Consider the following 61,183-nt stretch of genomic DNA (forward strand, 5'->3'; position numbering starts at 1 on the left):
AGACAGGACCAGAGTGGTACAAGTTCATTTAATGTGCGACAAATGGTGTCGTCTGGAAAAAATGAGTCACAAAGACGTGTCCCCAAGTGCTCCGTGACATGGCTTGAACTCGTGTTGATTTTTTTTTCCAAGCATCAAGCAAGCGTTGAATAAGCCGCAACAGGTCTTCGCATTTGAATTAGCGAAGTGGGTTGTAGCAAAGTCTCTTGAACCGGTGTCTTTGGAGTATAAACCTTGCAAATAGACTGCAAGGCCAAAGATCAGGCTTATTAACATGGCAGCCACAATGTGCCCGTTGAGACAGCACTCCATCACAACTTCCACACTTCACACACACACACACACGGATTACTCATCCTGCTTGAGCTCTCCTCATTCCCCACACTAGGATGCTTCACCCATCTCATGTGGCCCTTAAACTTATCCCAGAATTTTTCTCACAGACCACGTAGGCCCTTGTGTCACATGTTGACAACAATATTTCTGGGATAAGAGACATACATCACACTGCTCTTATATATGCGTGTTTGTAGTTCTGCACCAGCCTTTCACAACAATGCGATAGTGTGAATAGTCCTTTAAAAACTGCATACAAAACTTCCAAAATTCTCTGGCGATTGTATTGATTGATTGATATGAAAATATTCAGAAATGTTGGCATTGCTTTGTGTAGTGATATTGTCTGTACGTTGATTTATTGTTTAGGTGGTGTGTGTTTGTATAGGTATGGTGTGTGCATGTTTCAGTGTTGGTGTTTGTGCTTCTGTTGGTGTGGTGTGTGTATAAAGATGTGTTGGTGTGGTCAAACAAATAATATTGAAAAGTAAACAAAAGTGGTTTTCAAGTTTTTATGTAAGAAGGACAGAATAGAAATGGTGAGTTAGTAATTTCTCAAATGTAATTATTTCTTTATAAAATGCTTAAAGCTTTTGATTAAACATTACTTTATGTAAAATAAATGTATTATTTAATGTAAAATCTTAAGATAAGGAAGGGTAAGATGTACGAGACAATCTGCTGGAAGACTGTTGTATCAAGTGTTAAAGTTAGTTGTACTTTATTGGTATGTTATCAGACAGTTTTGTTGTCATAAATCAATATAGGATGTCATAATCTTCTGTTCAGTAAAGTGCAAGGACAGCCATTAATAATGAACTCAGCTCTGTCTTCCTCAATCCACCTGCTGCTGGTGTATTTACTCAATAGTGTAGCTAATGTTTAATTTGTTTTTACATAAATCCAATTACAATCTTCCTTAAAATAAAGAATCAGGGATGAATAAACAGGCGTTTCCATGAGGTCACTTACCAAAGTTAAACGTTGACTTTAGTAAAACACCTTCAGCCAAAGACAACAAATCTCAGACGGAGAGGTAATAAATGAGCATGTTTCAAAAGGACTCACAAAGTCACCTTCAGGGACGTGCTTGATGTTATTCTCGTTAATTTGTCTCGCTACCAGGAGCACTTGTGAGGGCTTACATTTAAAGGACACAACCAACTTTATTGTCAATTATGGATCAAGTCTTGTGTATAATAAACCATTGATGGTCGTCCATGGACTAGTCAGCTCCTCTTTATTCTCTTCTATTTACAGTTTTTTCTTGTGATCTTCATATTGTGACAATACATCTTAAAATATCGATTTCAACTTACTCACATCAGTTTTAAGTCCGTATGGAGAAAAGAAGTTACTTAATGCATAAATAAAAGTTTAAAATGTGTATAAAATGCTGGGTGCCAACATCATACTAAGAGTTATCTTATTCATAATATTTTTTAAAAGGATCTTTACCTTAAACCAGTACAATAAAATAAATAAATAATTGAGAACCACAACTTCATTGAACGATTAGTTCATATTTTGGACAAACGTGAACTAAACGTTCTGTATCTTGCCTGATAAACGCTTCCGTGAACGTCACACTCTATCCATTCATCTTCGTCCAGTAAAGATAATTAGTTGCAGGAACCTACTAAACACACTATATACTGCACAGTTCTTAATGTATTGTGGGAACAAACCCTATGTTGCACCAGCCACTAGTTACACACAAATCCTGACGTTTGAGTCAGTACTTGGGCGACTAAGGCGAGTCTGTCAAACTGAGCCATAAAAACCTGGGTGTCAAATACATGTCTCTAGTACAACATTCCCAAAACTGACTAAAAACTGTTTCTTTCAACTGAGAAAAATAAAAAGGGAAAAATGGTGTAACAACACAATTTGGAGTTTATATTCCATGCGTTATGTCTTCTTGTTTAGACTATTGTAACAGTTTATTTTCTTGCCTAAACATAAAGGAGCTGTCTCGCATGCATTTAATACGAAACTGCAGCGGAAATTTTGACCTCCTCTAGTAGAAGAACTCACATTTTCCTGATCTTTAAAACTTTGGCTGCCAGTTTCTTTCAGGATCAATTTTTTAAAATATTGTACTTACTCTCAGATACATTCATGGGCAGGCTTCAACTTACATCAGTGATATGATCCAGCCTTACCCCCCAGTCAGTCTACTGACTCCTCCAAGAAGCATCTTAAGACCAATTTATTGTGCAGACTTTTTCTTTATTTTCTTATGGCTACAATGTTTGTCACTGTGTTGTCTTGGCCTATTAAAGTTTTTAAATTTGTATTCATTTTTAGCTTTTTATTGTTTTTTTGTTAAAGCACTTTGTGACCTTGGTCTGTAAAATGTATATTTTTTGCAGGCTTGCCCGTCCAATTTAAAAAATAAAATCTGTAAGTCAGGACCGCCAACTCATTGCTGCTACCATGGACTGAATGAACAGAAATGCTGCCCCAACATAAACCTGCACTTTAGGGTTCAAAATTAGATGTCCAGACTACTTTATGTAAGCGTAATTTATTTTATTTCTTTGTATTAATCTTTTTATTAATTTTATTTACATTAATTTCATTTATCTTATTCTTTACTGTATTGTACAACAACACATCCGATGAAATCTGGTGCATATTTGTTAAATAATGTTAAAGCAGATATAATAATTGCTAACTTTGGCTATATATATATGTATATGATTTTAACAAAGAAGAGTTTGTGGTAACGTATATATAAAAAAAGAACTGTGCACTAGTTAATTTTTGGAGCTATGAACTTTTGAAAATGTTAAATTATGAATGATGAACTGAACTAGTTAATTTCAAAATTGGTAAACTGAACTTGGAAAGTGAACTTTCCCAACACTCGTCTGTTGTTGCAAAACTTTATTTTAGTTGAAATATTTACATTAGAGAATGTGCTAAAGACCCGCCCCACTGACTGCGTTTTGTGATTCTGGAGAGGAAATCTTGTTAACCATAACCACACCCATTCTGCTGTGATTGGTCAAACATCAAGTTTTGTCACTGCACGTCATCAATCCTGGAAGTCTTCACCTCCAAGGGAGTTGTTGTATAAATAAAGATGGCATGATTACAGCTGGCTGTAGGAGGAGTGAAGCCATTATTACATCATTATGGACTCCGCTCTCGTAACCTCTCGTTCGCAGAGTATTCAGACTGGGGTTGAAATAAAAAAAAGGAAATGTCAGTATTACATTACATTCTCCATTCTCCATCACATGATTTCAGATGGAAACTAACCTGTAGCATAACACTATCATTTCACAATAAAATGTAAAAATAAACTATATTATATTGGAACATTTTAGAAAAACAATGTGTTTTCAGTGAGTGAGACTTAAGCTCATTTTCTATTGTAAATATTTCAATGTTTTGTACAAACAGACACACACTGATGAGTACAGTAGAGGTCCAAAATCTATTTAAGAGACACTTAAATCAAGATAATAGTTGAACCTTAAGGTACATACTGTACTTTTTAAGTAGTGTCTGAGTTAATAACTTGGCTTTGAAGTCTGCTCTTACTACTGGGTCAACGTAGAGCCTTCCATTGGTAAGTGCCTCTTGCTCTGAGGAATGTCAGGGAGGAATCACATTTGGTACCAAACTTTGTAGATGACTAACAAATTTAAGTGCGTCTTTGGCAGCTTATTGCCAATATATCAGAGCCCGTTCACAGCTCAATACCATAAATACACTGCAGTGAACTCAACAGATGATTGAGCAGCATAAAAAGGCGTGAGTCGGTTTACACTCACTCAACGTCTGAAATCCAGGGTTTTTAAAAGTATGACAGACTAATTGGCCAACAAATGGCTGACCCAGGGTCAGATTGAGGAAAGGGGTTGACACTGACATGTTTAGAAACAACACATGATCTTTCTACATTGACCTCAAGTCCACAAAATAAAAAATAAACCATAAATCATGTTTGCTAAAAGGAAAAGTCAAAGCTTCTGTGCTCAAACTCTTCAGTAGCTTTGGATAGATTTGACTTCAAAGCAGCAGGACTTGTTTATAAATAATGAAACAGAATAGATGATCCCAACGGAACCAACATTCAGCCCACATCAAAGGTGCACGAACAATGACTGGAGCTAATGACGTACGTTTTGACTCTCTTTTAAAGAATCACTTCCATGTTTTTATGAACAAGTATGGCTGGAATTATTCCTATTGATCAACCCACCAGTAAAATCCACACTTCAAACATGTGTTCGTTATTTTTATCAGTCACTGAACATGGTATAATTAAGTATAGTATGGTATAGTTAAATTTGTTTTTGTCTTTATTCTTCTTTTTTTGTAACAATGGTTCCTGCTTCTCTGGTCAATTTTAATGTTCTCGTCGGAGCATTACTTCAGGATTGAGTCATTTTACTTGAGGCAAGGACTTGTTCCTTTCTTTCGTTTGTCGTCAATTATTTTCTTCAACCTCACAATTCTTTTTTAGCCTACAAAAGCTAAAATGAACGTTCTGTCTAACTAACATTTTGTGACTTTTGTGATGTGACTGTATTCATTTTGCCCCTGTGACATCAAATTTGGAGAAATATTTTTGACTTAACTTAAAAGTAAGTAAGTAAGTAATATTTATTTATATAGCGCTTTTCGAGACCAGGGTCACAAAGCACTTAGACAATCAAAACAATACTCAAAAAAAGTACATACTTTAAAGATCAAGATAATACTGAGAACAACACAGGAGTTCGAGAAATTCAAGGAAAAGCCTGAACAAATAGAAACGTCTTAAGATGTTTCTTAAAGGAGTCAGTAGACTTACTTACTTACTTACTTAACTTAAAAAGAACTAATGTGAAATTCCAGCTCTCCTGTCTCACTCACATGTTTCAAGTGTTGAAGTCTTCCTCTCCAAGATGCAGCAAGTCTCTCATTGAGATGATGTTTTCAAATTATTACTTTATAAAGTTCCCCCCTGTCGGAAATCTTGGCAAATAAGAGGTTACGAGAGCGAAGTCCATTATGACGTAATAATGGCTTCACTCCAGCCAGCTGTAATCACGCCCCGCTTTGTTTATACAACGAAACCCTTGGAGGTAGAGAATTCCGAGATTGATGATGCAGCGTAACAAACCTCAATGCTTGACCGATGACAGTAGAGTGAGTCTGGTTATGGTAAACAAGAACTAAGCTTGAGAAAAGTTTTTGTTGGGGGCGGGTTAGGAGCTTGTAGATTATTCACACACACACGTATTGATGAAAAGATATAGGTCCAAGATCTATTTAAGACACCCTTAAATTAACACATTAGTTGATCTTTAACTTATTTGTTTTATCTATAACTAGCACAGCTCAAAATGTACCTTTCCAAGAATTTAGAATGTAAAAGCTAAACAAATGATATCGTCAACCATCAGTTTCATCCACAGTTCTTTAATCATATACTTGATATATATGTTACTTCAATGGACTCCTCTCTCGTAACCTCATTTTCGCCGAGATTTCAGATGGGGGAGAACTTTATAAAGTAATAACTTCGAAACATTGTAATTATGAGGGACTTACTACATCAATAGTGTCATATCAGTGTTGTGCTTTGACTTTTTTTCTGCGGCCCTGTGAGTCAGTCCCGTATTAACCCCCATTTTGGATAAAAGAACAAAAAACTTACGTCTTACCTTTTTTAAATTCATTCATAATTCAATTCTTAATATAACTTTTTGAATTTAAGTTTATCTTGTATGAAATTTTTATATATTTTTATAAATATACACAGAGATTAGATTTAGATTCTACAGAATCGTAACATGTTGATATTTTACTGTTTTTTCTCCCAGGGTCAGGCGACCCGGTAGTCTGAAAAAAGGGTGTGTGTGGTATCCCTTGTGTTGTCTCTGGGTCAAGATGAGCTATCTCCCTGGCTTCCATTAATACATATGCAGTGGTGGAAGTCTTTCACCTTGACCCAGAGACAACACAAGGGATACCTCAAAGACATTTGTTTTTCAGGTCTTCGGGTCACCTTGACCCTTAGATAACACAGGGGTTAAGGATACTCTAATATAAAGCCGAATTGTATGATCTAAAAGACCATGTAGATCTGCTCCCATCCGCTGCTGATTTCAATAGCAGTGTGTTTATAGGAACTCACTGACTCGGCCTGACATAGATAGATCATCTTCTGGGCATCTCCAGAGTAATAATCTGTGACGCATATTTCTGACACTCTGGAATGATCTGGCCCGCTGACCCTCTTTCTTTCCAAACAACCTAATTTCTTTCTGTCCCTCTGAATTACAGATAAAACCTCTTGAACAGCCCACCATGTTTGGCAGAGGTTTAATCGGGGCTGCCTCTGCATCTGTTAAAGAAGAAAAAAACAAGGCTTTGATTTTTAATTTCAAGGTTATTATGCTACATGGCACGCATCTATGTGTCTCACCGCCCCCTCCTGTTCAACTGTGACAGCTTAGTGCCGTCAGGACAGCAGCTAAAACTAAAGACTTCCAGAAGAGTGCAGTAAATCACCAGCGTGAACTAGGTTGTGCTTTAGCTAGCTGGCTTTGGACATTTGATGCAATAACTTTGGAATTGTAAAAGCTGAAAGAAGGGCCGGCTCAGAGGAGAACTCATAAATCACTGTTACGCCCGTGCACCCAGACGCGTAAACACAATCACACTCCCGGTTTTCAAGAGGCAGAGCGGGTTATCTCTGTGAAAGGGTTCCTTCCCTTGGCATCCACTCCACTTGCCTCTCTCGCCAGATAAACATGTTGTTCCGAACACTGGTTCAACAGGCGGCGACGGTGGAAGATTAAGGCGGACTTAAGTTTATCATAAATGAAGTGCAAAGTCGACAGTTGTGTGGCCCACTGCCTCAAAATGCCAGAACCTCCAGCAGGGGTATTTAGGAGGCGATGCAAGCACGAGGATGCCGCGAGGCATTCCAGTGCTGAGGTAGGCTGTAATCCTCTTCGCCTGGCTCGCTCCTGACACGCTGGGAAACAATTGAAACAGCAGGGAGTTGTGTTCCCACGTCTGAATTTGTGGAGCAGTCTTTCACAGGGTTCCTGATGCCCCCGGTTCGTCTGTTCCTACATTTGTTTATAAGAAACAATTTCAGATTTATTGTTGTTGTGAATGTATTCTTTTATTTTCTAGGGATTATGATCAGAGGGGGGTTTGTTTGCGGACGTGTTTAATCTTCATAAATGGTGCCGCAATAAAACCAAAAGTTTACTTAACTTCTTCACATGGCATTGTTGTATTTTATTTCAATCGATCTCTAAAGAATTCCCGTTCACTTCACTTCACAGTCACTAAAAGAAACTCTAAAAATTGTTGGACTCAAATATATTGATTCTATTTACATATTTCCAATATTTTCCATACACTTCAGTTGCTTCAATGATTGTGTGTCGTTCGTCAAAACCAAAGCAACATAACATAATATAATAAATACAATCTTTATTTGTTTAAAGGGAAAACAGCTTCAAAAGAAACTCAATCTTCACTCTTACCAAAAAGCTTTGTTCTTGTGATCGCAGGCTTGAGATCAACTCTTTAGATCACTTTGATGTTACAAAAAATGTTTCCTAATGCTTAATGTTTATTACTATATATTGTATATAATGTAACTGTATATTAAGTTTTTGAAGAAAAAAAAATCAGAGTAACACAATTGGTCGAAGTTTTCCCTAAATTATATTGTATTCAGGCATTAATATGTATAATTTTGACATAATCCTCTTAATTTTAAACCCCTCTCTGGATGTTTTTTCTACTACATTATTTGGTCTGGACCCGCCCAGAGAGTGTCATGTGACCAGCACACTGCTTTACAACAGTGGGTCAAAGATAGTGTTTTCATATGAAGTACTGATGTACTTTTTCAACTTAACAGAAGATAGAACCAGAAACTGTTACGAGAGCCCTGTGGGAACTAAAAAGCGTTACAACATTGCATTTACACTTCGATAGCATGAGTGGGATCCAAAAACAATATTTTCAAACAGATATACGTTTGTTTTTTTTAACAGTGCTTGTAACGTGATAAAAAACAGCCTAGTAGAACATTCACTGTCATGTTCTGGCCATCCATCTGTATTACCTCCGAAAGTCTTTTTACATTTGCAAAATGTACGCTGCCGTCTCCAACATCTCACCTTCTATTCATTGATGCCGAGTTTATGTACAGCATCTCTATTTCCTTCAGCAACAGTCGGATTAATCACCTTTTACCTAAAAGCTGCCTCATATGCATTTGTCTGTGTGTTTTGCATCCTAAGGAATGGAAATAAATTCCACAAAAAAACATGTTATTGTTGCATTATCTCTTCTTTTGTATCCTGCTAGAGAGCACTGTGGAGGCTGTTAACCTACACAAATATATTGATTGAAATCATACTTGTATATTACATTATAACATATAATAAAATACAGTCATGTTATTTTATGTGTTTGAAAAACTGTGAATACATTGTTTTCTGATTGTCATTCTAATAAGCATCGGGTTCAAAGTACCAACTTATCATTCTGAAACGATGGTATTTGTGTTTCCACTTTTGGGATTTCAGGTAGAAAATTATACTAAGGGTTAAAGTCACCTTTTAAAACCGGAAGTGGGATAAAACCGACCCCACTGACTCCAACATTATGCGGAAAACACTGCTACATGAGTTAAAATATGCATTACTATTACATTACATCATCCATATATGTATGTTTTTTATACATTACATGGTAACAAGTCGTTGAACCAATCCCAGCTTCTTTGGGATTAGCCCTGTACAACTTAAGTGACTTGTAGCGTGTCCTTGAGGTTTAGTTTCCACCCTAAAAATGTCAATTGGGTTAAGGTAAGCCTGGTAAAATGTAATGAAATTCGTAAAACAGGCAATTTAATCCCATTAATTCTGGTCTACCATCTGAAATCCACAGTGGACCAACTAACAACAAGTAGATCTTACTCCTTATCAGGTTCCTATCACTGAAGTAACAAAAGCCACAACAAAAATTAAACTTGCTCTAATGGTAACCCCTAACCTTTGGAAATAGCGAGTTTTATGAAGTAAAACAGATGGTCCTTGTAAGGAGCTTTTTTATCTTTGAATGAACTTGAAGGAGGGAGAAGATGAGGATTAGTCCAACATTTCATATCGTAGACATAAAAAAGCTACATTTTTGATTATCATGGATGAGGAAGAGTTCTGAAATACAAAAAAAAGAAGCTAGAAATTACAGGAAAGAACCTGTCCATGTCTGAATCACTCCTGTCAACCATCTACAGCAAGGGTCGAAAATTCAATCAGACAAGGGGCCAACCGTTTTAGGCGCGGGGCACAAAAATGTATATATTTACCTCAATGATTGTGTGAGTTGGAATTCAATGTTGACCTTGGAGACCTTAATTATCTGTGAGTTATTTTCCTTCAACATCAGTTTTACACATATCGGAATTCTATGTATAATTTTTGTCATCTGTAATATCTGTTCCTGATTTTATATTAAACACTGGTATTTTTAAATTGTCAAAATAACATTGATCTAATTTGATTTGAGTGAACAAATAAAGACTATAAAGTATAGATTCCAATTCCAGATAAAAAGAATAAAAGAAAACAAAACAAAAAACACTTGTTATTTACAGTATGTGATTATCAGTCTTTATATTTTTTTTCTTTCTTACTGTCTCTCTGTTTGCATGATTACTCAAAAAAAAAATTAGAAAATTGACATTGACACAATGAAACCCTAAGGAATATGTTGACAATGGGAACATAATTTGGACGATTACAGATTGATGCTTGGATTTCTTATTCGCCATATTAAACTTCATTAGGAAAAATCTTTAAACATCAGGTATGCCACTGACTTAACACAATACTTCAATCAGAGAAGTTATTTTGGTGATGAGGTTGTTTGCTGTGATTTGGAAAGTCATATGAATATAAACGTGACTTACTATGTTACTTTATAATCATATAAGAATTCAACCACAAATGCAGGACCAATTTATGACAGTTTTTTGACTGTTGTTGTCTTGTAATGGAGAACAAAAGAAACATTTGAATGCCAAAAAAATATCTTCAAAATGAAGAAATATGGTTGAATTAATTGTTAGTTGCATCCCTTTTAAATCATGACAGCACTGTCCTGCAACATACTTCCAGTCAATAAACTCCACGTTTCCTCGCAGCAGCATCGAGATGTTCAACCTTTGACCGCGGAAGTTTTGGCACGCTCTCGTCGGAGCTCCGAGTCTAAGCAGAGATCATGTGGGTGGTTGCGAGTGCCTGTGTGCAGACACAAAGGCAGGGAAAAGCACAAAAGGCAAATACACTATCAGTCCCTTGCTCTCATCTACTGTACGGCGAGTACCTCTCCATCTCTGTATCTGCAGCGCTTCACTCAGTGCACACAAATTAACAAGTCCTCCAGCAGCCTTAAGCCTGGAATCACCCGCTTCGTGATCTTTCTCCTTTCTTTTCATCTCCACCGCCTTTCTCAAATCTCTGCCTGTCCTCTCCAGTATCCCCCCCTTCTTCCACCCTTCGTTCTTATCATCCTCCCAGAATTCTCTCGCCTCAAACACACTCTCTAAGTCAATGTGTCTTGTAGGTATTCCCTTGCTGATGGCATCCATTGAGAGCCAGCGATTGTCTGCGGGTGAGGGTGGAACACAAGAGCAGATTACTGCAATGCAGAGCGACCCAACAACACCGCAGCGGCAGGAGCGTGTTTGTATGTACAGTTTGTACACACACGGATACATTTTGGTGACAGTGTGCTGGTTGAGCCGATATCTATTAAGGTAAATGTTTGTGAGCGATGGGCAGCTCCCGCCACAGCCGTTTGTCATAGCCAAACACCAAAGCTGCTGCTGCTGCTGCAGCTATGCACCACGACTTTTAAACAGATCTCTCTTCGCTAACATCAAACCGTGCATTTTTAATATGCCGCGTGTTTATGCAGAGAAGAATGTGGTTTCATGCCTCCCCGCGCAGAAGCAGCCGGAGCTGCTGTGCACACTGATGCTGCTTCATTCGGGCTAATTGTCCAGCATCTCGTCCGCTTTCCCCCCGCCATCCCCGTGCCACAACCACAGTGTTTTTTTTTAAAGGGAATAAATGACACAGCGGTGGAGGAAGAGCGCAAGGCAATCTAAGCCACAGAGGCCCACGGGCGTTTGAAGTCTAAAGACTCTTTCATCCTCGACTCTGGGAAATGAATGATTTTTTTTTTTTCCACAGAGTGACAGGACAGCTCTGACAGGACCCAAACACATGAACCATAGCAAAGCTGTCAGATAGTCAAACACACATGCGGCATGAGAGACAGCACACACACACACACACACACACACACACGCAGCTGGATCGTGTCCAGGGTGTTGCAAGAATCGCGCTTCCCACATTTGGGCGGCAGAGAAAGCGAGAAGGGAGCTGGGAGGAAAGAATAGAAGAGGAGCGAATGATGCTATAATTAGTCATTTGTTTGCTTTAAATGGCATTTAGCTTTAACCAGGCGTCTTTGTCTGGAGACACAATGCGGCTGATGTGGCATGAGTGAACTACACAGCTTAGTGGATTAAAGCTGGACTCGGGCCGGGGCAACACACTTCACTTTGTCAGTCACACACAGATGCACACTCGCCGAGTGCCAAAAGCACAGACAGGGACTTTGATTTTCGGTGAATGTTGCTAGATTAGGACAGCAATCCTCGGACCTCATAATCAACCTCACTTATTAAAGCTTTTGTTCCCAAGTTGACGACGAGGGCGTGGCAGAACAGCCGAAAAATCAACCCTAAAATGTCTCAAAAGTACCTTACCTCCGTGATTTACCTCTTATAATCAGTTGTTGTGTTCATTTTGTTGGCGTCACCGATTGCATTAATTCTGCTTTTGTTGTTATCAGTGTTATATTTAATAAAGGGTTAAGTGATCATATATACACGTAGAAAGGTGGTTTTCAATTATTAGTATAATATTGTGATTGTTTGCTTGTCTTCAGTATCATTGTGATGTTTTTGTGCCACTAGCTTTATTTTGTTCTTAGTGGTTGTGTTCAGTTATTACCTCTAACTAGTGATGGTCTGATGAAGCTTCATGAAGCAGTGTCGTGTTGTTTAGAGGTCAGTAGGTGGCCAAAAATGATGTGATGTTTCATTAGAACAGCTGTTGAAAAAAAAAGGAAAATAATGCTGACACCGCCATCTAGTGGACTCTGAAAATAATGACACTGCTTCATGAACCATCACTACCTCTAACAAGTTTGTCTGCATTTATCCGTCCATCTGTCAGCAAAATGATGTCAAAAGTAATGAACGCATTCACAAGACACTTCCAGAAAAACTAAGAACAGATGCTTTTGAATAAAATGAATGAATTAAATTACTAGAAAAACATATAAAAAGCTTTTATAAACCTGTTCTGTTCCGAAAATGACATTGTTTTAGTGTTGCTTTATGAGATTAAATTTTTAACCTAGGAAATCCATTTTTTTTCCAAGAGGAGCAACATTTTAAAACAAAAAAAAAACATTAAGGGCAACAAATAAATAATTACATTATTTCAAAAGCTCTGTGTAAGAAGATCAACCATCAAATTCTGAAGAAAAGTGTTTGTGGAGTTTCGTGACTAAAATTTTTTTAATGTAAAATTTTCCAGTTGATTAATAAAGTTCCGCCAGCCTTTCTGTAATGTCTGTTTTAAGCCGACTTCCCAGTGTTAATTTGTTGTCATGTATATATCTGGATGAGTCATCATCTTGCAGCAGGAAGCTCCTGTCATTTATATTTTCATTTCAAACATGTGGTAACTACCTAAATGTGTTATGACATGAAAACCGACCACGGCATCGAAGACAGGGAACATTGACTTGTCTTCTCTGATCTTTATAATCCGAAGTAGACTTATTTTCTGTTCTTCTTATGGTTACAATTGAAAAAGATTTACAAAGATATATTTATTCGGGCTGGAAAAAAAAATGGAAAACGTAATCATCAGCTCCAACTTTCCCGCTTCAATCTAGGATTATTGGACAGCTGGAAGATTGAACTCAATAGTATTCAGTCAGTTATTCCATTCTTTGAATAAACATTAAGTGTCCACTTTAGGGGTTAGGTTTTAAGATAGTAGAAAGACATTATATGAGCTGAAAGGCATTTGCTTTTGTTCCACTGGTCTTCCTCCAACAACACGCCCTTGTAGCACCCATGGCACCTGTAGCTGCTGAACGTTACCACCAGATTCAGCAAGTCATTGACGGGGATAATGTGACGAACAAAATGGTATGTCTACCTATCGCAAAGTGAAAGGGTTTTTTTGATACAGTATTTTCAAGGTTTTAGAACCAATTCATCTTAATTTTGTTTGTGCTTGTTATCCTTCTCCAATCAAATGTTTTGCCTTTAACATTAGTTTTACTGACATCTTCATAGGTCATCTTTAAGACAACCATCTTGGCAGGCAGGATTTGGCCCCTGGGCTATGAGTTTGACATACTTGATTAAGTGATGAAGCTTCATGAAACAGTGGAGGTTTGTTGTTTGGAGGTCAGTAGGTGGCGCCATCAGTTTAAAAATGTGATGTTTCATTAGAACATTTACATTACAAAGTAAAATAGTGCAGAGACCGCCATCTAGTGGACTCTGAAAATAATGAAACTGCTTCATGAAGCTTCATCAAACCATCATTAGTTGAAGGTAGTTCGGATGTATAACGTTTTTATGATAATGTTTTAATAATTGTAATATTTAAAACAATGTTTTTTGTCACAATTTAGTATATACATTAGCTTTGGAAATAGGATACTCAGATTAAACCAAGAAAATGTTGAGTTAGTCTTTTAAATGCTTGTTAAATCACTGTATATTGTCTGTTGGTTTATGATCACAATCTTATGTCCAGAATATGCTGTTGTATAATCCAATTTTACAGTTTTAATGACTTAGAATAAAGACCGGCTTATGACCAAATTTGACTTATAAGGTGAACCTTGTCCTAACTGGAAGTTTAAATGTAAAACATGGGGAGAACCATTGTTGACTATTTTACTTAACTCATGTACAGACACTTTATTCACACTCATTTAAGCTTAATAACATGAATTATTGTTCCTTATTTGTATCCTTACAAATGGTACGGTGGGACGGATCAGTTTTTTAATGGACACACCTCGGTAAAGGGCACCACACACTGTGTATCTGTCCTTCCTCCTCTGAAGACACAGGGGATTATCAAAGTTGTGGATGTTGAAAGTAAGAAAGCGTCTGAAGAAGTGCACTCATCACCGTCGGATGGAAGAAGCAGAGCCGAGCCTATAGACATGCACGCACGCACGCACGCACGCACGCAGGCACGCACGCACACACACACACACACACACTCACACGCAGACACTTGAGTGCTAGCTACCTGTGTGTTGAGTAGCATATAGAGCAGCATCTCGGCGTGTCAGTCCTGCGAGGCTGACAGCTGGAGCGATGAGAGTGAAATAGGAAGGAGAGGTAGAGGAGAGGTGAAGAACAAAAGATGAAAGAAGATAAGAGAAGTGAAATGGTTTCAAAGAGACGGAGTGAGAACTTCTCGTTGTGGCCCCAGGGCTGCCCGCCCTTGCATGTCATCATCCTGCAAAACCAATCAAAACGTGTTTAATTAAGTAAATTTTACCAGATTAACTCTAACCTCCATCCTTCTTTTTTTTTTTTTTTTATCCGTGTGAGAAATGCTGGCATCGTTCCGCAGCATCACTGCGGCGACAGACACCTCCAGCTCTTTTTTTTCATGGAGCATTATGGCAATAAAGACGGCGTGAGTGAGTGTGTGTGCAGCTGTGTCAGACCGTGTGTCGGTATCAATCAGCAGCTGCCACTGAAAGGATTATTTATGTAGCACCCTTTATTGTAATTGTTGGGTCGGCGGTAAGAAGGCTGAACCAGATGCAGAATCATCCTATACATGAATATAACATGATCCCTTACAGGAGACCCTTCAACACGCAAAACTAAGAATAAATATATTCACAACTGTCTCTACTATTGATTGAAGATGAAAGCATAAAAAGTACTTCCAATGAAAGAATCATCTTCTCTGTTTTGACAAAAAAAAAGTCTGTATGTCCTTTTTTTTAAGGTTTTTTTTTTTTTGTCCTTTTTTCACCATTTATTTAACTGAGATATGGTTTGAAAATCAAAGCAAACATTTGTCCAATCAAAGAAAAGACGTGGAGGTCCTGGTGGCCTCAGTAAGTCTCTGAGTTCTATAGATCCAAAATGTATCCAAGGTCCTTCTCGGCATCATCAGTCCTTCCATTGTTTTGTCTTTTCCCATTTTCTATAAATATATGTATATGGATAAATATATACACATATTTATTAAAAAGAATGGCATCTATATTTCACACAGCAGTCACCTCTCCCAGGAGGACATGTCCTTCACCTGCAGGACTTTGTAGGTAAAACAAAGCAAACCGGATTAGAGCGAAACAAACTGAAGTGCATACAAACAAGTCCATTAAAGACTGGGACGTTTATTATTTTTTGGCTCATCCTGGGAATGCAAATATTTTTGCGGCATTGATTGGTCGTCCATCAGCGTCCAGTCCACCAGTCGTCGTACCCCATTGTTTAGATAAATAGATCTGTATTCATAGAAAAATAAGCATCGAGCACACTGCTGGCTGTTCACTGCTAAGGCACTTATTTCTCTCCGCTTGTCGCTCCACCATCATCTGTGTCCTCACCAGAGCTCTTACTCGGGGTTTGATGTTCGCAGGAAGCTGGTTTGGTTCACCTCCGCGCAGGTTCCTCTCAGTGTGATATGATGAACGTTAAAACACCCACCATCATCCCTACACAGACTGATTGTGGCGGTGAGTGGGGGGGAAAAAAACAACACCCCAGAGCTTCAGTGCTTTACGATCGTGAGGCGTAATGAAGGGATAAAAAATAAAACGACAGCTGAAGTTGTTCCTTCAGGCGGAGATGTAGGACCAGCTAATCCTTGCCAAAATGCAACCTAGTAGTGGGGAAAACCGAAAAAAACTGACCTCAACTCGTTATCCAGGAATAAACACGGTGTATAGTGATGTCTCGCTCCCCCACAGGCTCCTCTCGAAGCCTCTGAACAGAAGCCATTGTAACAAGATGATTCATCACCACAGATGACGAGGAGAGCAGGAGGAGGGAGTCGCAGTTTCAGAACTGGTATGAACGATCCAGCACTTCCATGTAGTCCGGTGTGGTCCTCAGTCTGGCTCTCTGCTCTGCTACTGCCTGCTCACCCTGGCTGCTGTTACTACTCCCCGCCGCGGAGCTGGCAGTGGTGACCACCAGCGTTTGTTCAGGCCTGGCCTCCTGTTTGGAATCCTGCGGATGGGGGTAGCGAGGGGGAGGCCTCGCGTACCGATCTGTCATGTCTCTGAACTCCGGGGTCGGGAGCCTGAAAAGGCAGTCCATCAGTTCCACTTTAGGGGTCGGGCCCTGGCTGTCGATGACAGTAGGACAGAGGATGCCGTTTCCATGCAGACCAGCAAGTTGTCCCATCGCGCCGGTGATCGTGCTTATGGGCGAGGACTTCACCTCCAGAGTCCATTCTCTCTCCTTCTCCGTGGCAGGGCGGTACCCAGCCTCGCTCTCATTGGGGGGTCTCTGCCGTATTGCGTCCTGTTCATCCTTGTAGATGGCATTGCCACAGACACGAGATCCCCCGGAAGGTTCCCCGCCTTTAGATCCAGCGTCCGGCGGCAGGATGGTGTCGTAGACGTGGTTCTGCTCGGGCGGCAGCGGGGACGGCGTCTCGCTGTGCCCGTGGTGGTGGTGGTGGTGATGGTGCTGGTGTGTCTGTTCAGTGAAGATTCCACATTCCATCTGGATCCCGGCCAAGTCTACTTCTCCCTGGCGGCGGAACGGCAGCTTGTCCCGCCTCCTCAGGGTGTAGGCGATTAGTGCCGCTGCTGCAAAGAATGCGGAGACGAACAACACCAGCAAACTCAGCACCAACACCGATAGCGGGATAGAATCCTTCCCCGAAGGGCTCAGTGGGCCCGGTCCCGAGCCGGGGAAGACCACAGGTACTTCTTTGTCTGGTACCGTGGCAGTCACCGTCTGCTGTTCCTGCTCCTCCTGATGCTCCAGCTCCGGGCAGAGGAGCTCCATGGACAGGGATCGGAGGTCCACCCCTTTGGTCTTCTCCGAGGAGTGACACACCACCTCGCCCACCACCACCACTGCACTGAGCCCCTCCAGCCAACGCTTCAGCGGCGCCGCCACGCAGTTGCACTCCCACGGGTTCTGCTGCAGGTCCACCTGGAGAAACACACAACGCTGTCATAATCACACCCTAATTACTGGTGTGCCGTGCAATAATATTATATTATTAATGAGAACCCATGAATCACTGTGTAAACACAAACTAGATCATTTTGCTGACACCCTAGTGATGCATATTAGTAAATTGGAAAATGTCTCTCGTTGAAGAATAAGCCAGCAGCCAGCACTAATAAGATGACAACAAGAAAAATGATGTTTTCTCAGCTTCCATAGCTTTTTCGTCAGCAGGACTACACTCAAAAAAGAGCATTAACATAATAGATTGCGGCTCCTATCAGTGCCCGGTGGCCTCACAAAGTAATTTTCAGAGATACGTCACAGATGAACACACTAATACAAGCAAATGATTGCATTATCAGGTCCTCGAATTGGAAATTGCTGGAAGAGAAACATGAGCAGGAGACCGTCCTTCAAGTGCTTCCAATTAATCCAGAGTACTTCATGTCGCCACAGATACTGTCTTTGTCCATTCGACGTTTGCATAAGTTATTCGTCAGAAAACTCAAGTGGCAGGATTCTGACATCCAGCAGCACTTTCTGACAATGGACAGGAATGAATATCTCGCGTCTGTGATCCGATAGGTATGTGCTTACATCCAATTAGACAAATATTGCTTGTGCGCTGAAACCGGCTCTCGAATGTAGCTCGCCACAGACCAAAGCTGATTATGCACAAAAGGAATCACTTACGTCACAAGGTTTTGTCTTCAGAACTGATTTTTTTTTCCTTTAGCACATTTCACCGGCAACAAAAGCCGATCTTGCTTGCTTGCTGCTATAGATGGATGTTGTGTGTTTTCTTTTAAGATGATTCAGCGCTGCTGCCGTGGGAGCTCCGGAGCTGCAACCTGACTCTGGAGCACGCTGAACAACACGGATGCGACCTGGTTTCTGGGAAGTGATGTCTTAATGTTGCTGTGTTCAGTGATTCTTGGGTTTCACTGTCACACGTCTGGTTAAGTCATGTGCACAAACTTTCTGTGTAGAGTTCAGCTGCTCCAGCTACTCTAGTTTCCTCCCACAGCCCGGAAACAAAGAAAAGATATTTATGTTTTTTTTCTGTTTAATCATTAAAAAAGAAGAAGAAATTATCGTATCAACTAATATGACTAATAGAATCTAGCAGTTTGTTAAAATAAAACAAATATGTTCAACAATGAACCAGGTAATGCAGATTGTCGATCACAGAACTAAAATAATTGAAAATATTAGTTAAAGGTTCGAATGCTATTTTTCTGCTGCCCAGTATTCAGAGATATGATGAGTCATTTGACAGATGCTTCTTCAACCACTTTTTTTTTTTTTAAGGTTTTAAACTCAGACATTTCTTAAGCTGAACAGTTAATGGAATTCAGAGTTGAAACATGGGAAGAATTTCAGGTGCAAAACCGTTCTTTCTAATCTCAGAGTTGTGTTCTAAATAGGATTTACCTCTTAATTGTGTATCCTAAAAATCAGCTTCCTTAGCCTTCATACTCGAGATTGCACATTTGACTGTGATGGACAAATTCTACATTGAAAATGATTTAGATTTCTTCATTCTGGGACAAACTATGAATCCCAAATACTTTTTTGTATTGATTAATGTCAATGTTGGGGGTGAAGTTGTCCTGTAGTTTTAGAGCTTTTGATTCCAGCTTAGAAAACTGGATAACGATTTAACTGTACAGATAGAAGTTATTTCAAATGTTCTCTTAAACAATAAATATGACTAACTAATGTCTTGATTTAAGTGTCTGATAAATAGATCTTGGACATCTACTCTACTCATCACTATGTGTCTGTTTGTACAAAAATATATTTTAAATGAAATATTTACATTAGAAAAAGCATAGCCCACTGAAAACAATTTGTTTTTCTGGACATAGAATTGTGTTTATCATAACCACACCCACTATGCTACGATTGGTCAAACATCAAGGGTTTGTCATCAATCCCAGAAGTCTCCACCTCCAAGGGACTCATAGTATAAACAAAGTGGGAGTAATTACAGCTAGCTGGAGGAGCAGCGAAGCCATTAATATATAATAATGGACTCTGCTTCTCATTCCCCGAGATTTCAGACAGTGGCAAACTAGTAATTACATCGTCATGATGAGAGACTTACTGAATCTTGGAGAGGAAGACTTTTGAAAAATGTGAGTGAGTCAGAATGGTTGAAAAACGTTACCCTAAGTCCTTATCTTAACCCAGTTTCTATAGTGTTTCTGGTTGGAGAAATAAATATTTTCTTGACCACAGAGATATATAAAAATATATAAAAGAAAGCTATATTTCCTTAAATTAAAATGAATATGTCATTTATTTTTTTTATTTTTTTTTTATTATGATACTGTTATCTTAAGAATTTTTCTTTATTAGGGTCAATCACAAGGATTCTTTTTCAGGTAAGATGATCGGCAGAAGATTTTCCCAGTAAGAACAGAACTAAAATTTAAATGAAAGCATACAAAGAAACATACAATCTCTGTTTTCAGTAAGAATGTCAACAATTATCCCCTTGTTTTGTTGTTTACATTCTAAACTACACGTACTGTTCAGCCCATGCCAACAGCCTTGACTCAGAGGGTTAACTGTGGTTCTCACATTGTCTGCTTCACAAAAACATTCCAGGATGCCACTGGGACTCAACAGGCGCACAAATCCTCCATCGTTTGAGGAGCTCAATCCATCACCGGTACTGCTGGCTTATACCTCCTTCCCCAAAGAACCAGACAAAAGTGCAGAGATATCTAGAAAGTGTGGGACTCCATTAAAAATGTAGTTGCTGAAAAGCGACCCAGAATAACTGGAAAATGCCACAAACGTAACGGACACATTCTGTCTCTGTTGACATTTGATTGACAGAGAATACAAGCATCAATTTGAGTCAGATCAGAACAGAAACTGAAATATAGTATTTCCTGAACTGTGCATTACGAAATTCATACACGGTGATATTATGCTGCTAGATTTATTTTAGAGAGCAGCTTTCGTGTCCTCATCACTGCCTCTGAAGTGTGGACACGACTCAGGAGGGCACGTCTTCTGAAGATTGTTGAATTTGTGCGGGCCACAGGTCTAATATCGTGTAAAACCAGGGTTATGTCATGTCATCCCAAGGCAGCACCTGAGATGCTCCTGGTCCTGTTGAGGCTGCCTCGAATTAGATTTCACCAATCGTGATTTGATCCAGATCTTTTTCTTTCCTCTAATATTGTGCTGCTGTCGAGCCGTGAGGCTGCATGTTTATGAACAGAACTGCGGCAATCATTGGAAGAAACAGATTTAAAACAGGGATGAAATAAAGATTATTACTTATAATTCTTGCAACAATTACACCTGTATTTCAAAGAATTAACCGTAATTACAGTATTATAGCTTAAAGTAATATTAAGACTCGAAGAACTGGTTAGAATACACTGTTTGTATATCATTAACAATCAGGATAAACTCTTGTTATCTGTAAAAACACTTCTGTTTACACTTAAATATCTTAAAGTCCTCTACTTTATATTTAACTAAGCATGTAATAAGTTACCACATAGCAATATAAACAGTCATTATTTCTTATATAAAGCCTTAGAAATGCAGAATCATGTCTAATGAATAAGCCCTTAATAGAAAGTGTTACCCAAAAAAAACATTCCAACAAATTTAGAATTTCAATTTAGCCGTTAACAGTGTTTAAATTAAATGCATACTGGTTACTACAATAACATATATTAAGTGATATACCTAATTTTATAATATTTTGTTGCTTGCATTTACTTACTTACTTGCATTTTGTTAATTAGATCATTTTTTTGTATCTCTCTCTGATCCACTTTAATTTTAAACTAAGGACAATTATACACTTGAAGCGATAGTTCACCCAAAATTCCTTCTTCATTTCCTACTCACCTTCATGTCGATTAAGGGTTGGGATTATTTTCAGAGTTATAGACAAAAATGTATGTTCATTTTAATGTAGCGACTGATGCTCAGTTGTCTCCGTCTTCATCTTTGTCCAAAAAGACACAGTAAACAACATGAGGAATTGTTCCTGAATAATTTAAATATTTTTTATATTTTAAGTCTGTTTTTCATAGAAGCTTCAGCTCCAGCTCCAGTTTTATCCTCATTCCAACCCATTATCAGTGTGCATGCGTGATGATGGCTCAATAGCTTCCGCTAAAAAGAAGATTAAAATATTGATTTGTTGGATGTTTTTCAGAACAATTCCTCATGTTGAGGCTTCAATACAAGAGGGACATTACAGACAAGCACCATGGAGGTATTTGAATATTGTTAGGAGGAAGATGAAGACAACCGAGCATCAGACGCTACATTAAAATAAAGATACATTTTTGTCTATAACTCTAAATAAGAACTGATTATTCTGAAAAAATTCCCAACCCTTAGTCGACATGAGGGTGAGTAGAAAATTAGTGAAGTTTGAATCTTGAGTGAACTATCCCTTTAAGCTCCACTAGTCACTGGCCGTGCTGAGTGATATCTTGAATAATGTGATTTCCATGACAGGCACATTACGCTTTTAAATAAATAATGACTTTGATGGAAAAATGCAATTAAGTCTTCAGCATGAACATATGAGACTTCGCGGGGCTTTAACTAGTTAAATTATTAATAATGGCACAGTTTGGTATTGACAGTGCGCAGATGTATCCATCAAACGTGGGAGAAAAGGTCGCGTCTCAGGTGTTATTAAATGCTGTGATAGCTACTGGCACGAAGCAGAACCGAGTGATTCAGGATCACTCGGTTCTGCTCTCAGGAATGATAAGTCTGGGGCTCTGATGCCTGCAGAATACAAAGTATGGAAAGTTTGAACAGCGTGCCCGATTGTGTTGATCATCACTTTTTTTTCTTCATGAGATATCAAAGCTCAGCTTTGGTCTTTCATGTCAGAGAGGAGCGTGGACGTCCGGAGTAAATTCCCCTCAGTTTAAGCTGCTGTTCGCATCTTGTTCAGCTCCACATTGTTGATTTCAACGAGGAGCAAACAATCTCCTGTTTGTTTCACATCGTTTATGGCGCCTTCCTTACATCTGCCGGGAGTTCCTCAAGCATTTTATTCCCAGGTATTGTTTACTTTCACACAGCTCCCCAGGGATCCCCGCAGTCCTCTTTTGGCAAAGCATCTGTTCGAACACGATTCATAAATTCTCTGCCTCGTCACCTAGAGCGAGATCCGCTGTCAACTTGTCAATCATGGATCAGTGTGTCGGGGAAATTACAGACCTTCACTTAGCCCGACGGATGTGAGTCACAGGGCATCCACCCTTTTTTCTGATAGCCTTTGCTTTCTCCGCAGTTAATGATGAGGAAAGACCGACAAAAGTGGCCACTGGGATGTTGCCTGAATGTTAGGCTAATGGGGGTTCGGGGACTTTTTTATAGGAGATTGTTAATGTGACGGGAAAAGGGATCTTTCGGCAGAAAATATATTTAGACTGACTTGAGTGATGGGATCAAATGTCAGCTGTCAGAAGAACGGCGCATTTGCATTTATTTATTTCAATATTATCCAGAAATTCATGATGTTCCCATTGAGCTTCGTGTCACTTCTGCCTAAAACAGCAAATATCCTGTCAGTCATCAGGCGAGCTTTAGTTAGCTCACAGAAATAGAGTCAATAGGATCTGCTTGTTTTCGGGGGGGAGGGAGGAAAAAAAGTTGCTGAGATTTTTGCAGTATTCTCTGATGAAGCCACGCAGCTGAGCTCAATCCTGCCAAGCTTTGCCCATACTGATGAATGTGCCTCATTGTCTTCTGAATAATACACAGAGACAGAATGAAAAGAGACCATTGGTCGACTGAGCTGCCGCTTGTGCAAAATCTATTCATTTTCTCCAATTTTTGACGCAAAAAAAAAAGGTATATAGAATGCAGATGAAATGTGTGAAACATCAACATTAAAAGATATTATTACACTCTCTGATTTTCTTCCAGGAATTGTTTTCGGCGTATTTCAATTGACTTGTTCACTTCTACCTCTGTTGGTGATTTCCTACATCTCCTCAAGCAACGTCAACAGGCCCTTGAAGAAGGGCCATGAACTCTTCCGCGCTCGCAGTTTGTGTTTCATGTAGGTGGAAAGCGAGCGATAGTAATAGAACGGAGCAAAGAGTGAGAGTTTCAGGTCTGTCGAGGCTCCTGTCAGTGGAGGAATTGGCATCGCTGCCTGTGTGTTTGGAAGATATGAGTGCAACATAGTCTGAAACTAAACCTTTTGATCTTTTATTCCAAAGAAAACACAAACACAGATTCTTAATGCCGCTGTGCTGGATCGCAACGCTTTCTTTGCTCAAGTGCAGAAGGAAGTATGTCGCCATGACATGATGTTTGACTCCAAGCTAAATAAAATATAAACTCAGGAATCTGTTTGTTCCAGCAGATAATATGAAGAGACTTGATGAGCTGCTGAGTCTGACTTAAAGTTTATTGTAACAACGCAGAAGATTACAACTAGGCTGTTACTCACTATTGTTTTCATCATCAAATAATGACCACGTTTAATTTCCCTTTATCTAAATCAATGTTTTAAGTAGCAGGCTAAGGGAAATGGGGCACAAGGGAGGCAGAAGAGCCCATTTAAAATAGATTTTAAATAAGTAACGCCATATTTAATATATATTACAGAATGATTTCCATGAATTTGACTCCTTTCAACAATTGTAAGACCAATAATCAACCTGCCGTATGAGTTATCCTCCCTTTTTACAAGAACCTGAGACAGTAAGAATAACTAAATATATAGTTATAGTTATAACCTGCCAAACTAAACCCCCTAAAAACATTGAACAAACTTTAATTAAAGCAGCTGAAGTGCACGATTTCATTCCAAAAAACTGAATAACCAATTGCGTGTGCCAAGTTAAACCAGCGTTAAAAACAAGGCCGTTGGCAGCTCAGCTCAGAATCCAACAATGAGGGCCGACATCTGAGCTGTGAGACAAACAACAACAAGTACAGCTGCACTCGATTCACCTGATCAACCAAAGGTTCGCTTGTGATACACTGGAACCCGACACTGGCTCACACCGGATCGACTAACAATGTCCCCAGAGGAGAAGCACATACTCTAGCATGTCTCTCGTTGCTATCATCTGCAGTTTTTAAACTTAACACTGCACAAACTGCAGGAAGTAGATAATGCTATAGTTGCATTAAGTGCTTACTTCATGAATGGATAAACCTGGAGGTAAAGTGGTTGTTGTGTCGTAATTTAAAATGAATTAATACAGGCTTATCACATATCTTGATCATTTACTTTATTTATACTGTATATACGCTCCTTGATCTCCCTGATATATAATCACTTATTAATCTATTGGTTTTAAGGTGGAGTTGTTGACATATATGAGGCAGATTTATAGTAATAAAGTACGAGTCATATTTATTAACTTGTTTGTTGTTGATTGGTTGTAGTTCTAGACCAGTTATTTCTAAACCCCTGTTGAGACATTTGTTACCAGGCTGCACAGAAAGAAAAAAAATGTATTTTATCATTACTGCCTAAAAAAGAAAACTTTTTTTTTCTGAAATAACATTATCTTGTGTCTCCTGACTAGTGAAAATGAGTAAAACACAAACTCTAGGAATGAGATTCTGTTTCAGAGCACAAAGTCCCGTAGAAGAAATAGACATACAGAACACCATTGTTGCCATACAATAAAACATACATAGATGCAAATACACAAACATCTTGTTGTAACCAGCCCACAGCTGTTGCTGATTCAGGGTTATATTGAGATCTTTTTTTCACACACTTAATTGTAGTTTCTTTGCAGGTCATGGTATTTTTTTTTTTTTTACTTTTTTCTATCTGAACTCCAGTCTTTGAATATAATCCTGACATTTAACCCCATCATGGTATAAAAAGTGTTTGGGATCCCTGTTCTAGACTATCAACTTGAGGTCTTGATAATCTCCACAGATGGTCCTAGAACTTCCAGCAGATTTCTGCAGCATCAGCGGTAACAATGTCATGCATTTGGGCCACAAAAAAAGAAAGGTGTCAAAATGTTTAAACTTTCTTAAATTCGTCAATAACAGCAAAGCACTGGCCCGGTGTCCCATGTCCCACCACAGAGGATGCTTTGCTCTCACTAGCCTTCTGCAGAAGATTTGGGGGATTTTAAAATTCATAGATAATACAATTGACATTTCCTCAGAAGTCTGATGAAAGCGGAACTCCAATCTCGGAGTACAACAAAGCTTTTTGGGAATTGGAACAGCCCTCTGCTGGCCTTAATGATGCAGCGTCCTTGGAATGCTGCCTTGGACTTGAAGTGAATGGTGAATTCAGAAACAGTAGGGGACGAGGTATGACTCAGACACTCACCTAAGGAGGATTTTCAGACTCCAGTTTACCTTTGTCCTTGGATAACCAAATAGAACCAGAGCGAGTTCCTTCATGCTGTTACGTCTTTAAAAAACTGAAATCATTTTCAGTATATTTACAAAGGTGTGCTGTGGCTATGTAGTCTTCTTTTCTAATTGTAAAAGGGAAAGATTTATTGGAATCTTTTTGACATGTGCAAAATAATTTAAACTCCATCCACACTTTAAATTCATCAATTATCTGTGCAGTTGCCAAGACTCCTAATCTTGGCGGGAAATTGTTGCTCTTCCTTTTCTCCAACCAAATATCCTCTCTTCTATCTCGTTGCCTAAATCTCCCCTCCAGTCCAACTGTATGAACATGCTTCCAGAACATTTGTCATTTGTTGATAAGATGATTCCATTTGGTGTAAATAGGGGGAAATCCAAGTTCATACTGAGGGTATAATGTCTGTCTTCACATTTTTAATTGAGAGCATGGATGTCAATAATGTTTTTCTTCTGTGATAGATTGAAAGGTTTATTACTTGTGTTGGTTAACAGTGTGACTTTACCGTCATGACCACTTAAATTACATTTAAAATACTTGTAAATCATGAATACATGAAGAGACAGTTCTACACACACTAGACACATAATTTAAATTATATAAAGAGACAAATGTAAAAACAAATGTATTTAAAAGTTAAATATGAAAATGTGAAAATATGAGTTAAGATGTAAAAAAATAATTTTAAATAGATCCAAAATGTTAACAAGAAATTGTTCATTTAAATCTGGGACAATCATTATTATACTTTTTTTTTTTTTTGTTAACTTGATGTTTCTTTGAAACATATACCATAATCATATTTTCTTTACTTTTTTGTGCGTCTTTTCAGCATTAAATTAATGGCTATGTTTAATTAGAGCTGACTTTCTTTCACAAAAACACCAATTATTTTTGTAATTGTTTCGTGCTTTTGCTTATTTTGAGTGGGTAGGCAGGAATTTTCAGGCCAGGTATTGGTATAGTCTGTCCATGTCTTGGGTCTTCCCCACTTAAAGGACATGCACTGATGCACTGAACACCTCACCAGTGAGACGTCCTGATCAACTGCATTCTCTCAGCAGCTCTACTAAGAGCCTCTCCTGGATGACCATACCTCTGATCCTATCTCCAAGGGAAAGACCAGACCCCCACGATCTTGTTCTTTCACTACTCAAGGCTAGACACCATAGGTGACGCTTTTGCTGATGCTGCACAAATCTTTAATTAAAAAAAAAAAGCTTAGCAAAAAGGCAAAGCTCTGTCCACCACTTTTCTTTCTTTGAAACTAATAATCCACCTTTCGTTGTGACTTGCACTTTTGGCTGCAAAATGAGCTTGTCTTTACATGACAGGAGAAAGTTTGTTGCATCTTAATTAAAAACAACTTATCAAACCGCTCGGGTAAGTTTGCTCTAGCCTTTAATGAATACCAACAAGGAAAATGCCATCTTAGTGGATAGTATGATCAGCCTTAGATAGTGTTTACAAATAGAGTGTGCCTGCAAAGTGTAGCCCGTAAAATACTTTAATTATCGCAGAAAAGAAAAGCATATAATCACTTAAAGTTGTGTTCAAGCATATCTGAAAAAAATGCAAAACAATGGCACTTTAAATACTGAATTATCATAAATCGTACTTAACCATTTTTTTCTTTGAGTACACACAACTGTTTCCAGGAAAAAAATCTGGACGTAAAATTGGTTAAGATTCCCAGTAAAAACTCAATAGCGTTATCAGATTATTTCTATCTCTGTGTTTTGTTATCAGGGCGACAGCCCTGTGATCATACCAGAAGAAAGTAGAAATGCCAGTTATCTAACAGCAGACAGACACAATTCTTTGCTCACTGGTGAACATAATAGAGCATTTAACTCTTAGAGAGCATCATGTTCCCATTTATTTTTATCTGAAAATTGAATGTTTCAACGATTGAACTGTGTTGTTTTTTTAACGTCATCACTCACATGTCTGCTTGTTCATTGTGCTGTTCCTCGATGTGATCTTTACTGAAAAAAAACGATTGGCTTCAAAAGCCTCGTCTATACCATCAAACAACAGTGATGGTTCAACTGTTTCTGAAGTGGTCCTTTGTTAGATTTGCTTTTTCAGCTCTGTGTGACAACAGTGACACTTGTTACTTACCTCGGGAGTATGAATAAGGGTAAAAAAAAAACAATTAAACATTCGAAGGTTAACATTAGCAGTGGTTGGAATCACAAAAGGAGCATTTGTGCTGAATTCCTCTATTGTTTGTCAAGATCAGTGACGTTCATTGTGCTTGTAGATGAGAGGGTTTCCTACTTTACTCCACATGAACTGTGATTTTAAGCCCCATATAATGCAGTTTTATAAGATACATTTTTGCCTCACCATTATGGTAACATTTTGGGTAATTCTCATATATATAACATTCAAATCCACTTTAAGAATCATATCCTGGACATATGCTGCTCTGGTTACACTCCATTTGACATTACAGATTCTGATCTCCATATTTCAGAGCAGATTGAATTTATTAGAGCTAAGTTGTCAAAACATTTAAACTTTGGTTCAATAAAAGCCGCACAAACAAAATTCTAACCCTGATAAACATGGCTTGCATAACGATGAGTAAACAAAATTCTTAAAAATAAATAAATGAAGCTTTAATGAAGAAAACTGGATATTTTACTCACAAAAAATCTACAACAAACCCATTGAAAATATAAAGGACACTTTTCTCCAGTCAAATCCACTTTCCATGCTGGTGTAATTAGCTTAGTTTCGGGGACTACAAGGGCTTTTTTGTTTGTCAACACTGTAACTCCAAAATGACAATATTGCACCACAAGCGTTGCAGTTGAATTTCTCTCATTTCAAACTTCCCTTTATAACAGAAATGACACCTGGTCTTGATCCCGCTAAGAGTGTGAAAGCCTGCTCTTATTATCACCTCAAGAACTAGAAATGAACACTCCTCCTTTACCTTTGGTTGTCACTCAGCCTTCAAACCATGAAGGAAACATAAATCACGACACATAGTACAAAACTTCAACACCTAGTTCATCTGTCACAGATTCCCAATCCCAGTCGACCCCCCCCCTCCCTACCAGCGTTCCCTGTAGGGTTTCATCCGAGGCATCCTTCTCTTTATCATCAACCTCATTCCTTCAGAGCGCAGCTGCTGTAAATCCCACTTACACTTTTATTGCTGACAGTAGATGACGCCAAGCTCTACCTGTCCTCCCCACCACCCTGCAAAACTGAAAAAAAGATCCTTGTTGAGACACATAAGCAGCAGTGAAGCCACTAGAATTACACAAAGATTTTATTATTTAGCAGTTATTTGGTCAATAGAATTGAAAAAAAAGTTCTTATTTATCATATTTGGAAAAGGTTTTGAAGCAGAATCGGCTTTAGAACAGTAACACTGTAAGGAAAATAAGCCACCAACTATGTGTACAAAGGCTTGAGAAATCAGATAACATTTAATTTATTAACTTGAATTTCCTTAAATAAATTGCCTATAAATGCCGTAAATACAATTTATGAGCAGCAAAATGTGTTACTTTAGTATTATTTTAAGCCACAAAACTAGGTTTTAAAAAGTGAAGTGCAATAGGCTGCAGTTCAACAGGTGTCCACTTGAGGCTGGGTGCACAAAGACCAGAAGTCATTACAGTTGGCATTTAAAACATATTTAAAGCCTTCTTGAAAAATATAATAATATTTTATTATATTCCCATCAATCAGCTTTTCCTGAATTTGCTGAAAATGGGAACAGATTTATCGCCACCTTAACTCTCTTGAGTGACGGGAGACTGAATTTCTAAGATGGTAGCGACTGTGAATTGTGTTTAAATCACTCCAGATATTTCTTATATATTATCTACAGTGTATTTACAAAACACAATATTATTGAAATACAATTGCAACTCTTCCAGTTTCCCAATATCCAAATGTTTTTCAAGAAAATAAAACGTTGAAAGTGGATATTGCTACTTGCTTGCAATGCTTGATTTTTGGATTGGAATACATGTACAGTACGTGCCACCCCAATGTCATTTCATAAATCAAATCTCTTCTGCGTTTAGGTAAATTAATCTTTTTTTTTGTCTTTAATCAGGAGACTGTGTCCTTCCAAAATGCCATCTTGTAAATGAGAAACCCTAATGGACAGACCATCATTCATCTCCTTCCTTATGGAAGAGTCTTTAAGTAAACTATAGATGACAGTCGGAGTACCTGGCAGATTCCCACGGAAGTACAGAGAGGAAGTGCAAATGGATTATAAAAATATATGCACTCGACAGCAACAGTCTCACCATGTGACCGCTTCTGTCAGCGAAGCGGCGGAGTGTGTAGCAGGATGTTAAAAAATCTTTTCACAAATTGTAACTCAAGCGAAACTGATAATCAGGTGAAGCGGTGTCAGGTATTAAGTGTTTCCTGTCAGAACCGTGAATACTCCATCAGTTTCCATCAGTTTATCTGGATTGTGCATCGTCATTGTATCTGTCAGCACACAAAGTGAGCTGTGGGTTGGTTTAGAGAGCAGCAGTTGATAATTATGAAAGAGTGCCGCTCTGCAAGCCCACAATGCCATTGCACTCACCAAGAAAAAGACATGTTTGAGTAAGCTGTTATTATATCCAGCATCAGTTAAAAATCCTGGCCCGTAAACAAAGCATTGGGAGCAAAAGAGATTTAAATCCTACATTATTGCTTGTCTCTTGATGGATATGTGCACAATTTTGGCTTTTTGTTCATGTTTGACATCTTTTGATATGTTGTTATTATTGAATAATGCTTTACTGTGTCTGAGGATGAAAGGTTTCTGCCAGAGCTTCTCTAGCACCAGATATTTCCATGTGTCATGGACATTTTTTGGACAACATTTGGTATTTTAACATCTATAAACATGTGTTTTTTTCTGCTTGGTTGTGTCTTTCCCGCCTCTCACCTGAGGAAATTGGGATAGGCTCCCCACCACGCCCATAAGGGATTTAGCGACAATTTATAAATGCTTTAGAATGTCTAGTGCATTATATTGCAGTGTACATAAAACCTTTATAGAAAGTGTTACCCAAGCTTTTGTGTAGAGGTTTTCCAGAAGATATTAAAATATATCATGCAATGAAATCCCTTTGTGTTTCCTCCAAGAAAACAAAGGCTTTCGTGTGAGATAAAATCAAATCTATGCTGCTTTAGACTTTGTTCTGAAAGAAGGGAAGGTCATGAAACATGTTTCCATGTTAAACCCTGCAGGAAGCTTAGGGATGAATTATCGCAGGTTGAGTCACTGACAGCGGTCGACGCCGGCATTTTTTGGCTGAAAGTCAGTGCACGCTCACTCTTGTTTCTAACACAATCCATTAAAAATAAACGTGATAAGATTAATCTCATCTCAATTCCCTCAACATCAGCGGAATCATTAATCAAATCCTTTCACTTTGTCTTAATACTGATAAGGGATCTGTCTGAGACCTTTATGGCACTGAAGTCGAACATTTCCTGTTTTAATTTGAACCAAAAGCAAAATGATAAATTACCATCACAAACACAAGGTTGTAAAAGGATGCAACTAAGGTTCTATTGCTATGATATGGTAATATGACTATGGGATACGTATATTTGCCGTAGATAGAAAGATGAAATTTGTTTCACTTTCTCTTCGCCGCTCTGCAAACTCTGGCTCGGAAACCACATGTCGATGCCCAGAAATCTTGATCTCCACACCGGGCTGCCACTGAGTCAACAGGTGATGCTATTGTCGCTTTATTTTGCGCAGTCCCTCTAACGTGGCTTTGTACGAGTCATAATATCACTGGTGAATGAATGCATTCAATTATGGCGCCTGCAACGTTCGGCGGCATGACACTGCCTCCGCCAGGCGCCGTGAATGAGGCTGGTGGTTATGTGCTTCCATTTGCAGAATGCTGTGAAACATGGAGCCTCATTGTCGACGTTCCCCTCAGCAAACATTTGGAAACAGCTTCTGAACTGCGCCACACTCCCCTCAGAACAGAAATGTTCTCAAGTCAAATCACAATAACATGGAGGCTAATCCACACCCACCTTAATTCATTCCAGTCTGGTAGTCTAAGAAAAGCCTGGTACACTAAATTTGCTGAAGTGTGAGAAGGAAGGATGAGGAAATGTATTACACTGGGTTTCGGTACTTATCATCGCATTGTGTACAGCAAGCATTCACATAATTCTGCAGTCAAATCTGCAAAGTAAGCTCTTCCTCCCGCCGTGGAGTCCAACACAAACTGTTTTATGCAGCCGTGTCTGTTTACTTTAGGTGTGGTAATTACAGTCTGCTATGAAAATGTGCAGCTTTCTCCTCATTTATTAAGACCGTTTATGCAAATCCATTCAATTGCAATTTTCCAATTATAACACCTGAGGCAAAAAACCTGTGGTCCCACGTGCCACAGCAGAGCGTTCACAACAACAGATGACAGGGGAGCTGGAGTGACGCCAGAGGCCACCAGATCAGAGGCTTTTTAGATATTTTTTGTACTTTCTGAATGCTGTGATAGCTTCGTTTCATAACCTCCCGGAGTCGTGAGAGGTTTAAAGCGGTAGTTCCCAACCACTGTGCCGGGGACTGGCACTGCATTTGATACCGGGAGAGATCATAAATTATTACGTTTCTGTTATACTGATTATAAATTGTTTTAATTTTAAAAAGAGGAGAGAATATTTCTCTAATTTTCTTCTCTTAAAATTGCAAAAGGCTATTTTGGTCCAGTTACGAGACTAAAAGAAGTAAAGTAGACAGTATTGGACCATCTTTTTGCAGGTAACTGGCCCAGGTCTCCTGCTGGTTAAGGGTTATGTTAAGATGTATTTTAATGAAATCAACGTTTGGTTATTGCAGGGCGTTCTATAATTTTTTTTTTTTATTAAAAGCGAGACATATAAGGAAATTCTGAATTAAAGAAGTCAGTGATCAGCATCACAGAGTTCATGGTAAGTATTACCAGATGTGATCAAAAATAATCATAAAACCTGGGCTGGTTAAATTATCATAAAAAGACAAGCAGTTACGAAGTTATGAATTCAACTGGAACTGGAAAAGCCAGAAATAAAGACAAAAAGGAATTTTAAATCTAAATTTTGACCTATTATCAACAATAAAAATCTTATAATTCTTCTGTCTAGCAGTGAGAACCATTTCACAAAGGTTTTATTGGCCCTTTTATGGTGGTTATAACACCCTTACATGGATAACTGACATCGCTGAAAATACACCAGACTGCTACGTAAAAACACACCATCAATGCATTGGTTCAGCTTCTTTCTGACACCGTAGAAAGCGGGTAGGAATCTCAATGTGACGGTATCAAATCCTTCAATCACGTCTGCACACAGCCACAGATATGTAGGTCGATATTATCTCAATTTGGAAAAATGTCACAGCTGTGTCATTGGTATAATTTTATGTTAGCAGCTGCCATCTTCTACACCACAGGTGTCAAACTGGTCCAGAAAAGGGCTGAGACGGTGCAGGGTTTGGATCAAACCAGTCAAGCGCATTTAGTGGTACTGATCAGGTGTCTGAAGACAGTAATCAATTAATTGTCAGTCAGGTGTTGTTTAAGACAACACCTAAACTATAAACATAATGTTATTGTTAGCACGATAATGCAAAAGGTATGAGCATGTGCCACATTCAGGTCCACATTTTTGTATTATGATCACAGTAAACAGCTGGAGCTGATCATGCGATGAACTGCAGTATTTCTACCAGCTGCCTCCAGACCAGTGTGCCGGACCGAAAGTTTACAAACGTTGGTAAATGGCAGTGCTTCCTCCTCTTGTCTGCTCTTGGCTTCTAAATTGATTTTGGATTTTGTTGCAGTTGTTTTTTAAGAGGGTTTTGACCTCTGCTTTCTGTTCTGTTCACAGTCCCAAGGTGGACTCTACTTGTTTTTTGAGATAAGGACTCTGTTTTTTTTTGTGTTTGGACTTTGTTTAATTAAATTGAACATTTGTAACATCACTTGCATTCTGCGTGAGACTCTCACTTGCACTTGGGTTCCACTCCATGGTGACTAAGACAAACACAGCAGCCCCAAGATAATTAAGAAAAAGCCTGCATAAAAATTTGGTCTTAATATGTTTCTTCAGTCAGTAGATCCATCAAACACAGAGAGAGAGGAAGATCATTCCAAAGGTGTGTGAGACCATCAGTAGATTGAGCTGCTGACCATTGAGCCTGATCATGAATAGTTCTGAAGGTTAAAATCAGAATTTTGAAATTGATCCTAAAGGAAAGGGGCAGCCAATGCAGCGTTTTAAGGATCAGGGAAATGAGAATTCAGAATTCTCACTGCAGAGTTTTATATTATCTGTCATTGGTCATGTTTTTGGTTCAACATCACCACTTCTCAGCTTGGAATATTTTCCACAGACAATTTCCTCGTGTGAGTGTTTCATATGTGAAGAACCAATGAACTCCAAGCTAATGCCAAGTACATTCTCCACCTTGTTCTGATGTCTGTAAATGTCATGGTGCTCAAGCCGCTACAAGGGCAAATCAAACCAACTGAAATTACAACAATTTAGCAATACTTATGGTCCTTAAAGGCTCTGGAACAGAGAGGTGCGAAACAGAGAGGTGTGTTCCCCGAAAGGTACTCACACGATCAGAATTGGTCTTTCTTTTTTTTTCATAGTATTCACCTTTCTTTATTCACAAAATCCTTTAAACACATCCTTCTCAATAACCAAAGACATTGTCAAAAATGATGTTAAGCTCTTTTTGGGTCACTTTTGGCTGTAACTTACATAAAAAACACACCAAACTGATATGATCAAGCAAACCAAAACATCAATGTACAACTCTTTTTTCAATTGATACACTTTTCTTGAAATCAAAAAGGTGTCGCCCATCCCAGCTGTCAAATAGAGATAAAACTGGTTCCGACAAACATTGCATATGAGCTTATTTGTGCTTTCTAAATCCGTTTGACCCGCGCTAACCGTCAATTAACAGCTTCTGAAAGAGAAGCCCTCTGTTAATACATTGTGTGACTGAGTGTAAATCATCAATATTAGGGTGAATTTATTCCCGACATGTTTCGTCTCATCTAATTGCAGTTTCAAATTTAATATCCAGTAAACAGACACTTTTTAAAAAGGATAAACTATTTCTGTCAACACACCGTTGGAAAAAAAACAAAAACCTGACAGCAGCACTATAATTATCTTTGATTGTGTTTATCAGATCAGCAGGGGTGTTCCAATTCAATACCTGCAACTGTCAATCATAGAGTTTGGCCTAAATTAGCTCAAAGCGTACCTAAAGGTGATGTGTGCCCGTATATTAGTCGTGGAAACATCAGCAGGAAATTGGATGTGTGGAGATGCAGTCACCTGAACCAGTCCGGTGAGATGCTCCAGGACTCCTTCCATCGGCAGCTGCAGGAGATGGTTGTTCCGGAGGTTCAGCCGAGCCAAATTGACTCCGGAGAAGACACCGAGCGGAAGAGTTCGCAGGAGGTTCGCGTTGAGGAACAACAGCTGGAGGGACGGCATCGAGTCGAAGGTTCCGCGTTCAATCTCCCGGATCTCGTTGTACTCAAAGTAAAGGTACCTGGAAAAACATAAATTTCACACACTACAGTTATGAAGTATAGCATAGCATGTATGTTTATATAGTAAAAGTAGTTGTTTAGAAATAGCGAATCCAAAAAACAAGGCAGTCGTTTTGTAAACAAGAAATTTGGGTAAATCTTGTCATGTGACCTAGAATCTGCGTTTAGTCATTATATTCACTTATTCATATGAAGCTCACTTGGTTATGAATATTTTATTATGAACTAGAAAAGCACTTAGACAGCGCATACCTCTGCCACAGGCCTAATTTCACACGTCTTCGTTACAACACGCCATAGAATCAAATTAATAAATCAACATCATTAATTAATTGTGATTTTAGAGGAGTGGTCTGATGAAGCTTCATGAAGCAATGTCGTTATTTTCAAAGCCCACTAGATGGCGGTCTCTGCACTATTTACCTTTCTTTTGAACAACTGTTTTAATGAAACATCATGGCACTGTTGGCGCCACCTACTGACCACTAAACAACATGACACTGCTTCATGAAGCTTCATCAGTTGTTTAAAATGCAGCATTGCATTGTTGTACAATAACAGCGCATTTTGTGTCACGAAGGCACGTCGTCCAGCTTTTGCCATCCAAGGCCATATTGAATCTTTTTAGCGGCAGCAGCACATAGCAGCAGTTCAAGAGAATGCTGAAAATTAATTAATTTTTATCAATTATCCTGGGAGAATCGTTTTAAAATGTAGTTATTTTTCAAAACATGATTATAAATTCCATTAAGCATCATTGAGATACGATTTTGCTTCATGGGCTTTTAAGTCAAGTCAAGTACTTTCTATAATATTTAAATCTGTTGTGTGGAACGTATTCCTATGATATGAAGAATAAGATAAATCAAGTAAACGGTCGGAGCTTTAAAGGTGTTTGGCGGCCGCATCGCCTTTAAATGAATAGATGTTTTGCTGTTTAAACATGGGAAGAGCGCCGGAGGCCGAGTTCATCTGATTTAAAATGTGATCTTGCTGTTTGTAGGTCGTGCACCAGAGTTATTGGGAGTGAATTTTCCCGTCCTTCTGGCTTCACTTCTTGAACTCTCACAGGTAAAGATCAGTCAACTCACATCATATTCTCAATCTCACCTAACAACTCTATCTGCCTGTGTTGTCTCCTATCATGAGTTTAGTGTGTGTTTATTCCAGTGATGGTAAAACAGCTACAAAGGTCAAACATCTTTAATGAGGAATGTTTGACAAGTGGATTCTCCCGCAGAAGGATCAATCAAGTCTAATCTTATCTGCATCTACGAAGAAGTTGTATATCTGCACCTTAAAATGGAATATCTGCTAGTAGTGTCTAAAAGGTTACAATTTAACCCCCCGTTTGAATAAAATATCGATTAAGTGCCACAAACACAAATGTTGACTCTGCAGTTACGGCTCAAAGATGGATTTTGTACTTAATTTATTAATAAAAGTAGAGTACTTAAACACTTACTTGGTTGCTTACGCTAAAAAAATGACAAAGACAATAGTTGCTTTTGATTAAAACTTATAAAGTTGTATCATCATCAATTCATTGATGGTGAGGTGTTGGAGACGGCAGTGTAAAGAACTGACTCAACAGAAAAAGACGACTTTGAGAGGAATTAAACGAAGGTCACCCAAACTTGATTAGAAAAAAAGTATTGAATTCAAATTAAAAAAAATATCTACAATCTTGTAAGAAAACCGATGCCTTTTTATTCTTAATGTTATTTTACAGCTTATATTGAGGTGCACTCTATAATCATGACTGGTTACAGTATTCTTGTTCAGAACATGTTGTATACTCTTTTTTTTCTTCTCAATCTTGTTGGTGTCTGCAAGTCACTTTTACATTCCTTTAGTATGGTGGCTCACAAGTGCCAAACAAATGTATAAACTCTAAAACAAAATGACAATTTTCTGAAAAAAATTTACAAACTGTGGAACAACTTACTACATTTTTTTGTTGCTAATCCTATTCAAGTTGTTTGCAGCCGTTGTCCACGGTTGTAACTGTAATGGTTAAAATATTTGATATATAGTTTGAATTTTAAACATCTCATAACAATAGAATGTCGTGCCTGAAATCTGACTGGTGTTCAATTTATTTGAAAATACATAAATATGTGTGGACAGTGAAAGCAACAGTCGATATTAAACCTGTCTGGCTTCACGGCTTTATAATTCCAAAATTGATATTTATGTAAATAAGTCATCAAGAGATGTGATTAAATCTCCGCTTTCTCCGGCTTACAGCTGATTAGATGATCACTATCAAATAATATTGTGTAATTTTACCCATAAGGCCACTTACCTCTGTCGAGGCAACAGCGGATCATCATATAACACTTAAGAAGCTTTGAATAATAATATCAAGGGCATGATTCCTTTTTGGGTTTTTTTAAACTACGCTTGAACTTGACAAAGACGGATTCCTCAGTTTACTTCCCTCAATACATATCGACTACCAACTCACATCTGGTTGAGCCAGACTTGATAACAAGGTTAACGAGTGCTAATGAGGGGTTAAGAGGGAAGATTTTGCGGGAATTTCCTCAGAGTATTCCGGATTGATTGTCAAATCTACGACTAATGTTCCGAGACATGTTTCCAAATAATCAGGCTGTGAAGCAGAACTCATAGAACACACTCATTCAACACACGAGCATGTGATAAAAACCGCCACACACTGTAATTTTGACTTATTCCTCTTTATACATCCACTTGACCGTTTCAGATGGGGATGTTCCACTTCACACCAGATTGATTAGGTTTGTGGTAACCTTTAGAGCTCCAACCACATTTCCACGGTGGGTCGGATTCGTTTGGTGAAACTAGATAAGCAGTCGCTACGCCGGAGCTTTAAATGGAATGTTGGAAAGTGGACAAGCCAAAGGAAATATCAAGAATTACATTGGTGGAGAGAAATGTACTGCCCAGCCTCCCCCTGAACATCCATCCGCGTGTGTGCAGTATAGCAAAAAGAAGTCATTTCAGGTATGAGTATAGTTATTTTATCTATGGGCCGGACCACAGAATCAGAGCCAAACACATCAGAGCAGAAACGTGTCTGTCTTGCACTTATTGTGACAAAAGTCCAAATGCCAAGATTCTACAGATTATATATGGTAGCTGTTCTGGACGTATCTGTTACATTTTCTAAGATTTACTATTAATGTTCCGTATTTTATTGTAGTATACTTGACCCATTAAATTACTTTGGGCCTATTTTTGTCAACGAAACTATAGACTAAACTATAGAGTGATATATCTAGTAGACCGGTTGTATAATTTGTCAGGGACACGGGTACATTGTTTAAGATAGGAAAAAAACAAACCCATAACCCTTTTGCAGAGACATCAGTTTGCTTAAGGAGCTTAACAAACATATTAACTATTAATAAGCTACTCATTTATATCTGTATTAACAGAAAATTGACCACCTATAAAGCACTCACTCACATGTTTTCCATTGTGACTGTATTCTTCCCTTTATAGTTAAATATTAAAAATATAGAAAATTCAGTTTTCCCCAAAAATTATATTTAATTACTTCTTTATTTCTTGTTAATAACCACTAATTAAGGTGTTGTTGAGCTTGAACTCCTCATTATCATGCTATCAAGGTACACATGTAGTCACAAGATGTTATGAATAGTATAATAATAATAACATAACAATAATTATGGATAGTGAATATGTCTTCCCCAATCTAAAGTGTTACCTATTTCTGCAAATAAATTCAATTAACAGTTTCAAAAAGGCACCATGTTAACACAGTTCATTACATCTCTTTAGTTGTGTTTTCACAAGCACTGAAAAAGAAAATCCAGCCAGTGTTTGTCTAGAGGAACGTTATAACAGGTGACATTTACAAATATAGAATCTGATACTGGATCTCTGGCAATGTCTGGCAGGGAAGGGATGGTTGGAAAAGGGAGTTTTTTTTTCCCCTACACCTGGATCAGAAGTGTGCTCTGACCGGTCAGACCCATCGAGACAATTAGGCTTGATTATAAACTGTGCCAGCAGAGCGATGGACAAAGGGAAAAAAACGTCTGCTATTCATGACAGAAAGTCATCCAGAGAGGCAGTTTGCAATCTCACATTATATTGGTTCCAAACAATCTGTTGCCTTTGAATGACAATGTTTATATATGTTGGTTATTCAGTGAACATATGATGTTACGAAGGATGTTTTTCACAATACTATCATTTGCCCCCTAAACCATTGGGTTAGAGCCCACACCGGTCTGTGAGCCATTTGATACCCGGCCAAACAGAGTAATTAATTAGTATCATTTCCGTTTAATTCATTTTTTGTCTCTGGAATTCGTTTAAATTTGAAGATTTTCTTCCACAAAGCTTTCCTCTAGGCCTCTTGACTAGTCAAGATGCTTATCTTGGTCAAATGATACTCAACATTCAGCCAGCTAACCTACATATGTGGGCTATTTGATGTGCCAGAAGTGGAATCTACTTATCTGCCAAACGTTGAAGGTCTGTGGTTCAAACATGGTCTTTCGCAAAAGACAGTATTTGTGCTTTTACAGGTTCATTATGAGGTCTAAAAAAATGTTCAAAAGGGGGCCCTATTAAACCTTGCAAAATTCATTGCATTTCTCAAAGATGTATGAGGCTAAATCTTCGTCCTTAAAAATCCTGCAGCATAGCTTTTGCTACTTTTTGGTTCATACTTCTGAAATGAAAAGTTGAAAGAGTATGAAAATGGTTGGCGTTTTTTTTTAGTCAAGGATGACACAGAACTTCATTTTATTTTTAAAAGGATCCTGAAGAAAGGAATGAAATTCTTTTAAGAAAAGTTCTTTAATAAAAATGTGATGTCGCATATCAGACTTTTTTTTTTGGCTAAGATTACGTATCACAATAGAGGGGCAATGATACGATATATTTCAATACTGTAGCAAAAAGGATATATTTGTAGTATTTTCCGAGTACTTTTCTCTGGTGTTGCAAAAATTACAAAATGCACGATTCTTGACAAAGTCGTAACTGCTTTAATTTTATTTGAAACCAAAATACGTCTAAACACCAGCTTTAGAGATGCTGGAGTCGACTGTATCCTCTCGTCCTCAGTCATCACCGTGACCTCGCAGTATTTCAACTATGTAAATAGCCAAATTGTGAATTGTATTTGTATTTATGTTTAATAGGTTATTCTATAATGTCTGATAATGCTAACCCCCTCCACTAATAATGGCGCAAACAAAGAATTCTGATTCAATGTTAATAAAGCTGCAGAGGATGTAATGTCTGCCATCTAGCGGCCAAAGGTTTAATTGCAACAGAAAAATTAACAAACGGCTTGCACACACATTATCAAACTGTCAATAATAAAAACTATGGTTACACATAAAATATGATTTGCAAGCCAAAAAGAAAAAAAAAAAAGAAATTTTTCTTAATAATAAATACAGTGCTGTCGAATATCGATACAGTATCGTGGGAAGGAATGTTGCGATATTTCACAAAAATTAATCTTTTCTAAAACCCTTAATTTTTTACTAATTTCAAGAAACTGAAAAGAGAGAAAAACTCACTTCTTTTAAACACGCTTTAAACCATCTTCTGTACAATAACTATTTTCGGCACCTCACAGTAAAGCAGTCAGACAATTAATTTCATTCCACAAAGAGTCAGTGGTCCGTTATCGCTCTATCTCACAGTAAATACTCATCAGAGACGATGACTGTGTTGATATTCGAACACATCTGGATACATTACGCTCACGGGAATTATCTTTGTAGGATTAGGCAGAAGTAATCACTTTTCAGCAAAGCTAATTCCTGGCAACAATCAGAGGCAGCGATCTTAGCAACACATCTGCAGGCTGTGAGGGGAGAAAATAGCGGTGCATGAATTTTCACATTATTGTTCCAGACTGACACCTTAGCTGTTGAACAGCAGCACTGGGAACTAGATGACACTCCTGAAGAGAAGGAGCACTTGCGAGGATGGTTTCCACTCAAATAAGAGTGTCTCAAAATATCTTAATAATAAATAAGGTTTGAGAGGATTGTTTGTGCACAGGGGGAGGGGGGGCAGTGGGCAGGGAGACGGGTCTTTCCAGAGCCCTATATGATGGTACAATAATGTATTTTCTATCATTAATTAAGATTTATCTGCTACTTAATGCTCCACTTTAAACCAAGATTTACTCTACGCTGTTAACTTTGGACACATTTGCATTAATCCTCGACTGTCTGAAAAAGCTGCTGCCACAGCAACATTTCACTTTTTAATTTCCTCCATAATTATATTAAAGTTTTACATTATTTACATTTCAAGTTTTCTAATAACTTTCTCTGAGCTTCCAAGGATTGTTTTGGAGTATGGTTAGTGCGAAATAATTATAAATAACTACAAGTCAATATGTTTGAAACATACAGAAAATGGGGAAAATACAATAAGAATTTGTCTTTGTATGTTTAATTTACTGTGGCTGGGTTCAAATACAAGTGAGGTAGTCATCATGCTGATCTGTCGTAAGTCAGATCATTTCAGATTCAGATGGATTGTTAGAGAAGGTACTTCCATCTTTTTCATTATATGGTGGATCTCTTTCTACTTTATGGGCAGTATGGTGTATTTCAAATGAATACCTGCTTTCAGGCCATCTTGTACAATCTTTCATACCACATCATTCCACCCTGAATATCTTCAGTCACACCTGGAAGTGTGTGGCCCATTTACTGTATTCATTTAAGGCCATAGCGATAGTGATACAATGTTACCAGTTCAGACATTCTTTAAATATATATTTTTAAATAGTTTTTTTGTGGTATTACTTCTTGTGCCTGAGAAAATGTGTATCTCATATTTAAAGGTTCTCTGTTATGATATATGAAAAGATAATCGACCATAAGTTTTTCATTGAAACATTGTTTAACTTTGTAACTTCTGTCTTTGGTGAGTCTTTATTTTGAAATGTAATGGATCACATGCTGTTAGTCGTCCCTTTATCTCAGCCTATATTTCTTGAATGAAAATCTCATTCATGTTTTTAATTGGTTACATTTAATACATTTAAAAGTAACTTCAATTTCAAAAAACTCCAGATCAACCTAAGCATTACTCTATATTAACTTAACAATATTTAGATTAAACCAGAGCAAATCGGAACAATGGGTTGATAAGGCGTTGTGATGCATCAGTTGTTGGAGCTGACTCATGATGCAGTGTAATCATTTTGAAAGGCCACTAGATGTCACTCTCTGCATTTAATATTTGGGTCTGATCGACAAACTCGAGGAAACCTGGCATCGTTTTTAAACTCAGCTATTTTTTTGGACAAATTTAAATTTTGTCTGATTGGCTACAGTACCAACAAGGTTATTAAGTCATTTTTGACAATGCATTTTTAATTTCCACAACCATTTCAAGCTGTTGACTTGAACATGGTACTACACTTTACCTTTACCAGGTGTATATATTATGTAAATGTACAGGGATCAGATGATCTAATAGGTAATAAAAATCTTTGTAAAGAAAGTCATAAATGTGTCCTTGTTTGTCGAAAGTTTATTACTATTATGACTGCTTTCTTAACATTTGAATATAATCTTCCAACTTGTTATTTTGTTATGTCTTTGGCTGGCATTCCAATTCTTGGGGAAAAAATGTGCACAATTGTGGCTAATATGTCAAGTTTGTAACCTTGTGCAGAAGGATGTGATGTCCTTGTATGAGAATGCCTCAGCGGGTCTGGCAACATTTTTGAGGTTTCTGACTCTGGGCAAATCAATATCAAAGTATCAAACTTTCATTCATCGATATTTTTACTAGTTTTGTTCTTGTTCGCTTCACATTAAAAACCCTAATTTCACAATGATCAGTTGATATTCTGGTGTTCATCCAACTATCTATATCTCACCTGTTCTTAAAACAAACAAACATTCATCTTGAACTTAACAGTCGTCAACTCGACAGAAAAGGGCACATTGGGTGCGAGGACAAACATTTTGTTTAGATACTTCTCCAAGACTCATGCATAACCAACGTTCATTATTCATATTTTATTCACACTTTTGTCACTCGCTGGAGTTCAGTCAAGATATCATTGTCAGTGAATCTTTTTGAACGCACACATACACACATGCTCACACACACACATATACAAACGCAGAGTCTTGGCAGAGTCAAACACTGATTTTGCATTATTTAAGAGATACAAAGGTTGAAAGTTGTAGTGAAATGTTGTGACACCAGTCGCTAATGAAAAATGCAAGATCATTTTGAGCATATTAAAGGGATAGTTCACCCAAAATTCGAATTTTCTACTCACCCTCATGTCGACTAAGGGTTAGGATTATTTTCTGTTAATGTTTAGAGTTAGAGACAATAATGTTTGTTCATTTTAATGTAGCGACTGGAGCTCAGTTGTCTTCGTCTTCATCTTCGTCCAAAAAGACAAAAAAAAAATCGAAATACCTCCATGGTGCTCATCTGTATTGTCCATCTTGTATTGAAGCCTTGACAAGAGAAATAAATCCGAAAAAAATGAAATAAGTCTATTTTAAGATTGTTTGTAGCAAAAGCTCAAGCTCTCTCTCTAAGCTCCAGTTACAAGTATACCCTCATTCAAACACATAGTGCTTATGCAATAAACAAAACTTAAAATATAGACTTGTTTAAGTTTTTCTGGAACATTTTGTCATGTTGATGCTTCGACAAGATTACAGATGAGCACCATGGATGTATTGGAATGTTTTTAAGTGTCTTTTTGGACAAAGATAAAGACAACTGAGCTCCAGACGCTACGTTAAAACGGACTTAGATTTTTGTCTATAACCCCAAAAAAGGCCTGGAATACTCTGAATTTAATCCAAACCCTTAGTCGGCATAAATGTGTGTAGAAAATGAGTGAAATTTGAATCACTTTTGTAACTAAAATGGCAATGCTTGCTTTTCAAAAAAGTATCTATTTAAATTTAATTTCATGGTATCAGCTACTACCGTCAAAACTCAATTTTCTCCAGGAACAGGATTAAACATCTACTGATTCCCCGGAATAAAGTCAGCGTCCACAGTGGATTATTTCAAAGTTCTCATTATTTACATGAATAATTATCATGAGTACCCGATTTGTTTATTTATTATTTTCCTTTTCTTATTTTAGTTCCCCTAAAGCATATTTATTCTCTGCTTTGCCAACTGTTACCAAGTGATCTAGTTTAACAACAACATTTCTCTGGCCATACTCTGAGCTTCTGATCATTTATCTGTGTTCATGTCTGTCTTTGAAGAATAACTAAAAACCTATCATTTCAATGAGATTTTCAGGAAATATAAATTATTCATCCAGGGACAGATTTTACGATTTTCGTGATGTCCAGAATGACCATCTGGAACCCACAATTTAATTGAAAAGTCAATGAGTCTTTTGTTCCTTGCTTCAATGATGTGTGTTGTGCAATAGATGCTACGAATACTAAGTTGTGTTATGATATAGATTTATGATTTATATAAAACAAAAGCATTTCCTGTTTGCCCTTTGTGTTATCTCAGGGCCAAGGTGACCCAAACATAAGGGATACCACAAACACAAATACCCACCTTAAATTCTCCAGTCCCAGAAACATAGCCGGACTCAGTCGCTCAAGGTTGTTCTCGTTCAGGTAAAGGCTCCTCAGGCTACTGAGGCTGGAGAACGCCCCCTCCTGGAGGTAAGAGATGCGATTGTTGCCCAGGTGAAGCAGGTCAAGGCTGGAGAAATTCCAGAAGTCGGTGCAGTAGATCCTCTGGATTAGATTCCCGCTCAGGTAGAGTTTCCGGCCGTTGAGGGGCCGCGGCATGAGCTGGGACACGTTGACGAACTTGCTCTCTTTGCAGTTGACGGTCAGACCCAGATCTGTGATGTGCAGGTTACAAGTGCAGCTGATGGGGCAGATGATCGGGATTGGGGGTCGCGTTTGGTAGCCGGCCACAGGGGGGTTCTGGTTGGGCATTAGACTTCTTTGCGTGGGGGGGGTCCGGGAGGGTCGAGGCCTCTTCGTGGGCTTTGGTTGCCTCTCTCTGTCTTTCCGCTCGGCTGAAGACGAGGAGGAGGAAGTGGAGGTGCTGTGTGTGTTCTGGCGGGAGCCGTGAACCATGGACGAGGGCTTAGTCGGCCTGACTCGACCCGGCTTAGAGTTGGTGGGTAAATGCTGCGGCTGGGTCCCTCCTGCTGGGCCACCTCCCTCCCCCTGGAGCTCTTTATCCGGCAGAGAAGCGCAGAGCTCCTTGCGAGGGATTTCCCTCAGGTCTTTGCCGTGAAGGTGGAAGGGGTATTCACAGGTGACGTCCCCGACTACAGCGGTGTAAGGGATCTGACCCAGCCACTCTTGCAGCTGCACCGCCTCGCATCCACAGTTCCACGGATTCTCCTCCAGCTGGATCTCCATCAGGGAACGGCCGACATACTCCAGAGTACCAGCATATGCCAAGCTCTTCAGACGGTTCCCCCGCAGGTCCAGATGAGTCAGAGACACAGATCTGGAACGACAGGGAAAGACAGTGTCATTAAAGGGATTTCAATACCCAAGGAGAGCATTTTGCTTTATTATGAATTGTTCTCTCTGATGTCTGAATTGAAATTCTACTCTTTGTTTATGGGGGAAATGCCCAGATGAAGCTTCAGATGTCCGTTCCTAACATCTGCTTGGTCTCTGAGAAAAGGACTAATGGTTTCACTGAGATGGATCCACTCATATTGATCCTCTCAATGAGTAGCTACAACTATTAACTTTTTCTTTTTATGTGCTTGTTACACATGGTGTGGGGAAGGAAAATTAGGGCGACTGGATGAAGGGAGCAGCTGTGCTGACCCAACTAGAGTGGCCGGACTTTCATACTAGTTAAGGAGCAATTATTTTCATGTATTTATACTACAGATACAAAATAAACTTGCCAGTAACTAATATATTTGCAGATTTACCCTTTATCTTAAAATGTATTGGGATTACAATTACAATTTTAATCTATTTGGTTATATTTTTTAAATCTAATGACAATTATTTTTATTGTATTATTTATTATTTTTGAATTTGTATAGTTTTTAATGAACCTTGAAATAAGGGGAGGTAATAAAATGTGAGTAGCTTACTATATTATAATTCAATATAATCATAATTCCCCTTTGTATGTTGGAGAACACCCCTCAACATGTTTTTTTGATTTCATGGTAACTATAATTCCAATCAAAACAGTTCTAAGATTCTTATTATGATGTCATATTCACTGATGTGTCACAGCAGAATGTGTGCATTAGCTGTTGCTGATTATTTTAGTTTATTGTGCATAAACATGGCACCAAATTATGTTTCAACTGTTATGTGATATAATGCACAACTATTTTATTTTAGACCAAATAAAGGTTTAACTATCTTCAATATTGTATTTCTAAATGGGAAAATAACCGATTCATCGAGTTCTTTGAATAAATGACATATCAAAGGAATAGTAGAATATATGGTTTGTCTGTTTTTGTATGTATATACTGTACGGTCAGGCGTGTTTTCGGGCAACTCCATCAGGTCCAGAGAAAGGGGGCACGAGACCCCCTTGGAAGTAAAAAATATGTCCAATTTTGCTACACATAAAATAAGGTTGATTTACATTTTGTAAATTATTATTTCATTAATAGTGTAATTTTAATTGTAAGGCACATAACCAGCCCAAATTTGTCTTCTCTCATCCCCCTTTTTTTGGGGGGGTGTGGGGGGGTATGTTATTTCTGTGATATTGTTCACATTTGTATCAGGTCGTCACGCATTACGCATTATTTGTTCTTTTTATTATCCTTCTTCACTCCATGGTAATAAATAATGTGTAGTTCCTCAGATCGTTTGAGTCATGAATACATATTTGTTCTGTCCTCTAACAATCCTCGATTGTCCTAACTGGATGTCATCAAGCACGTGTTGCCTCACCTAAACAAATGAGCGGGGAGGACTGGGATCAAATTGTCGTTGAGGATGAGAACTCGAAGCTTGAAGAGAAACCTCAGAGCGCCGCTGTCGATCCTTTTGATCACATTGTAGTCGGCCTGCGGGGAACACAGAGGATGCGATGAACATACAGCGCAAGTGCTGCCAGGAAACAATAAACCGAGTCCTTTCAGCACAGCCCTGTCTGAAAAGTGTACAAAAATGTTGAAAAGGCTCTTTTCACACCGAGCACCTGTTTGTCATCGACTTCCTCCGTCACAGCAATCTATTGTAATCTTCTGCAATTTCTGATAAAAACCCCAGTCAATTGTGAATGAATGGCGACGGTTCACTTACCTGGAGGTATTCGAGCGCCTCCAAGCCGGCGAAGGTATCGTTTCTGAAGACTTCCAGCTTGTTCTCATGCAGATACAGACGTCGAAGTTTTGCCAGCCCATTAAAAGCTCCAACCCGGATGTCCTGGAGAGCGCTGTTGCCAAGGTTTATCGACACCGCGTTGCCAAGGTGCTGAAAGCTGTTGCTATAGAGACGCCTCAGTGAGTTCCTCTGAAGGTTAAGTTTGAAAGGGCGGATCCAGGACTGTGACACCTGAGTGATTAATTAGAGGTGCGATTAGTTGTCTTATTAATGACGGGGAATTTCAGGCTAAGAAACAGCCCGAGGTTGAACATGTTAATAAAGAATTCTGCCGTATCACCGCAGTAGAGCACATATTAGAAAATAATAAAGACCTGGCTGGCGTTGGTGAAGCCTCGCCCGTCACAGTGCACGTGCAGGACGCCCTCTTTGACCTCACACGTGCACAACTCGAAGCACGGCTCGTCCACCTCCTCCTCGGAGTTGTCCACGAGAGGCGTGTGGGTGGAGGTTGGGGTCGGCGTGGGGGTGTGCGACGCCCGGGACAGACGCACACACCCCAGGGCCACCGCGAGAGTGACCCACTGCATCGTCCTGCTTCCTCCCGTCAGCGCGGCAGCCGGGGGCGACGGCCCTGCATCATCCCCTCACCGCACTGGACACAGAAGCCGGAGCGCACGCATGGGGTGAGACGCTCACACGAAAAAACACATGGTTAAAAGAGGGCAAACAGCCAGGAAAGGCAACAGGGAAGAGACCGGGATGATTCAGAGAGTGACGAAACATCACACACAGAACGGCAATGAAAAAATAGATCAGAGAGGCAGGAGGCGAAATAATTGCATTCAATTACAATAATGACATACAGGCCAACTGGAGGCCACAGTGAGTCAAGACAATGTCAACACGTGCGTGTGGATGTGTGTACTTCTACTGATCCCAAGACATCATTGATCCAGTGATGTCGCTGACACTGTAGAGTGATACGCGACACTCAAAGGAAATAACAACAAATCATTCAACACAGGATTTGAACCAAGAACCTTCTTGCCTTGAAGCGTACTACTGTGCCATGTGTTTAATGCAGAAACAGAACAACCAGGCGTGACAACAACAAGAAAACACAAACAATGACAAAAGATGTGTATTAATTGTAATGAGGGTTATTTTATCACTTTATTATTCTTTTACCCTGTACTTCTAACTCTGATTTTGCCTGCTTCTGTCTCACTACTGTTCGACGTTGAAATCAGCTCGTTCCAACCTGCCTGCACTCTATTCTTCACCTCTCTTCCTCTCTGTCCATATCTTATTGTCAGAATGTAACAATCTTTTTGGGTGAGGTTAACGTTTGACAAAACTACATAGGGTCGCTGTTTAGTAAAGAAATAGTTTCTGCAAAAGAGAGCAAAAGAAGGTCACTTGAAGCATAGGTACTCGCCCACTAGTGGTCGTACATGAGAATGGAATTAAGATGGTTACAAGTGGTTCTCTTGTCTCTCTCTCTCTCTCTCAGTCGTACACATGTACAGTATTTAGTCTAGCTTCTACTGTTTTCCAAACCTCAAACTTACACTTTTCCAGTCTCTCCTCCAAATTTTAACTCCCACTACAGTTTACTCTATCATAAGCAAACATCATCTTTATCTTGAGACTTAGATTGTATCATCTTGTTCTTTCTCTTAGTTCTTGTTCTTATTTTAATTTTTATGAATAATTGCTGTATTGCTGTGTCTAATTGGAAAAAAAACAAATTCAATAAATTTCTACCTAACCTAACCTAGCCTATCATAATCCATGGAAATCCTTCTTAACCTTACGTTTCTCTCCTCCTATCTCCACAAAAACTTCTAAAAAAAAAGAAGAAATTCCATGACAAAAATCACACCACCAATTTAAAAGAAAAATGACTTATGTATCAACAAATATAATAATTGGACAGAATAGCACTTCAAGCTATAGTTAAATCATGGTATTCTTTTTTAAAATTAAAAACAAAATGTGTAATTATGACACTAAAAACTCACAAATAAGACACAAACATCCAATATAAATACTGAGCACAGAGACAAATGATGAAACACAATATTTTGTAAACAGCTAGCTACAGCAGCAACTGCCCTCATGTGTAAGAAGTAGAGACACTTTAGAGAGAAGAGACATGTTGGAAAGATCATGTTTGAGGTTGGTGTAAGTGAAAGAAGACGGATAGGTGGAGGTGGAAGAGGCACACTTGCTTTAATAGGATGCATTAAAAGTCAATAATGGATCTTCCAATATATCATGTTGATAAATATTGTTGCACAACTTTCATTCATTCATTTTCTTCCTTGGATTCCCTTGAGTGGTTTACGGGGGACTGGAGCATGTCCCAGCTACCTCGGGCGAGAGCCGGGGATACACCCTGAAAATGTAGCTAGTCCGTAACATTGCACACCATTCACACACACACTCATACCTACAAACTATTAACTTCTTATTCAACCTCTGCATGTTATTGGACAGTGGGAGGAAACCAGAGTGCCCTGAGTAACCAGGTAGAAAGGGCAGCGGGTTTGTAAACCTGTAACCTTTTTGAAGCAAGAACATTCTAGTGGAATACCAAGGCATTCTTCCTTTGCGGACGGGGTAATGAAGATATCCATACATGCTCTCTAATACCCGCGGGAGCTTTCGAGCGTCATGCATGTGTTGCTTAATGTGTGCGATATGAATATGTGTAAATGCAAATGGCTTTCATAATGCGTCTGTCTAATGAACTGCTCCATTTAATAAGAAGACGAGCAATCAAATAAGGGAGCGGCGCACACAAAACACCCAGTGTTATCAATCAACGGAATGTGATGACTTATCAGCAGCCATCTTGTCCTGTCATAATCATTATTGTCGGTGTGACGGAGCAGTGTTCAGTCTCCCAGACAAAGACTCGTCTAAAGTCTTGTAATTGTCCTAAGAGTTGAGACGTAAAGAAAATAACTCTGGTCTTTTGGAAAAAGGATATCTTCTCTTGTTTCTTGATGCGATCTAAATTGGATAAAGCATCTCGATCTGCTCACACTGTGTTGAACACCGCCATGCAATAATGATCATGATGGTATGGTAGCTGTAATCATACAGCTATTATCTAGAATCAGCCGGTTAGACAAGGAAGCAGCCACGAAAACATCGGCGCCTGGGAGAGGAAGAGCAATCACCGAGATGATTATGATGGGGAAGATGAAGGGCGAGGTGAAAACAAGAGGAGGATTGGGACTGGGAAGAGGCAAAAGGAGAGACAGACAGATAACAGAAGAGTAATGGGCACGGAGTAAAGAGAGGAATAGGGCTGAGAAGTGTGGAATTGCATAAGCAGAAGGAAGTCAGTCAAGGCTGCCACTCAGGATGAAAGCTCGCAGGGAAACAGCTGAAATCTGATATTGATCGCATCAAATCCTCCCTCGCCCCGCACATTGTGTGCGTATGCAGAGCGCGGCACTGGTGCCAGTGTGAGTGTTTAAAACACTCAGAAAGGTCAAACCACATCCAAAAAGTACGCTTTAGTAGCCTGCCAAGTACAAAAGCAGGTGCTGCAACAGACACGTGAAGATGAGCGTGTGAGCTTTTGTTACCAGCGTCAGGAGCAGAAGCTGCTGGAGGAAAAACACCAACAATGAGAGAAACATATGCTTCGTTTTACCGTGGGAGAGAGGAAGAATATTTTCTGTTCCCATTTATTTTAAAGCAGAAGCATTTTTTTTTATAATAGATTTTCTTACATCATTGCAGCCTCTGGTTGTCAAACCTTTCATAAAAGTCTTTTTCTACGGAAAATAATGTTCCAGAAGAAAAACATCTGAGCCTCAAACGCATCTTATTGATGTAGTTTCGCTTGTTGGTCATTTTTGTTGTAAATGGTATATTTAAATATATTCAAATATATTTTTTTTTTTTTCCAAACGATTTATTTAACTCTACTAGTCCACATGAAAGATTGTGAAATCATCGTGGTTTTTACCACTTTACTTTTTCTTACAAAAGTTAAGCGTTTTTATGTTTTCTCTTAGTGGTTGTCAACGCCCGGTCTGGCTTCAGTCCCGGAAGCTTTTTTTTAATACCGCAAAGACAGTCAAAATTATACGTATAATTTCGGATTTATTTATTGTTACTGTCTGAAATGTGTTTTGATTTGACAAAAACTGGTATTTTCTCTAAAGTAACATTAGTCTTGATGCTCGTTTAAGTCAAGTTTATTGAAGAAAGAAACCTGTAAACTAGTAAAAACTATTGAAACACAAAATTTAAATGACTTATTTTTACTGTTTGTTTTCAAATTTTGGTCTGTGAATAAAACGCCAACATGAAAGCAGTCCAAGGTTGGAGACCCTGGTCTTGGTCCAGCTTTACAAATGTTGAAACACACAGTTTTAGCTTAGCTCACAAATAACTCTGGTCTCAAGAGGTTAACTTAAAGGGTTTCCCTTGGCCATATTATTCCATTTTGAATTAACCTGTTTATTAAATGCTGCAATATTGATTTTAAAACATGCATTTTGGTTTAATTCTGCTAGGAAAAATCGTAATTTTGGGGCATAAAATGTGAGCATGCAAAGAATGAAGTTTATCATTTGGTGTTTTATGGGGATTTAAATTATTTGCTGAAACGAAAAAATATAAAATGATAAATCCAATCCCTATTATGTTATCATCTGATTTAATTATAAGCTTAGAGTATTCAAGAAGTACATTGTATTTCAAGTTTTATCGTGACAGATGAAATAATTTAACAATGTAAATAATACATTTGAAATTTCGACAACTGCGGAAGCTTTTATTTTTTGTTTGTTCCTGAAAAAAACATTCATCTTAGGCAGCTTAATTGGAAGACTTTTGTGTCTGCGCCGTGGATCCCATCAATAATTAAAGCGATGATTGTGATATATTAGGAGGACGTGGCGGTGTGGAGGAGGGACGGGTCAGCTACAGGTCGTTATTCTTGCTGAGTCACTTGGTGAAAGAGCCATAAAAATGTAAATGAAGGTCTTCTACACCACCAAACTTGTGTTTCCCATGCCTCACGTGTCAACTCAGTCCGATCTGGGTCACCATGCTCAATGGTCTCTGACAGATTGGAACAACGTCTGGAATACGAGCCATTCCTGCTCCCAGTGGGTCTTTGGCGGAGAGTTAAGCTGTCATGCTAGAAACACATTGTTTATTGCTCGGGCCCAAAGCGGAGATCAATACTCCTGTACAGATGCATCTTGGGATAGCCGACTGTTAGATCCTCTGGTGGTGGACGACCATCCTTAACCTGATAACGGGGTCAGATCCAATCATCCGAGTGGACTAGTCAGCAGTGAGATCTGCATCATTGAGGTCTGGTGTTGATGACGGAACAGTCAATCCATCAATCCATCAGTGTGTCTCTGTCTCTCACTCCCTCTCAATCTCTCCGGAGTCACATGATTCAGTCTCACGGACCCTCGTTTCTGCTTCTCTTCCACTATATAGTGATATATTTATCCCTGTGCGCTTCAAAATGACTACAGTACCAGAGTCTCATCACTTTCTGATCCATCCGTCCACACAACACAAAGTTCACCGTCTCATCTCCTCCCTCCTTCAATCACTTCCTCCAACTGTTTTTCTTGTCCTCTATTCATTCATCTGGCTTCCTGAGTCTGCATGTCTATCGATTCATTTATCGATTCGCCCGTCCATTTTCTGTTATCTATTGTTTCATTGTTCCATTTCTTCTTCTCTTTTCTCCGACCATTAATGCGTTCATCCCTCAAATGTATCTCCCATGAAGCGCTAACAATCCCCGAGCAGTTTGTCTTGCTATCTTTTCCATCCATCTACCTGATCCCTCCATCTATCCGGCGTAAAGTTTGTCATTTTTAAAACTTGTATTTGTTTTTTAAAGTGGTTCTCTTTGTGTTGTTTGTTGTTTACTTACACGGTTCATTTATTTATTATTCATTATCTCATCCATCCGTCCACTAATAAGCCTTTATCCATATGTCCATTCATCTGTATATCTTTCATCTATCCATCATCCATCTTCAATCCATCCACTTAACCACAATTATATTGCTTACATATAATAGTTACCAAGATGGAACGTAATGGATCAAGAAACAGACTATTAACAAATGGTAAAGATGGGTTGATGAAGCTTCATAAAGCAGTGTCATGTTGTTTTAGAGGTCAGTAGGTGGCGCCATCAGTTTAAAATTGATGTAAAAATCCTTCCAGAAGTTGTTCAAAACAAAGGAAAATAGTGCAGAGACCTCCCTCTAGTGGACTCTGAAAATAATGACACTGCTTCATGAAGCTTCATCAGACCATCACTAACTAATGGTGGTATCTTGAATAACCAACTGGATTCTGGAATGTTTGATGGTATTTGCTTTCGTAAACGCCGCAACATGACCTTTTTCTCCTCAATATATCTTCATTTTGTTGATGTTAACACCACCTGCTGGCCCTTTTAGCTAACCTGAATTGTATTGTGGATCATCTTGATCAGTGAGATAATAAATTATTTCAATTAAATAAATTTAGTGCAAACATATCCAGATTCTCTCAAACAAATCAAATGTAAGTCGATTAATTTTTTACCTTATTTATCAATGTTCCGTCTGCCCTCTCTCCCTTCATTTCTTGTGTTTTTCATCTTCATCCGTCTCTCTCATTCATTCCTCCAACCATCCAAGCGAGTCTGCTTCCTATCAACTTTAAGCCTTTTCTTTCATCACATTTAAGCTATTGAATTCCATCACTACAGGAGTGTGCAACGAGGAGGGTTGTTAAATTGAAAATAGAGAGGTTTAAAGTCATTATTTGTTTTGCTTTATTTTTCTCTAAATGACTCTTCTTTTTTTTTTTTCCTCTTCCGTCTGCTTAATCAAAATGTTTATTATTAAGCGATTCTATGTCTACCTTGGCTGTAAAAATTAATTTAGTTTATTTTCTTGTATCCAGTTGTATTCATGATTAAAGATGATTTTAATTAGAAGAGTTCCAGTGAGAAATGCCGCAGGAATTCTCCAACTATGTCACTGTCACTGATGAGTTGGTGTAAAACCCAAAACACTAATTAGCACAGCTTATTGGAATTTGGATATTACAGGGGGGGGGGGAGAATAAAGATGTTTATTTACAGGTTCTCGTTTGGAATTTTCGTGATAATTAACATTTCACCTTCTGACAAGCTCTAATTATACAGAGCAAGAAAGCAAAATCCAAATTTAGTTGCTATTATTATGTTTCTTAAATTGGGATTCAAACCACATCTTTTTTTAAATAGTTGACATTATTCCTAATTCATATCTGCTAAAGCAAACTCAAAAGATGTATTTTTCCAAATAAAAGTTGTATCCATACTTAATACTAACTATATTCTGAAATTAGACCACTATTACCTGGATGTAGCTCAAGCTTCTCTTTCTTTTTTTCCTCAATCCTTTCCAAATCTGTCCCCTGCCAGACGGTGCCATTTACTGAAAACTCTGATAATTCACCCAGAAGTGCTATAAAAAGACATTCAACCAATTGTCAAATATCTCCAGAACAGCTCGGCACCCTCGCAAATCTCTGTCGTATTTTAAAAAGTGTCCAATGGTTCTTCAACTTTTCTCACAGTCATTTCTAATCACCATCAGTCAAAACTGCGGGGTAGTTTTGAGCTGTCAGTGTAAAAACGTAAAAGTGCATTTTAATTAACACCAGCATTATGCTAGCAGGTTTAATTTAAGTATATTCTTAGTAAAGAAGCCTTCAGTCAGGGTTACGATGTTCCATTGAAGGCGTTATTATAGCTAATATGGTTGTTTAATTGCATGCTTTATCTAACTTTTCAACTCCAGGTCAAGGTTGGTTATCTAAAAGAAGTCTTATATTCTCTCCCACAATGAATCATCAAGTTGGTTTCATAATTCCACTCATCTGAACATTTATTCAAAGCCATGTGCAAAATAATGTCGTGAGTTCAGTAGAGTCCTCGAATGACTGGCCGCATCGGTCAGTCGAGAAGATAAAGTACACATCAGCTGCAGGTATATAAAGAGGAGCAACAATCATGTCGTCAGCGGTTGAGCAGCGCTGTCTAATTAATGGAAATGCACACGGAGTAGATTTATGAGCTAAAAGGGCTAAAAAAGTCAGCCCTTTGTTTACCGCTGAAAACACTCTGCAGCCATGAGTCTTAGGTGCTCAGGTTTAATGAGTCTTAGTTGTTTTTTGTTTTTTTACTTTTACCTCATATTATTTTTTCTTTGTAGAAGGAACTGCAATCAAGAATATGTACAACAATTTCTAATGGCAGCTTGAGGTCAACAGAAGCAGGTTTTTGGAATGACGTGTTATTTAGCCTGAAGTTCATGGGATAAACAGGGACAGTCTGATCGAGAACACATCGGCTACAAATTAAAGGACACCATTTTAAACCTTCTGAAATTGACACCTAGCTATAAACACTATATATTACTTTAAGTTGTTACACTTAAATAATGGAAATATATGTTTTTTACAATATACGTCCAAGCTCGTTCACCATATTCTCTTGCAAATTTAGAAGAAAATATGAATTAATAAACTGTGAAAAAATACTTCTGCTGCATAAATGTATATTTAATCCCTAAATTATTACCCACTCTTACAATTATTATTGAAATTCATCCATGCATTTCCAAATAGAGCCTCTATCTATCTACCATCCATCCATCCATCCATCCATCATCCATCATCCATCATCCATCATCCATCATCCATCCATCCATCCATCCATCCATCCATCCATCTATCTATCTATCTATCTATCTATCTATCTATCTATCTATCTATCTATCTATCTATCTATCTATCTATCTATCTATCTATCTATCTATCTATCTATCTATCTATCTATCTATCTATCTATCTATCTATCTATCTATCTATCTATCTATCTATCTATCTATCTATCTATCTATCTATCTATCTATCTATCTATCTATCTATCTATCTATCTCCCTCTCTTTCTCTCTCTCTCTATCATTTTATTACTCAAAAAGATGGATAGAAAAAATCAATCACTGAGTTCCATATTTTTAAAGATTTCTACAACGTTATCAAGATTTCACTTGTTTTACACCAAGGTTACTTTACTTTCAGAGGTCTCTGTATCTTTATTGAACACGTCAAAGTTTATTGGTAAAGTGCATTTTACGAATATGTTTGAGTGTGTGTTCTGTGTGTGTGTGTGTGTGTGTGTGTGTGTGTGTGTGTGTGTGTGTGTGTGTGTGTGTGTGTGTGTGTGTGTGTGTGTGTGTGTGTGTGTGTGTGTGTGTGTGTGTGTGTGTGTGTGTGTGTGTGTGTGTGTGTGTGTGTGTGTGTGTGTGTGTGTGTGTGTGTGTGTGTGTGTGTGTGTGTCCATCCAGGCCTGACTCAGGTGTGGCTGTCTATCATGAGTCCTGACTCTGATGTTTCCCTCCTCTCTCCTCCAGACCTGCACACTGACGCAAGCGGCCACTGCTCATTCTTACCAACATATTATTCATGTCACATAATTCCACTGTCTCTGTCCTCTCTCCTCTGTCCGTCAGACTATCACAGCTTCTGCCACTGACTTTTTTTTTCCTCTCTTCTTCTGCACCCCCCCTCTCTCTCCATCACTCTCCACGGGCCCCCTGCTCCCCAGCACAGATCGTCAAACAAGCAAGCAAGCATCTCTGATCAAATGGACCAGCCTGGATGATATAGCAAACAGCTTTCCACAGGACAGAAGAAGAGATGGAGAGAGAGAAAGAGAGAGAGAGAGAGAGAGAGAGGAGGGAAAGAAATCAATTACCTCCAACATTACAGCACAGAATTACAGCATGGCCAATTACATCATTAACAGACCCTATTAAAGACAGTTACCAGGCTATGTTCGGGAGAATCTCCTTGGCACAGTAACGCAATCCAATGGTCTGTCCATGTCTCTCTCCTCCGGATCCAACACAGCGACTGCCTCGGCAGAGAAAAGAATGCGGGTAATACTCACTCGAGTCCGCCGCTCAAAGATTTTCGGGAAACGACCGAGGAAAGACTTTAGAGGCGGACTGTCGACATCACATCCAGCCGCACTCTTGTCCCTCTCTCTCCCCGCTCCTGGAGCGGCTGAGGCGGATGAGAGACTGAGGGAGGGAGGGGGTCCAGAGCAAAGGGGGGGACGTGATCAGACTGCAATGAGGTGGAGGATGAAGAGAGGGAGATGGAGAGAGAGAGAGAGAGAGAGAGAGAGAGAGAGGGAAAAGAAAGATACGGTTTAGAATGCAGGTCCGCTTGTGCACAGTGGGAGCGGCACCGGGGCGTCCGGGCTGTGCCGGAGTGCGTAAACATGGGCGATCCCTGCGATTCCTTGCAGCCCAGAAGGACGATGGGAAACAGCTCGGATCAGTCATGTAAGACAAGTTTTTAGGGAGACTGTTTCCAGCAGATCCTCCCCAACCAGATTCCAGAAGTCACCGCGAACCGTCCGCGCAACTTTTATTCTAGTCTTCATCCATACCGACAATAATTTATCCTCCCTTTTAGTTTATTCATCTCATCCTCTTTTGCCCCAAAGCACCGACGGATTTTCGTGAAAAAAACCAAAAAAAAAACCGGTGTGTGTGTTACCATGGCGACTCGTGCCAGCTGGCTTCAGACACGCGCGCGCGCACACACTCACACACACGCGGAAAAGTGTGAGGAGTGTTTTTTTTGTTTTTTTTTCTCCTTATGAAGAGAACAGACAGTTTACAGTGGAGGACTCTGAGTCCGAAGCAAAGCGTCTTCAGGGAGTGAGAGCAACAGATGAGAGAGATGGACGTTTGGATTTTTTTTTTTCTCCGTCAGATCTTCTGCTTTTGTAAGAAAACCTCCAGGATGATGGACTTCTTTATCCTGGTGTGACTCCAATGTCTCCCTGATAATCTTGAACTCCCTTTCCCTGCACGGTCACTTCGACCAAGAGACACGAGAGGTTCCCAAGGCAGAAGAAAAAGGGGGAATTTCCACCTCCTAAAAGAGTGGAAATTATTATTCCCTCTGGAGATCTCCTTCGGGAAATTGGGTAGTTATTAAGTTATGGCTATTGTTTTTTATTGTTATTAGTATCGGAGAAAGGATAATTAGGACCAACAAATAAAGTTTTCCCACATAAAATCTTAAAAATTAGCTTTATAATTGTAAACTTATTAATCAATAAGTATGAAATTATTAAGAAATTGTTCCAAATCCAAGCATTCATAAATGATTACATACATTATTACTATTTTTAACGTCTTAATAATTCATGTATAATAATGTTTATTTCTGTTTTTATACTTTCCAAAACAACCACTTGCCAGACCAAATTTGTGAACAGAAACTTAAGGATATTTTTTCTCTTCAGTGACAACAGAAGTATTTTCTCTGCACATTCATTAAATCCATATATTTCTATTTACCATATTTAGTATAATTACCTGTAGTAAAAAAAAGACTACTTGACAATTCATAATTTCTATATCTCATTGTATCTTGTACTTGTCCTGTAATTAAATCTATAAAGGAGAATGGACAGACTCGCTTGTTCTATATTGCCTCTCGTTTTCATTGAATTGGCCTCTTCAGAGACATTTTGTATCAAGTCTGATGAAGATTCAGCAGTGATTTAACCAATTTAACGTATTTCTATAACAAGTGGGCCCTAAAAAGAAAGACAGCTGGTTATCATCTGGAATTCATCTAGTGTTTTATATTTTGAAAAGCCCAAATTGAAGTCTAAAAGGAAAGTATCTCTTTTATGTGGTCACGTGAAATGTACTTACAAGATAATTTGATGATAATGATAATGATTCGATATTGTCAGCTGCACCACTAGGCTGCAGCATCAACCAAATGGATGTACCTGCCCACGTCACTACGAGAGGGAAGGACAATATAAAAACGTGCCTACAATCCTTGTTAAATGGAAGCAAAGAGATTAATGTTTCTTAGAAATTGTAAAAAAAAAAACAACAACATTTATATATAAAAATAACATCAACTTTGCTGATCTGGTGCCATGATTTTCTTTAATAAAACAAACAAATTATAATGATGAACAAAAATACAAACAGTACATGCTAAATTTTCAAAAAGGATAAGCAAAAACAGGAGACAATATATTTGACATTTAAATGTATTTTTCACTTCTGCCTTACATTTTATGACTGTCTTTTACAAAAATTACTTGAAAACAACAATTCATTTGCTGAAGTTTTTTCAAATCACATTAGATTGCTTGAACATAACTTTATAAATCAGCATCATTAAATAAATACAGCTGTTAAAATGTCTTGTTGTTCTTTCAACGTTGTTTTATAGTTGCTAAAAAAAAAGATTCTTTGAGGTTTTTTAAAGTTAATTCACGACCCGAAAGAAAAAATGGCCTCTTGAGGGTAAAACAAGCGCATAAATGGAGATGAGCTGCTTGGGGGAGGTCTGCGCTCTATATCAATTACTCTTTTTATTTGCTTCAGATCTTTCTTTCCCGATTTTGTCACACCAAAACTATTGAGCCTATTATGGTCCATTCGTGCAGAAAAGAGTGAAGTCACAGCGGGCCTCCAATAATCTGAAGGTTTCCCTGTTGGACTTCTGCTTTTCATTTGTCAAAATAACACGGAAACTGGAAGAGCTTCTTTGATCATGAGTTAAGGCACACCAGCGGAAAGCAAACAAGTTGATCGTAAGAAGAGGTGTTTTTTAGGAATATTTTCTGACTCATTGATACCTGATGTGTGTGAAGGTCTGTTTTACATAACCCATGGTTTAATATTTTTTAAAGTGGGCTATAAGAATTTCATGAGGAAGGATCTAGTCAATTCCTGACTTGAGAACCTTGGGAGGGTCCCCTTTAAAATAGTTTGAATTTTAAGTTATAAAAATGTCTTTCTGGCTGCAGAAAAGTTTGAAATACATTACAGAGAATCTGAGTTGGGAGAAAACAGGTGGCACATAAGTGAGGGATCCAAGTCTTTGCCTGTTTCTTGCTGCGCTTCTATTTCAGGTAATTGTGCCAACCGATTTAGCAAAATGTGAAAGTTTTACAGAGATGACAGTATAACAATTAATTATTGATAATGGATGCATCTTAACCTAAATAAAAACCATAAAAGAAGTACGTGGAAATTAGGTAGGAAAGACAATACATGAGTAACTAGACCAAGTCACAGCATGAAATTAACTCAAGCTTTTTTTCTCCCTGTCGACGAATCAGTGCTGTGGTCCTGAGACAGACAGCAAGAGTGGAAAAGGCAGA

General features: G+C 38.6%; 1 protein-coding gene across 2 annotated transcripts; it reads right to left on the bottom strand.

The window, feature by feature from the left end:
* Positions 1 to 15,212: 15,212 nt before the first annotated feature.
* On the bottom strand, positions 15,213 to 58,103 carry LOC148060909 (SLIT and NTRK-like protein 3). 2 transcript variants are annotated; one of them, XM_087779865.1, is made up of 7 exons: positions 57,917 to 58,103; positions 48,285 to 48,565; positions 47,890 to 48,141; positions 47,536 to 47,651; positions 45,182 to 46,099; positions 35,391 to 35,610; positions 15,213 to 17,638 (listed from the first exon to the last, which is right to left on the bottom strand). In XM_087779865.1, the coding sequence occupies exons 2-7, from the start codon at positions 48,498 to 48,500 to the stop codon at positions 16,529 to 16,531; spliced, it is 2,832 nt and encodes a 943-aa protein (XP_087635991.1). In that variant the 5' UTR covers positions 48,501 to 48,565; positions 57,917 to 58,103; the 3' UTR covers positions 15,213 to 16,528. The 2 variants fall into 2 exon arrangements, with proteins under 2 accessions (XP_087635991.1, XP_087635992.1); XM_087779866.1 differs by lacking the exon at positions 57,917 to 58,103 and adding an exon at positions 57,793 to 57,873.
* Between the last annotated feature and the right edge of the window lie 3,080 nt (positions 58,104 to 61,183).

The sequence above is a fragment of the Callionymus lyra genome, chromosome 18, assembly GCF_982586985.1.
Source record: "Callionymus lyra chromosome 18, fCalLyr1.hap1.1, whole genome shotgun sequence".
NCBI lineage: Eukaryota > Metazoa > Chordata > Actinopteri > Syngnathiformes > Callionymidae > Callionymus > Callionymus lyra.

Bases quoted from the DNA above. Each gene is read 5' to 3' on its own strand.
- LOC148060909 (XM_087779865.1), bottom strand. From the start codon at position 48,500: ATGCAGTGGGTCACTCTCGCGGTGGCCCTGGGGTGTGTGCGTCTGTCC. The intron at 48,142-48,284 runs GTCTTTATTATT...TTAATCACTCAG, and splicing joins GCTTCACCAACGCCAGCCAG to GTGTCACAGTCCTGGATCCG. The intron at 46,100-47,535 runs GTGAGGCAACAC...CTGTCGTTCCAG, and splicing joins CTCCCCGCTCATTTGTTTAG to ATCTGTGTCTCTGACTCATC.